At 41.0% G+C, this 72,089-nt stretch overlaps 3 protein-coding genes across 5 annotated transcripts; 2 read left to right on the top strand and 1 right to left on the bottom strand.

The window, feature by feature from the left end:
- The first annotated feature begins 23,199 nt into the window (after positions 1–23,199).
- On the top strand, positions 23,200–26,924 carry LOC110907486. Its single transcript, XM_022152464.1, has 4 exons — positions 23,200–23,353; positions 23,467–23,648; positions 26,481–26,609; positions 26,694–26,924. The coding sequence occupies exons 1-4, from the start codon at positions 23,200–23,202 to the stop codon at positions 26,922–26,924; spliced, it is 696 nt and encodes a 231-aa protein (XP_022008156.1).
- A 2,047-nt stretch (positions 26,925–28,971) lies between these two features.
- On the top strand, positions 28,972–47,176 carry LOC110904031 (alpha-dioxygenase 1). Of its 2 annotated transcripts, XM_022149841.2 has the most exons (10): positions 28,972–29,126; positions 29,206–29,472; positions 44,688–44,837; positions 44,947–45,080; positions 45,239–45,452; positions 45,545–45,690; positions 45,776–46,003; positions 46,119–46,321; positions 46,408–46,651; positions 46,749–47,176. In XM_022149841.2, the coding sequence occupies exons 1-10, from the start codon at positions 29,007–29,009 to the stop codon at positions 46,972–46,974; spliced, it is 1,932 nt and encodes a 643-aa protein (XP_022005533.1). In that variant the 5' UTR covers positions 28,972–29,006; the 3' UTR covers positions 46,975–47,176. The 2 variants fall into 2 exon arrangements, with proteins under 2 accessions (XP_022005533.1, XP_035839228.1); XM_035983335.1 differs by lacking the exons at positions 28,972–29,126; positions 29,206–29,472 and adding an exon at positions 41,657–41,842.
- On the bottom strand, positions 36,349–40,058 carry LOC110904030. 2 transcript variants are annotated; one of them, XM_035983334.1, is made up of 3 exons: positions 38,019–40,058; positions 36,901–37,946; positions 36,349–36,828 (listed from the first exon to the last, which is right to left on the bottom strand). In XM_035983334.1, the coding sequence occupies exons 1-3, from the start codon at positions 39,424–39,426 to the stop codon at positions 36,499–36,501; spliced, it is 2,784 nt and encodes a 927-aa protein (XP_035839227.1). In that variant the 5' UTR covers positions 39,427–40,058; the 3' UTR covers positions 36,349–36,498. The 2 variants fall into 2 exon arrangements, with proteins under 2 accessions (XP_035839227.1, XP_022005532.1); XM_022149840.2 differs by having other exon boundaries at positions 36,901–40,058.
- Positions 47,177–72,089: the final 24,913 nt, after the last annotated feature.

Genomic DNA, 72,089 nt, shown 5'->3' with positions numbered 1-72,089 from the left:
GCTGCTGCTGCTGCTGGGGCTCTTGCTTGACTACCCTGTTCGGGCATCGGTTGGCAAAGTGGTTAGGGTCACCACATGCAAAGCAGACTCGAGCATTGACTGCAGGTGCTGGAGCTGCTGGTTGGCCTTGAGGAGCAGGGAGTAGAGCTTGGTTGGCAGTAGCTTGGGCTGGGGCTTGTCGAGGACCATAACGGCAGTTTGCAGTGAAATGACCGTAGAGGTTGCAGTGAGCGCAAAAACGACAAGCTAGGCCCACTGGATGATGATACGAACATGTCGGGCAGAGTGGGTGAGGGCCTGTGTATGCACGCTTTGCTGGCGGTGCATTGATCACTGGAGCTGAACGCTGGTGCTGCTGCTGTTGAGCTGGTACAGATTGTAGGGGAGCAACGGTGGTTGCGGCAGCACAGCTCTTGTTGCTGGAGCTGTTGTTGTTGTTGTTGTTGTTGTGGTGCTTTTTCTTCCTTCTCGATGACTTGGAGGATTGAGAAGATGTGTCGGTGGGCGTTGCAGTGGCTTGATGCAGAGACTTAGTTTGCTTATCCCAGAAACCTGACTTGACTCGCTTATCGTTGATCTCAGCGGCGAGTAGGTAGGTTTCTTCGATCGTTGCTGGCTTGGCGGCGTGAACAAAGTCGGCTACACAGTCGGGTAGGGCTCGGTTATACTTCTTGATGGCTTGATCGGAGGTCTTGACTTGATCAGGACAGATGATACTAAGCTGCTTGAAGCGAGCAGTGACAACAGCGTTGTCTCCATCCTTCTGCTTAATTTCCCGGAACTCGTCCTCCAGCTTTTGGCGTTCATAAGGAGGGCAGAATTCTTCGATCATGATCGCTTTCAACTCCTTCCATGATAGCCCGTAAGCTGCATCATTCCCACGCTTGTTACGTTCGGCCGTCCACCAGTCTAGAGCACGGGACTGGAAGACGCCTGTAGCATTGAGAGTACGGAGATGCTTAGGACATCCGCTCTGGCGCAGAGTGACTTCGACGAGTCAAACCAGTGAAACATGGCTGTTGGACCATCTTCGCCAGTGAACTCTTTCGGTCCGCATGCCTTGAACTGCTTGAAGCTGAAAGCAGCCTTTCTGGAATCTTTGGAGATCTTAGTTCGGGATTCTTCTGACGACTTGCTAGCGTTCTCATACACCTCACTCACAGCTTTCGCCACGGTTTTGGAGATGATAGCAGCGAGGCGTCGGTCCCTCTTTTCCTGGCGGGTCAGACGTTGACGGGATCCAGACGACGACATGGTCTGCAACAGACATCGTCACAGGACTCAACACAACGTATTCGAATCTCACCTCACACGTCTACTACTATCTAAAGCTTAGAATCACGTCAAAATACATATTACGTAAACAAATATGCACAAAACCACAGATGTACGTAAGCACAGAAGCACATAAGCACAGAGTCACACAAACACGAAAGCACGTAACCATTTAATCACAGAAGCAGTCAGAAAACAGAAACCTATCCTTCAAAGTTCGAGTGTCGTTCGAATATTGTGTCGAATAACCTAACTTAGTCGTATAACACAATATAGTATGTCCTAGCTTAGTTGTGTAGTATATCATATCATATCGTAATATAGTCTAGTTTGCAGCACTGGGGATCGATTAGGGATAGGATATATGTACAAGTCGTGTGTGTCGATTGAAATGATAGTAGAATCGAATAACATCCCAAAATATAAACACAAAACAGAGAATGCACACATAGACACATAAAAATCAGCAAGTCATCAGAGTACGCGGTTGCGCTTCTCAGAATCGAAACACATAAAAATCGAGAGATGGGTTGTTTGCGGCTACTAGACATCGACTAACCAAGGCAACTCGACTATTTACAGTAAACTTGTCATCACTTTCGACTCTAGAGGTCGTGTTTCTGCCTCGATTCTTGGGCATTCCACACGCGTTCCCTAGGTCATACTTGTGAGTTCAGGTTGTTGGAGTCCGTCGAAGCCTTGGTAAGATAAATAAAGTTTAGGACAAACTGCTAAGGTTAGGGTCTCACCCCTTGGCTTAGCAATTTCTTCCTTGTTTTTAGTAAATTTAAGAAGAATTTCCATCAAAATGAGGGTTTCACTCCTGATTTGGTACAATTCTCCTTGTATGAAAGTGAAAATAATAGGAATAGCATGAACAAATGAATAAAATCAACATAAGTCAGCCAATTTAGTCGGGAGTTTACGGTTTTCACACCTATTCCTGACTGAATCGCCTGACGTTAATTAAAATTTCGTGTGCAGTGATAGTGAAGGATTGCAGAATAAGTACGTAAACTGGGTCTGATGGTTCCTAACTATAGTCTAGGTCTCTAAGACAGCGACCCGGACAAGGTCGTGTCTGCCTAATTCCCTATAGTTATGGCTCTGATACCAATCTGTCACACCCCAACTGATGGCGGAATCATCGGGGCGCGGCACTGAGCGAAACAGATTGTTCAAAGAAATTCCATAACAACTATTATTACCGAATAGTTTAAATATCACGTCCCATACCGTGACCCATAAGATAAATTTAGTTATTACAAACATAGGTATTCTTCAAACAAAGCATGTTCCGACAACTCAGATTTAAATACATAAATATAAATTGTCTTGGTTTCTAGACTCTTTCCTAGCCTTAATTTCACAGCAGATAAAGCAAGTAAGCATCCTAAACACCTGTTACATACGTTAAAATAAAGTCAATACATAAAATGTAAAGGTGAGCATACAAGTTTGATAATAGCATATAGAGTTCGAATAGTTTACGCATAACCAGCACGTACACAGATAGCAATGATGCATGTAAATTATCGACATGGACCTATCAATACCAGTGACTGCGGGTTGACCGTCCGAGACAGTTCGCAATACATGATTACCACCGTAAATAATGCAAGTAGATTGTCCTTAACAACCCCCGTGTGAACAGGTGCTGAGTCCAAACTATAGTACTACGTTGCTAAGGCAGGTAGACAACTTTCCACGTGTAAACATAATAACAAGCATACATTTAATCACGTAATACATGCAATCGGTTAGCGTTCAAATAGTTTGAATAGTGTGTTTGGTTGTGATTTTGATAAGTAACGTATGTAACACCTAAAAGTGCTAAAGCAAAAAGGGTTCGAGTATACTCACAGTGGTTGATTGTGGATTGAAGGGAGCGCTGAGAGTAAGATTAGCCTGAATAGTTCGATAGCATAACGATAAGTAACGCGGAAAAGAAAACAAGTATGGACGGATCGAATGGGCTGGTCGATCGAACGGTAGGTTCGATCGGACGGCCTGTTCGATCGGCTGGTTTATCCGATTGGACAGTCCTGTTCGATCGGCCGGTTGGCTCGATCGGCTGAACCATTCGAGTGGATTGTTTCTTCCTCTAGTGTGTTTGTGTTAGAGGATTTGAACTTTTGAAGTTTTTGTTGCATTATTTGAGAACACTGAAGTGTTCCTACCTTTTCAAGTCGTTCGATCGAACGGTTCGTTCGATCGGCTAGCTCACTCGATCGGCTAAGAGCTTCAAGTTAGTCCTCAACTGAATGTCACTCGATCGAATAGTTTGTTCGATCGGCTGGCATTCTCTACTACGAACAAGTTGTGAAAACGATTAAGTGTTGAAGCATAGTATCTCATGATCCGAATAGTAATGTTTACCCATCGAGTGACCTATTCGATCGAACATTACTTCGTCAATACTATAATTCAAAAGTTTGGAAAAGTAGGACCATGTGCTAGCCGATCGGCTGGCCCGGTCGATCGGCTGGCATGTCCGATCGGCTGGGCTGTTTGTACAGCCTAGCCGTTCGGCCAGCGTTTCTGACCTGGTCGGCTCTCCGTCTAACACTTGGCTGCTTGTTTATTTGTCATTCTTTCAAGGTATCTTGACAACGTGTTGAACTATGATAACCTTCGTTCCCACCTGTTTCCTTGGCTCGAACATGAATCACCCAAGTCCGGCCGGTGAACGGTTCGGAATGTCGGTTTAGAGTTTAACTCGAAATCGGTGAACCTTGTTCATAGAACCCGAATCTTGAACCTTCTAAACCATTTGAATGATTGGCTAGCCGGTTCAAGCTCCGTTTCTTCCGGTTTGAAAGCATTGAGTGTAAAAGAGTTGAAAGAAAGTTAGAAATCCTTCTTTCCATCCTTTACACCATGAAAATGTTTAGATCTATGATGGATCTTAGCTTGTTTATGTGGAAATCGGTTAGATCTAAGCTAATCATAGTGGAATGAGGCCAAAACATGATGTTCTTCAAGAACACCATGATGACATCACCCAAGAACACTTAGATCTTGGTGATTTCACGGTTAGAATCCAAGTTTTGAAAGATAGAAAGGTGCAGAATCAAGTAATGATCAAGAATGTACAAGAATTAGAGTGAAAACTTACCGGGATTGAGAGAAATCTGAGGAAAGGTGAAGAAGATAGCTGGTTCGGTCAGAGCTTTCCAAAAATGGAAAGTATGACAATGACAGCCCTATTTATAGGCTTCCAAAAGAGGAAAGTGGCAGCTGATCGGCTGGGAACTCCGATCGAGTGGGCTGCTCGATCGGCTGGCAAGGTGCTAGCCGATCGGCTGGCCTGTTCGATCAGGATGCTTCCTGTTCGATCCGCCACGCACTTCGAGTATTTTGCGATGATTTTCGACGTTTCGATTTTGACGGACGATGACACGAATACGATAGAGTTCCTAGTCAAATTACTTTTAATCCCAACCACTATATCTAACATACAATCTTCCATAAGTTACGTTTCGATGTCGGTTTCGATTGAATTCGATTGGTTTTCGAGTTTCGATTTGATTTTCGATTGGTTTGCTTGAATACCACACCAAACATAAAGTAAACATGCACAAGTAACACATAAGGCACACACACACACGTATAACAATACCACAATTCGCATAATTCGAGTCTCGAGTTCGATTGATTGTTAGATCGGTTTGATTGCTGATTAGGTTAACTTTATCGCATTGTTACTTCCTATCATTCACAGTCGTAGATCGGTTCGCATTAAAACTCGTTCGATTACTTCGATTCTTGCTAATTACAACACTTACTCCACATAATACAACTAAAACACAAAATCGACTATCTACAGTCAGAGAAAGTCAAAGTTGACTTGGACTTTGACTTTGACTTTGACATTCGAAAACACGGGGTGTTACATGGGAGATCAATGGCTGATCTCGTATGCTTCGTACAAGAGTTTCCCTCTTGTACAGGAGCCAAACTCATCTTTTGACAGTAATGTAATGTTAAATTACTTGTATAAATAGAAGGAAAAATTACAAGTTTTGTCCTTTATCTTTATAGTACTTTACAGGCGGTGTCCTTTTTTTCAAATGTTGACAGGCGGTGTCCTTTAATAGGTATTTTGTTACAAGTTTTGTCCTTTCCACCCAACCTGGTTAAAAAACTCAGTTAATTTTTGACACATGATATGCACATGAGGGTAATTATGTCTTTTCCACCACACCAAAACTTGTAATTTTTCCTTAAAAAATAAAACAAAACATTTTTAAAATTATTATTATTAATATATTCTTATTATATAGAGTAAACTGCCATTTTGGTCCCTGTGGTTTGGTCACTTTTGCCACTTTAATCCAAAACTCAAACTTTTTGCATCTGGGTCCCTGTGGTTTTAGTTTTATTGCCATTTTGGTCCAAAAATGAAATCAGGTCATATTTGCCTTATAAAATCCTGCTATTTTGTCATTTTCCGCAGGGGCAAAATGATCATTTCTCTTTTATAAATAAATACCATATTTTGTAAGACAAATATGACCTGATTTAACTCCGAGGAAAATGACAAAATTGCAGGATTTTATAAGCAAAATATGATCTGATTTCATTTTTGGACCAAAATGGCAATAAAATTGAAACCACAGGGACCCAGATGCAAAAAGTTTGAGTTTTGGATTAAAATGACAAAAGTGACCAAACTACAGGGACCAAAATGGCAGTTTACTCTATTATATATAACCCTCTTTCTCTATCTGTATGACTATCTCTCTCTCCCTAGCTTTCTCTCTCTCTCTTACCACACTCTTACAGATCCCACCATCACCTCCCACCTCTCACCACCAAATTAACCCACCTGCCACCACAATCGCCGTCTAACACCACCATTGTCAACCCCACCATCGTCGGAACCCTAGAACCACCGTCTCCTAACATCCACTGCCACTACAACCAACCATCAAACACCACCACTACCACTACTGCCCTTTCTTCTCTCTCTCTCACCTGCCCCTCTCTCTTCTCTCTCTCTCTCTCTTACCTGCCGCCATTTCCCACCCCCATAATCAGACATAGTCGGCGAGTGGAAAGAGTTTGGATGATAACAGCGGTTTGAAATCAGATCTGAAGAATAAGAAGAGTGCCGTTGAAGATCCCGCTGGACACAAAATTGAAGGCGAAGATCGGAAGTTTTAAGATGAAGAAGTTGCCGATTAAGGTTACGTGTGACAGAATTAAGACGGTGGCTCCTTCCGGAAAAACGTCAACGACGGCGGCGACTACTGGTGCGATTTTTTTTTTAAATCTGAGGATTAAGATCTGGAAATGGACGCTTTGATTTTGTGACTGAGATCGGCATCTTGCGTCGTGATTTTGTTGGATAAAAGGATTTTGATTCAGTATGTTAATTCTTGATTACAAAAGTAGTTAGTATGTTCTGTACATATTTACAAATTGATTTTTATTTTGAGATCGACATGTTATATTGGATATAAGATTTTGATTTGATTTGTTTGTAAACTTTCAACTTGAATCAGTTAGTAGTTTAAATATGATTTATTCATATTTACAAGTTAATATGTGGTTGGATTTGTTTTGTTCGAGATTATTTTTGGAGTAAAATACAAATTTTGTGGTGGCTAGTACTGGCCACAGTGGTAGGAGGGTGGCAGGAGGGTTACTGGTGGTGATGGTAGATTTAAGTTATTTACATATTTAGTCTTTTAAGGTGAAATGACAAAAATACCCTCACATGCAAGTCACATGATCAGATTTAACAAGAAAATTTAACCAGGTTAGTGCTAAAGGACAAGACGTGCAACAAAATTCCTTGTAAAGGACACCGCCTGTCAACATTTGAAAAAAAGGACACCGCCTGTAAAGTACTATAAAGATAAAGGACAAAACTTATAATTCTTCCTAAATAGAAAAGGTCGATCGGTATCCACTACAAGAAATCAGAGCAATAGGGGGGACATATGTCGCCGCTAAAGACCCCCTTTGTCGCTGCTAATACTTTTAGCGGCGATATATCGCCGCTACTGATAACGCCGCTAATACTCGGCCTACTCGTCGCCATTGTATCGCCCATAATGCTTTGACCGGAGCTTCGCCTGAAACTTCACTGGAGATGGCTTAATCAACTTTCAAATCAACAAAACACCATTATTATGTTAGTAAACATGTTTGAACTCGAAAGTGAAGCAAAACACTACGTTTTTTCTCATTAAAATCAGATTTACATAACATGATTCTATAAGATTTACATAATTTACAAGAGATAAAAAGTAAACAGTGGCCGGAGACGGAGCTTGACGGTGGTGGTGGTGTTGTAGCTTGACAGTGGGGTGAAGTGACAGAGCTTGATGGCGGTGGTCCAGTGGTGGTGGTGGAGCTTGACGATGGCGGTCCAGTGGTGGTATCTTCATGGTGGTGGTGGTCCGGTGGTAACATCTTCATGGTGGTGGTGGTTGAGGTTGTTGGTGTGTGGTTGAAGATTAGAGTGTGTAGAAGAAGATGAGTATAAATAAGGATTGTGTTTGTTTGAGTCAGGAAACAACCCAAGCCATTGGATCATCTTCTCATCAAGGGCCAAGAGCACAATTTTTTTAGCTTCACACGGATCGACTATTAGCGACGACGCTAATAGTAGGTATTTCTTGTAGTGATCTACCTCACTACACGCTATAGTTTTTTAAATAACTTTCTAAAAAAGATAACTATATATATACTTTTAAATGACTTTGTTATTTATATCATGATAAACTCACGACCTAGTGGTTTAGTGCTATGCATGGTGTTTGGCTCCTCTCTGATGTAGACTAGAAAATGGGATATGAAATTGGACCTGTTGATTCATACAGAATACCAGGAACAATTCTTCCAAAATTCGTTGATTCTTGTGGAATACCGAAAATTGGGGGTTTCACACTCAAGACACTCACAAGTGAATTGGGAGAAAAAAATGACTTTTCATTAAACTCAAAACTGACTATCTTCCTCCCATTACATCCATATAAATAACAACGTAAATTCAAAACGGGCCTCAAAACACACTTGGGCCAAAAGCTAGAACCAAATAAAAGTCCACGAAAAGCACTAAAAAACATAAAAATGTAAATAACTCATAGAAATAAGCGTTTTTGGGCCTGGACGTTTAAGTTATTTACATATTTAGTCTTTTAAGGTGAAATGACAAAAATACCCTCACATGCAAGTCACATGATCAGATTTAACAAGAAAATTTAACCAGGTTAGTGCTAAAGGACAAGACGTGCAACAAAATTCCTTGTAAAGGACACCGCCTGTCAACATTTGAAAAAAGGACACCGCCTGTAAAGTACTATAAAGATAAAGGACAAAACGTATAATTCTTCCTAAATAGAAAAGGTCGATCGGTATCCACTACAAGAAATCAGAGCAATAGGAGGGACATATGTCGCCGTTAAAGACCCCCTTTGTCGCTGCTAATACTTTTAGCGGCGATATATCGCCGCTACTGATAACGCCGCTAATACTCGGCCTACTCGTTGCCATTGTATCGCCCATAATGCTTTGACCGGAGCTTCGCCTGAAACTTCACTGGAGATGGCTTAATCAACTTTCAAATCAACAAAACACCATTATTATGTTAGTAAACATGTTTGAACTCGAAAGTGAAGCAAAACACTACGTTTTTTCTCATTAAAATCAGATTTACATAACATGATTCTATAAGATTTACATAATTTACAAGAGATAAAAAGTAAACAGTGGCCGGAGACGGAGCTTGACGGTGGTGGTGGTGTTGTAGCTTGACAGTGGGGTGAAGTGACAGAGCTTGATGGCGGTGGTCCAGTGGTGGTGTTGGAGCTTGACGATGGCGGTCCAGTGGTGGTATCTTCATGGTGGTGGTGGTCCGGTGGTAACATCTTCATGGTGGTGGTGGTTGAGGTTGTTGGTGTGTGGTTGAAGATTAGAGTGTGTAGAAAAAGATGAGTATAAATAAAGATTGTGTTTGTTTGAGTCAGGAAACAACCCAAGCCATTGGATCATCTTCTCATTAAGGGCCAAGAGCACAATTTTTTTAGCTTCACACGGATCGACTATTAGCGACGACGCTAATAGTAGGTATTTCTTGTAGTGATCTACCTCACTACACGCTATAGTTTTTTTAAATAACTTTCTAAAAAAGATAACTATATATATACTTTTAAATGACTTTGTTATTTATATCATGATAAACTCACGACCTAGTGGTTTAGTGCTATGCATGGTGTTTGGCTCCTCTCTGATGTAGACTAGAAAATGGGATATTGGACCTGTTGATTCACACAGAATACCAGGAACAATTCTTCCAAAATTCGTTGATTCTTGTGGAATATCGAAAATTGGGGGTTTCACACTCAAGACACTCACAAGTGAATTGGGAGAAAAAAATGACTTTTCATTAAACTCAAAACTGACTATCTTCCTCCCATTACATCCATATAAATAACAACGTAAATTCAAAACGGGCCTCAAAACACACTTGGGCCAAAAACTAGAACCAAATAAAAGTCCACGAAAAGCACTAAAAAACATAAAAATGTAAATAACTCATAGAAATAAGCGTTTTTGGGCCTGGACGTTGACCCAAACCACCTACGGTTGTTTGTGGAAAGATGGGCTTCGTTCTCACGATCGTTTCGCCTGGTCGCACACCCAAAACGGACACCTGTAGCCCAAGTTAGAGCCATTTTAGTGAAGCCCCTTTTGTCACGCGATCTTGGGCCTCTAAATACAAGATGGCCCGTTCCTCAACACTTGGGCCTGCATCACTCTCCCCACAAATGTGTTATAACTTGTATGTTTAAATTCTTGTAAACATACAAGTTAGGTGGTATTTAGATGTACAAAATTTATGTTAAAAAATCTATATCATGATGAAGATAAACATACACTTGCAACAACCTTATTCTGCTCATTCTTATGCATGTTTTCTAGACTTTTGAATTTGTATCATTATTTTGTTATTGTTTTGAAGAAAAATATCGTCCAACTAGAAGTAGTTTTTAGATGTTCATCATGCATATTTGATTAACCAACAATTTGTGACTTCTTGGCCGGATAGTTTGAAACTTAATTTCAAACTAGAACCAAATGGACAAGATGGAACAGTCACGTTAATGGAATGAAAAAAATATGATGAAGGTTTTAGCCATTCATTAAAATATGTACCATGATGTAAAGTAGCTTATTTGCTTTCTTAATAGGGAATTTTTTTCGACAGAAATTGTCGGTCATTTTGGATTGTAGTTGCACAAATGGGGTCGAAGTTATCTTGCTTTGATCAGATCGGTCTTCGGGGTTGCTAACGCCATGACGTGCTTCTTATAAATTGATTACATAAGCGTGTCAATGGGTGTGAGCTAGGTTCCTTTTCAACCTATGCCTAACACGAACACATAAAACAAACTAAAACAATATATTTTTACTATAGTATTTAAAATCTCACTAGTCTATCCTGACATAAAAAAAAATAATACAAACAAACTAGTTTGATTGTTCGCTTAGGTATATAATCTACAAACTTTAACCTACACATGTGTTAGTAAACGATATAATTTAAAAATATATGAAAAAGTAGTTTGATGTTATTTGTTTTCTTTTCCTGATACTTCTCATAATTATCTTTCTATTTGTTTTTTTTCCTGATACATATCATTATTATCTTTCTATCACCTCACCAACAATAGTGCCCCGGCGGCGCCATCTGTCACGCCATGGCATTCAGGGGGGGGGGGGGCATGGGTTGTCTGCCACCATGGTAACGAGGAAGAAGCATTGTGCAGGTGGGCCCACATGCATTTCATCTAATAATTTTTTTTTTAATTTTGTTTAATAGGGCTTTATCCCACACCCTGCAAGTTAAGACCCTTTCCAATAAAACCCTCTGGCTGATGTGGATCTAACGTGTCGTGATAAAGCCTCTAGGGGCTTTATCCCACACCCCATAGCCTTAGTATTACTATGCGGTAATACTTAATGAAAACAAAATTTATATATGCATATACACGCACGCATGAACATGATGGAAGCACGTTTGTTTGTTTGTTTTATTTTGTTTTTTGTTTTTTGTTTTTTTTTTTTGTTTTTTTTAATTTATATACATCACGGTTTTTTACGATATCATTAGCGACTAGTGCACCTTCGTTCCAAGTTGTCTCAGCTCAATTTTGAAAGAAGCCATACATAACCTTGAAGACTAGAACTCTATTAATTAGTGATTATTGAATGATAGAGAGGGTTCATGCATTTCATTTTATATTATCAAGTTACTTTTCTTTCTGCAAAACCTTTTTTAATTGTATTTCTGTCCTTTGAATAATTCCAACTTAACAATGAATGAGCTGATCAGTGGCGAAGCTTGATATTTCCAACAGGGATCGAAAACGTATATATCCAAAAATTTCTATAGAACCGGGGGTTCGAAAACGTACATACCCAAAAATTTCTATACGAAAACTATATATATAACACTACTGAGTGAAAAGTTCTAGGGGTCGGGCGCTCTCACGGCCTCTTCTAACCTGAGCCACTGGAGCTGACTGCTGATATACCATTAACCATCAACCATCGCAAAACGAAGAGCATTAATCTTAGAAAATTCAATGGTTTAAACGTGGAATAAAATCAAGACGTTGACTTTGAAATTTCCGTCACATACCAACCCAAGTTAGAACCAGTATATTGAATTACTAGATCAATAAGACAGAATCAACTTCTATCCATCAAATGATCTTTAGGGCATGTTTGGCTAAGCTTTTTGAAATAACTTATTGACTTATCAACTTTTTGAAAAAGTCAGTATGGAGTGACTTATTGACTTATTGGTTTTTTCCCCTCACATACACCGTCATTGCCAAACATCATTTTGGAGCTTATGACTTTTCAAAAAACCAATAAATCAATAAGTTGTTTCAAAAAGCTTAGCCAAATATGCCCTTAGAGTTGAAGCTAGGCGTGTAATTTACCTTTTTACCAATAAATCAGTAATCAGGTAATAAGCCAGTAGGTTTTTACTGATACTCTCAAATTACTTTTTATTTACGTCCTCAAATGTCTTTCAAATTTCAAATTATGATATATTTCTTTTTATATTCTAACATTTACAAGTTTTTTTTCTGAACGACAAATTTTCTTTTATTCTCTGTTGTCTGTGTGATTTGAACCCAAGACCTCCCCTCTTTGCCAATGAACCACCACCTCATTCACTCACCTCATTGACTCTAACATTTACAATTACTATGTTGTAAATAACTACAAAAAGTTTAATATGCTTCTATGAATGTGACTTATTAAAGTAAATCTTTATTTACCTGAATCCCTGCTATATAGTCCTATAGAGCTAGCACTAACAAGCGCTAAGAGTTAACTCGACTCGGGATATATATAGTCCGGAGTGATTATTCTAAAATGAATTAGATGCCTAAAAGTGTAAAAGGACATCGACACCCAGCATGTGCAGCGGTTGAGGGGTAAATGTGTAAAAGGACATCGACACACAGCACATTTTCGATTCCGATTCGGTACTGACTTTTGACATTTTCGGTACCGGTTCGGTACTTGTATTTACCGGTTTTTACCCTCAAATATAGGTACCGTATCGTACCGGATATATTCGGTACCGGTACCCACATTTGGGGATTTTTGGTACCAGTGTTTTCCGTAGCAGCTGGTAGCGAATTCATCCCTAACATCACCTTTACGCTTATGACACGTATCAACGCAATAAAAATATTAGTTAATGAATAGTAACATCACTTACCTATATATTAAAAATAGAATTTAATGAATGGTTTTAATTGAATTAAACACCTTATCCTATCCTAGTAGACCATCCAAAAAAAGTATCAAATGATATTAAAGCTTAAGTTGTTGAAAACTAATTAATGCGTACGAGGCATGAATTCAAAAGCAAAGTAAATATATACATTTTTATGAAAGGCAAAGTAAATATCTGTAGTAGCTTACATATCGATTACAATCTAACAAAGCTTTTGGAAATTAAATAACAAACTAAACCTTCAAAATTTATTTAGACAAATAAACAGTAATTTGATAATGTCAAGAGTTTACTCGTAACACTTTCACTGCTTTTTAGCTTGCTATATATTTGTTTTTATAAAGAGTTTACTCGTAACACTTTCACTGCTTTTTAACTTGCTATACATTGTTTTTATAAGAAGCCTTTTAGAATGATGTACTATATTTTTTTTTGGTAAAATACCCCTAAAAGCTATTCGAAACAACTATAGTTAATTAATTATTATTCATTAGATAAAAATAAACATTTTGCTTTAGTGAAGTATTAGTTTTGTAACTTTTAGTTATGAAAAATAGTCCGTTTTTTAAAATAAAAGTTTTTGGATGTGAGAGTTAGAAATATTTTTTTTAATACGAAAAGCTTGATTAAATATACTTACTTAAAGAGCTCAAACTTTTTAGCACCAAATTGTCTAAATATATTTCTTATTTTATTATTGATTTATGTTCATGTTATGTCTAAATAGGGTAGGGATCTTGTATATTAATCGAGAAGTGTGAGAAGTGTATTATAACACTATATAACGCCATATAGACACCGTATAACACTATGTAACACCACATAACACCATATAACACTATGTAACACTATATAACAATATAAAACACTATACATCTATCATAGACATGCTATCAGACAAAATATAGTGTTATATTTGTTATACATTGTTATATAGTGTCACACCCCCAAAATCCACCATGCGGAATACCACCGCTTGGAGGCGTGACGTGACCAGGATCGAGCCACCAATCATACTAAACAACGTATTTAAGTAAATCAAGCCAACCACAATACGATTTGTGACCAAAAGCTAGATTACCAAGTTTTAATTTAGACAGCGGAAGCATAAACATAAAGTTCAAAACATAAGTTCGTAGTTCATAAGTTTAAAGTCTGACACATAGGTTTAATAAGTTCATAATGATTTAAATATTAAACACTGGACATAACTGTCCGTACACCACAACGACTCCATCCTCGTGCAAGCTCCAAGCAGTTAGCGACCTGTAAGGCATGTAACAACGAGTCAACAACAAAGTTGAGTGAGTTAATGTTTGGTTGTTTAGTTTTTAAGTTGTTTTCCGAAAACGTGGTTTATCTTTCGTTGGCGTAATTGCCGTGGGGGTTACCCCTTAGTTGAAAGAAAGTTTTAACCAGTTCATTCTTTATTACCCATACCCTGTTCATGATTAGTGGGGGCTTCCCCATGTGAACCACTAGACCGTATGATATCGACTATTACGCAAGTAAGTTGTGCCCTACATCAGTGTCTATCATCACTGATGGTTTGCCATAGTCCATTAGTACACGCCCGTCCGACTGGCACGGTGTGAGGTTTGTTAAACCTAATAGCGCTATTAACTAATGACCCGCTCGCCGTTGGCTTCGACGATTAAGTCGATATAAAATGAGGGACTTATGATAGAGTTTTGTCTAGTAAGTTTTAAAGTTGTTGTCCTACCCAAGGAGGACGAACGTACGTAGTTCTACCCAAGGAGAATACGCAGGAATAATATTGGCATCCTACCCAAGGAGGATGGCCGTACATATCCTACCCAAGGAGGATATCAGAAGCAGTTAAATGATTCAGCACAGTCATCAAACACTTTAATTTTCATTAATAAACTGTACGGTTACATGTAAATTTGAGGGTTGTCACATTCTCCCCTTGTTAAGAAAATTCCGTCCCGAAATTTAGCACGTGGTTACTGAGGAAGCTAGTTAAGTTGCGTTGGTTTCCTGGTTTTCCTGGGGTGTCACATCATCCCCCTGTTGATTTGGAATTTCGTCCCGAAATTCTGCAGTAGCTTCAGCCTCAGTAGTGTTTGCACTTTTCTTAAACAGCTGGGGATACTTGAGTTTCATTTGGTCTTCTCGTTCCCAGGTATACTCTGGGCCACGACGGGAATTCCAACGAACTCGGACGAGAGGTATTCTGGTGTGCTTGAGAATCTTAACGTCTTGATCCGTAATCTCTACCGGTTCCTCAACGAATCCCAGCTTGTCGTCGATTGTGAGCTCTTTGAGAGGAACTATGAGGGTCTCATCTGACAGACACTTCTTCAGATTCGACACATGGAATACGTTGTGAACTCCACTGAGTTCTTCAGGTAGGTTCAGCCTGTAAGCGACTTTGCCAATTTTCTCAATGATCTCGAATGGCCCGACGTAACGCGGATTGAGTTTGCCTCGTTTGCCAAAACGAACTACACCTTTCCAAGGTGAGACTTTGAGTAGTACTCGATCCCCAACCTGGAACTCGAGTGGTTTTCTTCGCTTATCGGCATAGCTTTTCTGACGGTCACGAGCTGCCGCCATTCGCTGTCGTATCTAAGCAATCTTTTCTGTTGTATCTACTACTAGTTCTGGGCCAGTGATTTGACTGTCACCAACTTCTGCCCAACAAAGAGGTGATCGGCATTTACGTCCGTACAATGCCTCAAACGGAGCGGCCTGGATGCTGGTGTGGTAGCTGTTGTTATACGAAAATTCCACTAACGGGAGATGCTTTTCCCAGCCGTTGCCGAAGTCGATCACGCATGCCCTAAGCATGTCTTCGAGAGTCTGAATGGTGCGTTCAGATTGCCCATCCGTCTGTGGATGATAAGCGGTGCTCATGTCTAATCGTGAGCCAAAAGACTTATGCATAGCTTGCCATAGTTCAGAGGTAAAACGAGCGTCACGATCAGAAATGATGGAGGTTGGCACTCCGTGCCTTGATACCACTTCTTTTAGGTAGATGTCTGCTAGAGTAGAAAACTTATCCGTTTCTTTGATAGGCAGAAAATGTGCAGACTTGGTCAGTCGATCCACGATCACCCAAATGGTATCATTTCCGCGTTGAGATCTGGGCAGGCCAGTAACGAAATCCATGGATATTTGCTCCCATTTCCATTTTGGGATCTCTGGTTGTTGAAGTGGGCCTGATGGTTTCTGGTATTCGACCTTGACTCTAGCACAAGTCAAGCATTTACTGACGTAGGTCGCTATGCTGGCTTTCATACCAGGCCACCAGTATGTAGTCTTTAGATCGTGGTACATCTTATCTGAACCAGGATGTACTGAATAACGAGACTTATGTGCTTCATCCATCACAAGCTCGCGCAAGTCTCCATACAGCGGAACCCAGATGCGTCCGTTAACATAGTAGGCGCCGTTTTCCTTTTGTTCTAGCCGTTGCCTCGATCCTCGTAGGGACTCAGCCCTGATGTTCTCTGCTTTCAATGCTTCAACCTGAGCATCACGAATCTGAGCTGGAAGGTTGGATTGGATGGTAAGCTGTAACGCACGTACACGCCTAGGTATAGTATCCTTTCGGCTGAGGGCGTCAACCACAACATTGGCCTTGCCCGGATGATACTTGATCGCACATTCGTAGTCATTCAAGAGTTCGACCCATCGACGTTGACGCATGTTTAACTCCTTTTGCTTGAAGATATGCTCGAGACTCCTGTGATCGGTGTAAATGGTGCACTTGGTACCGTACAGGTAATGTCTCCATATCTTAAGCGCGAAAACAACTGCTCCCAGTTCCAGATCGTGAGTAGTGTAGTTCCTTTCGTGAACTTTAAGTTGGCGTGATGCGTAGGCAATGACCTTGTCGCGTTGCATCAACACGCAACCAAGTCCTTGGATGGAAGCGTCGCAATAAACCACAAAATCATCTGTGCCTTCAGGCAATGAGAGGATAGGCGCGCTACAGAATCTATCTTTCAAGTGCTGAAATGCGGACTCCTGTGCATTACCCCAACTATAGGTAACACCTTTCTGAGTCAGTGAAGTGAGAGGTTGCGCAATCTTTGAGAAATCCTTGATAAACCTTCTGTAATATCCTGCCAAACCCAAGAATTGGCGGATTTCTGTTGGTGTACGGGGTGCAGGCCAGTTCTTGATCGAGTCAACCTTGGATGGATCAACATGAATCCCATCCTTGTTTACCACATGGCCCAGAAAATGGACTTCGCGAAGCCAGAAGTCACATTTCGAAAACTTGGCATACAGCTGCTCTTTACGAAGTAGTTCCAGAATAAGCCTCAGGTGTTGCTCGTGTTCCTCCTGACTCTTAGAATAGATCAGGATGTCGTCGATGAAGACTATGACAAATTTATCCAAGTAAGGCTTGCACACTCGGTTCATGAGGTCCATGAAGATTGCAGGTGCATTCGTCAATCCGAAAGGCATAACCAGAAACTCAAAATGGCCATAACGAGTCCTGAATGCTGTTTTGGAGACGTCCTCCTCTCGGACTCTCAGCTGATGGTAGCCTGACCTTAGGTCAATCTTAGAATAGAAGCTCGACCCTTGCAACTGGTCGAACAAGTCAACAATGCGTGGAAGAGGATAACGATTCTTCACGATCACCTTGTTGAGTTCGCGGTAGTCAATACACATCCTGAAGGTACCGTCTTTCTTCTTCACGAATAACACTGGAGCTCCCCATGGCGAAGAGCTAGGACGTATAAAACCCTTTTCCAGAAGTTCTTGTAGTTGCGTAGACAGTTCTTCGAGTTCTGATGGAGCAAGTCGATAAGGCGCACGAGCTATTGGTGCTACTCCAGGAGCTAGCTCGATTTGAAACTCGACTTGTTGATCAGGCGGAAGGCCAGGTAATTCCTCAGGAAATACCTCGGGAAACTCGCGTACAATAGGAATGTCTTCTATCTTCCTTTCTTCCGCGGATGCATTAGTAACGAGGGCTAGGATAGCGGTGTGGCCCTTTCGTAAACACTTCTGGGCTTTAAGGAAAGAGATGATGCCTACAACAGCACCACTCTTGTCGCCACGAATCACGAGCGATTCTTTACCAGAACGAGGGATACGGACGATTTTCTCCTTGCAAATAATCTCCGCTTCGTGTCGAGATAACCAGTCCATTCCAATGACAACGTCGAAACTACCCAGAACGATAGGAATAAGATCGATGGAGAAGGTCTGACCAGCTAGGACGAGGTTACAGCCCTTAACTATGTGTGTGGCTTCAAGACTTTTACCGTTTGCTATTTCTACCGTGTGTTTGGTGTTCAAAAGTGTTGGAGTGCGCTTAAGCATTTGGCTAACTTTTAAGGACACGTAGCTAGTATCGGCACCCGAATCAAATAAAACAGTAACAAAGAAATCATCCAGAAGAAATTTACCCATCACAACGTTGGGGTCGTTCCTTGCTTCTCCCTGACCAATCACGAACACTCCACCTTGGGCGCCATTGCCATTATTCTTACCTCCATTGTTGTTTCCATTGTGGTTCCCATTCCTTTGGTTGTTGTTCTGATTCTGATTCAGCTGGGGGCAGTTCCTCTTAAAGTGGCCTTCAGCGCCACACTGAAAGCATCCTTTATTTCCCTGCTGATGCTGCTGCTGGTGGTTCTGTGGAGCTTGTTGTTGTTGACGATTCTGAGTCGCAGGACGTGGGCTCCTGCAATCTTTGGCTTCATAAACTAGCTTGTGACATCTCTGACAACGACCCTTGTTGCACTGGCCGCTGTGGTGCAGATTACATCGATTGCACTTAGGGTGATTTCCCTTGTACCCACCCTGACCTTGATTTCCAGATGACTGCTGACTGGGGCTCCTGTACTCATCTGTCTTTCGCTGCTGAGATTGAGCTGAAGCAGAACCCTTGCCCAGATTTCCATCCCACTTGCGCTTATTGTCGTTGGGAGCATCAGAAGTAGTGGCGCTAATACGTTTGGGCAGTTTGTTCTGCTCAACTGCCTGATCAGTGAGACGATGAGCCAACTTGACGATTTGTTGTATAGTGCCAAGGTTAGCTGAGGTTACGTGGCTTTGAATTTCTGGCACCAAGCCCTTAAGGTACAGCTCAATGCGTTTGTAGGGAGGGTCCACCATAGTGGGGCACAGGATGGCCAGCTCGTTTGACCTCTTCGTGTATGCCTCGATTTCAGACCCAGTCATCTTCAGATTGAAAAATTCTACCTCCAGCTTATGGATGTCGTCACGACTGCAGTACTCTTCTCTAATCAGTTCTTTGAAACCGTTCCATGGGGGTGGCATTAGCAACCGCCAATCCAAGCAATTGAACCTGTGCTTTCCACCAGGTTAATGCAGCTCCTTCGAGTGTTCCAGTAGCATATTTCACCCTTCGATCTTCGGGGCATTCACACATCTCAAAAACAGACTCAAGCTTCTCGAACCAGTGAAGAAGGCCTATAGCACCTTCTGTGCCGCTGAAAGTGCTAGGTCGGCAATCCATGAAGGTTTTGAACGTGCACACAGGAGGCTAAGCATGTTGACCTGTGGTGCGAGAATAAATGACAAGGTTAAGCACGAGGGTAGGTTTGCGAAGGTAAGATCTAAACGTCCTAAGATAGGTCGAAGTAGCAGGTTATACCTCCTGCAGGAACAGCTGCGAGTGCCTCAGCAACTCGTTCGTTGATCAGAGCCGTCAACTGGGCTTGAGTGAGGTTGATACGTCCTCCGCGTCCGCTCATGATCTTCATCACGAAGCAACGTAAGTGAGAAAAGTGTCGTGAAAGTGCGTAAGTGTGGGACGACAGTAGAGAGTAAGCACACAAGGTTCAAATAGCAATTATCACATTATCCAATGCACAGTGTGAACTATCTAACCGAAAGTATAACATATATCATACCACCTATGGTGTCGAGTCTTGCACGTGGAGCGATGCGTCGTTGTGGATCGTTGAGCACTGTACAGGTTATAGTCTGGTTTTATCAAAAAATCTTTTCCCTTTTTAAAACCAAGTTCACTATAACCAGTGGCTCTGATACCAATCTGTCACACCCCCAAAATCCACCATGCGGAATACCACCGCTTGGAGACCAGGATCGAGCCACCAATCATACTGAACAACGTATTTAAGTAAATCAAGCCAACCACAATACGATTTGTGACCAAAAGCTAGATTACCAAGTTTTAATTTAGACAGCGGAAGCATAAACATAAAGTTCAAAACATAAGTTCGCAGTTCATAAGTTTAAAGTCTGACACATAGGTTTAATAAGTTCATAATGATTTAAATATTAAACACTGGACATAACTGTCCGTACACCACAACGACTCCATCCTCGTGCAAGCTCCAAGCAGTTAGCGACCTGTAAGGCATGTAACAACGAGTCAACAACAAAGTTGAGTGAGTTCACGTTTGGTTGTTTAGTTTTTAAGTTGTTTTTCAAAAACGTGGTTTGTCTTTCGTTGGCGTAATTGCCGTGGGGGTTACCCCTTAGTTGAAAGAAAGTTTTAGCCAGTTCATTCTTTATTACCCATACCCTGTTCATGATTAGTGAGGGCTTCCCCATGTGAACCAGTAGACCGTATGATATCGACTACTACGCAAGTAAGTTGTGCCCTACATCAGTGTCTATCATCACTGATGGTTTGCCACAGTCCATTAGTACACGCTCGTCCGACTGGCACGGTGTGAGGTTTGTTAAACCTAATAGCGCTATTAACTAATGACCCGCTCGCCATTGGCTTCGGCGATTAAGTCGATATAAAATGAGGGACTTATGATAGAGTTTTGTCTAGTAAGTTTTAAAGTTGTTGTCCTACCCAAGGAGGACGAACGTACGTAGTTCTACCCAAGGAGAATACGCAGGAATAATATTGGCATCCTACCAAAGGAGGATGGCCGTACATATCCTACCCAAGGAGGATATGTAGATTCAATTTTAAGTTCTTTAGCCCATTCCCAAACCACCGGGAATCCCATGCCTTAGAAAGCGTGTGAACTCACCTCGTGTTTGCTCGGTTAGATTCTCAAATATAGCTAACAGTCAGAGTCGATCAATCACGTCTACTAGCACAAGGCTAGGGAAGTTCAAGTCTGGAAAAGTGGTGGTTAAAAGGAAACGAGAGACGTCCTTCAACTTCCAAACACACCGAGCTTCGTTGTATGACCCGTAGCACCTTTGTACAAGCTTGGAATGGATGATTGAGTGTTGAAGATGATGGGGCTGCTTGGTTGAGCCGAGAGCAAGAGAGTGAGGGGAAGAGGGGTGTTGAGTGAAATGTGTGTGTTATGACCTAGAGGTTCATACTTATAATTTCCAATGAGTTTTTAACCCTTGGGTCCTATGTCTACCAAGGTACATAGCATATCCTTACACAATCTCCACAAATCTTGTAGAATCAAGTGAAGGTCTTGAAATAGGCCATGTGAGCCGATTTCATGCCTATGGGGGAGGGGTCTATGTGCAATTTTTTTGTACCAATTAGTTGTCATGTGTTTCTTGTAGTACATAATCAAATCTAGATCATGATCTTTCTCAATCCAAGAAAAGATTAAGTAATCTTAGGAAGATTATGGAGGATTTTGGTGGGGGCCACTACCTTAGGCCGTCCACATGTAATGGGGGGGGGGTAAAGTGTAAATTCCCATGGTAGTGTAAGTAATCTAATTAGTTTTCTAGTATAGTATTGGGACTTTAACGTGTTATCATGTTACAAGGGGTGTTATGGTGCTGGGGGACCATAACTGGTTCAGAAAATAAAAACAATGCTTCTAGCATTATTTTGGTGTTCCGGGTAAAGTCCGGTTGTTCGGTCCGATACTGTTCCGTTACAGTGCTTAATTAATTCGTAAAGCGTCCTATATATATATTTTTGTAACATTTTTAATTTTCAACACTCAGGAAAATATAACGGACTATTTAGTGACCTTTCTGTACACTATTAGTATATTAACAAGTACATGTAAGTATAACACATATATCAGAAGCAGTTAAATGATTCAGCACAATCATCAAACACTTTAATTTTCATTAATAAACTGTACGGTTACATGTAAATTTGAGGGTTGTCACATATAGTGTTACATAGTGTTATATGGTGTTACATAGTGTTATACAGTGTTTATATGGTGTTATATAGTGTTATATATAGTGTTATAATACACTTCTCACACCTCTAAATTAATGTACAGGATCCTCTATCTGTCTAAATATATTTCTTATTTTGTTATTGATTTATGTTCATGTTATATATTTTATACTTTTTAAGCTGCAGCTAATATACCAAACATCTTTCAACAATCAAATTAGTTCAACTTTTAGCTCTGAAAAAGTTTCAGATTTTAGCTCTAAATGAAAGTTTAAGCTCTTTTTGTTCCAACTCCAACTAGCTTAATTACCAGATAAATATACTAAATATCATTAACAGGGGCGGATTTATTGTCAACTCGGGGGTTCCCAGGAACCTGTTCGGTTCGTATTTTATAGTGTTAATTTATATAAAGACTTCTGAAGGAACCCTTTAAAGTTTTGTGAGGGAACCTTATAAACAAATCTGAAGATGGTCCACTGGTAAGTATGCGCGCATATTAAACCTCAGACCGAGTATGGTAAAAGTCGGTTTTTTTTGCGTTTTTTTCTTAAAAACGATTTTAGGGTTTAGTAACTTATGTCTTATCCGCCCTGGCCCCTGTGTGTCGCCCCTGCAGTCAAACCCAAACAAAACATGCACACTGAACTAAAAACTCTTAAGTTGGCCACTGTTGGTCTCTAGCCACCTGCCACCATTCGTCTCCACCCACAGCAGCACGCTCTCCGCCTCACCATTCCTATCCTGATTCCTTTCAATCACATGAATTTATTGGCAATTACATTGCTTTTCATTGATAATTCCATGTGAAATTGGTTGTGAAACCTAGGGTTTAGATTTGTGCCTTTTTAATTGGTTGCTGAATTCTTCCATGTTTGTTTTATATTAAAAACTTGTGCTTTTTTGTTGGCACAATAAAGAAGAAAAATTAAATGAACATGTTGATAAAGGCAATAGTACTTTTCACAAAAGAGCCATCGAAAAAGAGGAAGACTTACTTAAAGAAGCTCAATCTATACTTGCGTGTAATGAAAAAAAATCTGAGAAAGAAAGAAAAGAATATAGAACGCGATTAAGTGCTTCAGTTATGATTGCTCAAGGATTGTTAAATGGTGGGTTACCTTTTCGGAGTCATGACGAGTCTGAAGAATCCATATATAGAGGACATTTCATAGAGTTTTTGAAATTGTTCGGACAAATAAATGAAGCAATTGGTAAGGTCATATTAAGTAATGCTCCCGGTAATAACCAAATGACAGCTCCATCAATTCAAAAAGATATTTGTAATTGTTTTGCAGAAGAAATGTTAAAGAAGATATTTGAAGAACTTGGTGATGATGTCTTTCTATATTAGTTGATGAATCCAGAGATATTTCTAAAAAGGAACAAATGGCTGTGGTTTTGAGGTATATTGATAAATTAGGATTTGTGAAGGAGCGTTTTATTGGTCTTGTTCATGTTAAGGAAACAACCGCTTTATCTCTTAAATCTACAACTGATGAAGTGTTTGCTCGCTATAATTTGAGTTTGGGTAGGGTTAGATGTCACACCCTGTCTTTTGCGGAAGCGTATGATGTGTGACTGGTTTAATATCATTGCATTCAATCGTAATAAATAACTACATGATCAAAACGATGTTCATCCATTCATAAAATTTATGTATTACAAACATTTTTTATTCAAGTTTTTAAAACACAACCTCCGACTAGGTCACAAACCAACAAAAGTGGATGACATCTAAACTTCTAGTTACGACACCTGCGTCCAAGATCCATCCTATTACCTGAAATACATGTAATTTTGGAAAACATCAACAAAAAGTTGAGCGAGTTCATGCGTCTTGTTTGTGTAATGTAATTCTTGTAAATCTCTGAGAGACTCCTTTGTAAACAGGTATGAAAAACGTGTATGAACATGAATGTTTTACAATGATTTTAAGACACAGGGAGCACTCGTAATGGCTCCTTTAAGGCATGTGAGGACATAGGGAGTACTTGTTATGACTCCTTGAGGACATGGGGAGTACGTGTTATGACTCCTTGAGGACATGGGGAGTACTTGTTATGACTCCTTGAGGACATGGGGAGTACTTGTTATGACTCCTTGACTGTGTCGATTACCCTCGACTGTGTCGATTAACCTCGACTGGGACTCCGAAGCACTACTAGGTACTAGTTGTGACCATGAGTGGGGTTCGGCCGTACCCGTTAGATCTAACCCTCGTCCCTAATTAATGAATGTTTTTAATGGCTTGGTACTAGTTTTCACCAAGACTTTATGGCATTTTTAGCATTTCTTGGTACTAGTTTTCACCAAGAATTTATGGCATCTTTAACACTGCTTGGTACTAGTCTTCACCAAGAGTTTATGGCATTTTTAGTATTAAGTCTATGCTCACATAATCTAGTATTTCATAGGCATTTCATACCGTTCAAGTATTTGTACATGTATTTCACCCCCGAGAGTTACAAAACCAAAAACAGTTAAAGAAAAGGGGGAGCATGAACTCACTGTTTTGCGTCTTCAGTACTCGTAACTCGAATCTCGTCAGCAAATACGACTACTACTAGCTCAAGGCTAGGGATGATCACAAGATGAAGATAAGGTGGTTAATAGCACTAGAGAGAGGTCCTTCAAGTTCCAACGCCTCCAAGCTTCCTAACTTAGCTCCTAGCACCTTAGAATCACCATGGAATGGATGGATTGAAGCTTGAAAACGGAGGGTATGTGTGAGGGGTTTGGGCCGTAGCTTTTGGGATGAAGGAAGAAGGTGTTTTTGTCGAAGGAGATGAATGGCAAGTAGGTTATATTCTTTAGATTTATAAAAGAAATTAAGTGGTATAAGGTATCTTGTGGTGGCATATTCCTAGACAAGAATCTTATAAAATATAGTAAATAAATATTGTGTGGGGCCCATGTCCCTTAACCGGCCATCAAGAATGGGGGGGGGGGTAAAGTGTAACTTTTAATGGTTAGTTACTTGATTTAGTTGGAAAGTAATGGTGCTAGTTAGGTATTTTATGTATTTAATGTTTATTAGATGTAATATGATGTTCGGTGCTCATAACTAGATTTGTAACACTAAAACAATGCTTCTAGTAAGAATTTGATGTTTCGGGTAGTGTCCGGTTATTCGGTTCGATACTGTTCGTTAAAGTGCTAAATTGCGCAGTTTAGTGTGCTTTATGTTGTATTTTATGATAGTTTCGATTTACGACACTTAGGAAAGTATTTTGGACCATTAAACCATTTTTCTGCATTATAATTAGATGTTTAAATGCTGAAAATAGCTGAATTTTGGTTATTTTCTGCAGAATTCTGCACTTTTAGTGTGTTTTAGGCACTTTCCGGCACTTTATCTATCACCTAGAAAAACAGTTTTGTGGTCCTTACTTCCCTACACACTATACTAGTGTATCACTTGGTCTCTGGCTCATACTGGGCCTCAAAATGTTGTCTGTCTATGTACTGAACATCGTCCGTATTTTTTTTTGTTTGTCTAATAATGGTGCCAATTCTGTTCTGTGCATTATTAGCACTATATCGTGTTGCATGTAGCAACGAATATGAAATGCCATTGTATGTATATAACAGTAATCAAAAATTCATTTGTCTTGTAAACTAGATCATGCACAATTATTTAAGTATATATTATTGTTCAACTAGTGTACGGAATGTACGGAAAAGTGACGGTTGTCACATTAGAGGCCAAGGATATGACGGCGCAAGAAATATGTCCGCTGAATTTAATGGTTTGAAAACCTTGATTTTGAAAGAAAATTCTTCGGCATATTTTGTTCATTGCTTTGCTCACCAACTTCAACTTGTTGTTGCCTTTGCAAATAAACATTTTGAAACTTGTAAGTTTTTTGAAGAAATATCAGATTTGACCAATGTTGTTGGTGCATCTTGCAAACGAACATATTTGCTAAGAGAAAGTCAAAGAGAGAGGTTGCAAGAGCCGAGGAATCAAGAAATGTCAATTGCAAGAGCCGAAGATACACGTTGGAGTTCTCACGACAAAACACTTCTTCGTTTGCTTACTTTATATCCTTGTGTTCTTGACGTGCTTGACTATCTAGAAACTTCGGCATGTGATGATATTCACAAAGCACAGGCATATTCAGTTATATGTGAAAAGTTATAAGTTTGTATTTTGTTTACATTTGATGAAAAATATTTTGGGAGTTACTAACTTATTGTGTGTCGCTCTTCAAAAAAAGAATAAAGATATTATAAATGCGGCTTAACTAATTAGATCAACCAAAGAAGAATTACAAAGGTATCGACTTCAAGGCTTTGACTCACTTTTGAAAGATGTCACATGCTTTTGTGACAAGTATGATATTGAGATGATTAACATGGAAGATGAGTATGTTGACCCGAAAAAATAGAAGAAAGAAGACCAACATCACCAATCGTCACCATTTTGTGGTTAATAATTTCAACACGGTTCTCGATATGCAAATTCAAGAGCTTGGAAAACGTTTTAACGAGGTAACCACGAACTTGCTTACATGTATGAGTTCCTTGAGCCCATGTCATAATTTTAGTTCCTTTAATAAATTAAATTTATTAAAGTTGGCCGAGATGTATCTGCGTGATTATACTTTTGATGAAAAAGACGATCTTATTGATGAACTCAGCCACTACATTCGTAATGTGAAAAAAGATAGTCGGTTTAACAACTTGAATGGGATAAGTGATCTTGCCAAAAAGATGGTGGAAACAAGAAAACACATTGATTATCAATTGGTTTATCGATTAATGAAGTTGTCAATGGTTTTACCTGGTTGCAACGACAAGCGTTGAAAGAAGTTTTTCTTCAATGAACCATATGTAAAGACGGAATTCGTAATAGGATGCGTGATGGATACATGAACAATTCTTGCATTTGCTATGTTGAAAGAGAGTTTTTACAACAAATTTCTATCGAGAATGTAATGCAACGGTTTCAAAAGATGAAACCTCTTAGGGAACAACTTTAGGTATGCTTTTTATTTCATTCGTAAAGATTATCTTATTCATGTTTCGTGTTTTTAAATTTATCATGACGATATTTTTTTTTCATTATTGTCTCATATTTTTGTTACATTATGAACTTTACCCGACCTGAATTGTCGAACCGTTCCGTATTTTTTTATGTTCTGACATATGATATTGGAACACTTAAAAAAGTAAACCCCTTGTAAAAAATGTCTGGATCCACCACTGATATTAACCTATAATAATCATTTCTTTTACTTATATTATAACATTTAACTTATTATATTATATTATATATAAGTATAATTTACAACATATTTTGGCTTTACCCACTTGTAACTTTGGCTTTAGGCCTTTATTGTGCATGAGTTAGTTGTATGTTGTGCTTATTTCATTGTAAGGTTGGGGCCCTTTGAATTTTTGGTTTTTAATGTGATCTCTATTTTTGTGATCAATTTTTTACTTTTCCAATAATTAACGACAAACTGTTATTATTATTTTACTTTTTCAAAAACTAACGACTGAGTTTTGTTTTGATCGCCGAACTTGGGACTATTTGGCTTTGGTTGCTAAATTTACAATTGTTTTTGTCATTGCACATTCCAGATACATTTGCCCAGTTTAATAGTGACAATAGTCATGTTAACCCTGTTGATTCAATATATAACATAGTTTGTACATTGGAGAAGACATGGGAACGCGGATCAAGCCTGGTTACGTGGTGATGACACTTTACTTAGGTGAATGTGGCAAATGCTTGAACTGCAAATCTGGAAAGATAACATTTGTCAAGTTCGCCCTATTAATGTGTATGGTCTCATGCCCGACGACTTCAAGAATGTCTATGCAGTAACCGGAGAAACCGGTAAGCGGAGAAACCGCCTACCGCCTCTTTAGTTGAGCCACATGGTCCAAGTATATAGTCATATCCGTCAACTTCATGATTAAGGTTGACCCGAGAATGCCTCTTACACATGTTAGTTTCCCTACTTGTGGCTTCATAACTAGCCTTGGTGCACCATGGAAGGAAGCCGCGGTCTCTTTAAGAGTTCGGTTGCGGTTTTTGGCCTTGGTGTTGGTGGTCTTGGGATACGTACTTTGATATGTAAACAATCAACAACCGTATATATATTTCGATACTCTAAGTTTGTTTCGTAATCTATGTTTGTTTGTATAAAAAGTTGACCAGAATTTGACAACACATCTTAAAGCCCTCACCGCATCGCGACGGGTCACGCATCTAGTTGACTCATATTAATTAAGATCAATCTGATATATAGTTGATCTTAACAATCAAATGGATAGAAATGAAAACGGCGGTATATATTGTCAAACGATCGAGTTAAACAGTTTATTCAGAAAAAAACCAATATTGTTTTTTAGTAACTTAGTAAAAAAAAAAAGTTTCATAATCATAGTTAATATATTAATTATTGTAAAACTTCTATTTTTTTTTTAAAGGTGAGAGTCTACTTTGGTTGTGAGAGCAACTCTCACACCTCCCAAATCGGGGGGCCCTAGCCAAGTCTGTCCAGACTACGTTGTCTTAATCGGGCCCGCACTGGTTATCAGAAAGATGATTTTAGAGGATAAGGTATCTGACCATGACCTACCCTACGATTGAAGAATAACATAGTTTTACTAAAATAATATTACATTTTATATAGAGATAGTAGCTAGTGGTTGAGTAGTTGTACCTTTTCGACTTAGAAAATGTCCAAATTGTGGTTCTTTACACAGTTTGTAAGACTGTAACTATAATCTTCTTCATTTCCGTACGTACACACTCATTTTTTGAATATTCAGAGTCAAACCACAAGCGTGTCTAAAGTCCCCATATCTATAATGTTATATATAGCCCATCTTGGCATTGTAAACCTCACAAAAACATATTCATCAATACCCAAAATGAAAACATTCATGTCTTTTGCAAAACAACAACTTCTTTCACCCTTCAAACACTTCATCCATGCCGACTTTCATGAACTCTTTGAAAGGATGACACTCATTGACAAGTTTCTCTTCTTGGTATGTTAATGCTGCATGCATGTAATTAAACTTTTAATTTACTATAGCTCATTTTGTGATTATAATTATACTTTGGCAGATCATTCATGGTGTCGATAAATCCGGGATAGGATGGCACCGTTTTCCTGTGTTCTTAGGTCTTACTTACTTGGCCATTCGCCGGATTCTTCATGATAAGTATAATCTGCTCAGTGTTGGGAAAACTCGGGTGGGGGTTCGATTTGATACCGATGAGGTTGATTTCAGGACCGCCAATGGAAAGTTTAACGATCCTTTAAATGAAAGTGCCGGCAGTGAAGGAACTTTCTTTGGCCGTAACATGCCCCCGGTTGATCAGAGAGATAAGGTATTGAAGAGGTATGGTCCCAATTCCCTGCCTACATGGCAGGGACCACACCACTTTTTGTGCACACAAGGCATCCACATCATCTGGATCTTCTAGAAGCTTCCAGAAGACAACCGGATAAGGCCCGGCGGGCATCAAAGATGCCTCGCCCAACATCAAGGACAATACGTGGCACCATACACAAGAAGCCACATGGGCCTGCGACAATCCAGGGAGCAGGGCTGACATGACCAGTACGAGGTGCCCAACACCGTCGAATGCGGGGACGCCACGTGTACCACTACGCCGTCCCTGACAGAGCAGACCAAGAGGATATTCCCCTTGGTCGGACAGCTGGCGCACATCCACAGCTGGCACAGCTACTTCCTCCTTCTTCACCCTCCGGCTATAAATAGAACCCTTCATCATTCAGGTTAAGGATCTTGGCTCTCTTTACTCACTCTATACACACACTGTTTTATTCATCTCGGAACAGTACTTATTCTCACGCCGGAGCCTGGTTAAGAGGGAAAACCTCTCTTTCCCCTCTTAACGAGACTAACGGTGTTTACTGTTTTGCAGATCTCGAGCCTTGGATACGAGCAAGAGAGGAGGTTGAACCCTATAAGTGAAACGACCCCCTTGGTTATCCCTTGTGTTAACCATTGTTTCAACATTGGCGCCATCCGCTTTTTTGCAAGACCACTCTCACCTCTTTTTCTCTTTTAGAAAAACTCGTAAAAATGGCAGACCAGAATCATTCACACCCAGCTGACGGAGAAATCTCTTCTTTTGAACTCGTTTCGGACACGGCACACGTCCAACGCAGTCAAAGGAACGAGACCATCCAGGAAAGCCAGCTGAACAACGAATTCCCGTCCATTTTTGGAAGTGCGTCTAGGGCTGCTAGCCAGACCACAACTGGACCCATTTTCCAAACACCAACAAGAATTATCACTCAGACCACAAACGGGGCTGCTCTCCAACCTCCAACGGGGATGTTACATCAAACCCCACCGCCGACGCAGACTGTAGGCCATGGGCCAGGCCCTTCGGCACCATCGGAACAAGCACAACTCAACTATTCTGCACTTTTAGGGCTACCCGAAGGAAAAACTCTGGCTTCCTGGTATGCCGAACAGATGGCGTCTATAAACCTTGTCTATACGCAGCTCAGCGCACAACAAGCCTTACTCCAAGCACAGGCTAACCAATCAGCGTTCGTAACTCCACAACCAAGGTCTCTGAGTACACACACGGCTCAGCAGACAAACGCGTGGAATTTACGACCAGAAAGAGAACCAGTGCAACAGGTCAGAAGACCCAGCATACAAGACACGCGCGATACCTATGCTGAAACAGAGAGCAACTTCGTCCAAACTTCCAATCAGCAACGAAGACCGATCCAAACCCGCTTGGGCGCGCGAAACATGAATACAGAATGGGAAGAGGAGGAAGACGACCCAACGTACAAGGCAGAATCCACAGTGTTTAGCAGACTTCCTCCAGAGCATGAGGCTTACAAACCAACCAAGCGCGCGGGGTACAACCCCAAAGCAGAACACGACTTCACCTTAAGCTATCGTCCTGAGGACATGGCTGAAAATTCAAAATTTATTCCAGAAATCGCGTGCGCGGCCATCGACAAAACAAAGTTACCGCACAACGTAGGTAAATACAATGGGTTGACGGATCCAGATGATCACCTCCAGGTGTTCAAAGGCGCAGGAGCAACAGGTGGTTGGAACCTACCAACATGGTGTCACTTGTTTGCTCAAACTTTCGTTGGTGCGGCACGCATCTGGTTCGACAATTTACCAGCTGGAAAAATCAAGTCATGGGTCGACTTCCGAGAAAAATTCTTAGCACACTTTTCTCAACAGCGAAGACACGCCAGAGACCCAGGTGATTGTCTGAACATATACCGAAAAGACTACGAAAGCGTGGAGGATTTTATTACGAGGTACAACAAAGAATGTCTGGAAATTGGAGACATACCGGAAAAAATGATGCGCGCACACTTCATGCGAGCAGTTAAATGCGACGATCTGGTTAAAAGAATCAAAGGGCGTGACGGAGGACCCAAAGACTGGGAAACCTTCATTGAAGCAGCCAAAACCATTGCGCAGACAGATAGGCAACTGACCGGTGACGATCACCGTCAGCGCGCACACAACCACCACGATCGAAACAACAGAAGGGGTAGAAATCAACCCTGGAGGGCTTCCGGGAACAGAGAAAGAAGTCCCCCACGGGACGACGCACGCCATACGATCAATCAGATAGCCCATCGAAAAGAAGTAAAGCGCGAAAATAGAGAAAAGCAGTGGACTCCACTAACTAAAACACCTTCTGAAGTTTTAGCTACAGAGAACCATCAATTCAAGCCACCTTTGCAGATGCGCAACAAAAGGGGTCAAGACCCAAATCTCTTCTGTGAATTCCACAAAGACACGGGCCACCTGACCGATGATTGCTTCAGCTTGAAACAAGAAATCGAAAGAGCTCTAAGAGACGGCAAGCTCGGTCACTTAGTCAAAGGAGGAAAGCGCGATTACCGCCAGATACAACGAAGAGACGAAGGTCCAGACAACAAGAAGCTCAGAAAGCTAGAAACCCATATGGTGCAAGGAGGACCACGGCGACCAAGAAAAAACTACAACAAACGCGCGCAGGATGATTCATGGCGCGAGAAGCAAGTAGTATTCCCAGTTGTCAGGGGAGGTCCAAGAGAAAAGCGGCCAATAGTCATTCCAGGGGTGATCGGCCACTACCAAACAGATTACATCTTTATTGATCCAGGAAGCACCGCAGACATCATATATGAACAGTGCTTCAATCAATTCGACCAAGAGGATAAGGCGCGCCTGGAACCAGTTGACTACCCACTAACTGGATTCTGCAATGAGGCCGTCTTTCCCCTAGGACAAATATCTTTCCCAGTATTACTTTCTGATGGGAGAAATTCAAGAACTGAAGAAGTCACATTTATGGTGCTACCGGCACATTCAAGACATGACATCCTTTTAGGACGAGAATCCCAAGGAGATTTCAGCATGATCTGTTCCGCACCACATTCTGCCATAGGTTTTCCAACCGAAACAGGCGTTGCGTTGATATACGCAAGCAAGGAAGTGCTAGCAACAGACGAAATCAGGCCGGCAAAAGCAAGCAAGCCCGCACCGCGCAGAGAGGCAGAAAAATGGGTATTGAACAGTGCATACCCAGAACAAACGGTCACTCTGGGACCCGCAATGTCTGACCTAACGCGTGCGGCGTTAAAGAAATTACTGCATGAAAACATGGATGTGTTCGCCTGGACACCAGCCGATATGGTTGGCGTTCCACGACACATTGCGGAACATCGGTTAAACGTCTCAGAGGATGCAAAGCCAGTAGTGCATGCTAAACGACACCTGGGGGACATCAAACATGATGCAATGAAGGAACAAGTGTTAGAACTGCTAAACGCAGGAATCATCAGGGAAGTCCGGTACCAAACGTGGGTGGCAAGCCCAGTCATGGTGAAGAAACCGAATGGTAGTTGGCGAATGTGCGTCGACTACAAGGATCTGAACAAAGCATGCCCCCGTGACTGCTATGCGTTGCCCGACATAGACGAGAAAATAGATTCTTTGGCAACGTTTCGGTGGAAATGCTTTCTGGATTGCTACAAGGGATACCACCAGGTCCAGATGGCTGTTCAAGACGAGGATAAAACCGCTTTCCGCACGCCAACGGGGCTATACTGCTACACCAAGATGCCGTTCGGCTTAAAGAATGCCGGTGCTACGTATCAACGATTGATGAACGAAACATTTAGCGACGCCATCGGTAAATACATCGAGGTATACATGGACGATCTGGTAATCATGAGCAGGGAGGAGAGCGCAATGCTGGTAAATATCCAGAAAACCTTCAACACGCTGCGAAGCGTGAGCATCAAACTGAATCCAGCAAAATGCTCATTTGGAATGGAGGAAGGAAAGTTTCTGGGATTCATAGTCACCAAAGACGGTTTTAAGGTGAACCCAGAAAAGGTCCAGGCCATAGAGAGGATGCCTTCACCAGCAAGCATCAAAGATATGCAAAAGCTCGCAGGACGATTGGCAGCCCTCAATCGATTCCTAGCAAATCACGCGGCAAAATCTTTCCCATTCATCAAGACCTTACGAAACTGCATGAAGAAAACCCAATTCCAATGGACTCCGGAAGCAGAAAGCGCGTTCCGCGAGATGAAAGACTGTCTCATCAAGCTGCCAACTCTAACCGCACCTAACAAAGGAGAACCTTTGGTTTTGTACCTCTCAGCTTCCGACAGGGCCGTCGGTGCCGTATTGCTGGTTGATCGACAAGGTGTCCAAACACCTGTGTATTATGTGTCCAGAACCCTAACCGACCCAGAAACAAGATACGCAATCATGGAAAAGCTTGTCCTTGCACTGATTCACGCGTCAAGAAGGCTACGCCGATATTTCGCCAATCACGTCATCCACGTGTTAACAAATTACAATATTGGGAATATCCTAGCAAGGCCAGAAATATCAGGAAGGTTGGCCAAATGGGCGATAGAGCTAGGGGGACTCAACGTAGTCTTCAGACCACGACCGTCGATAAAAGGCCAAGTTTTGGCAGACTTCATGACGGAAGTCCCCGATGACAAAGACAGAGAATGCAAGGCGATGGAGAAGGCGGAGAAAAAACAAATCGAAGAACCATGGATGTTGTATACGGACGGCGCGTCCAACGAAGATGGGGCAGGTGCGGGGTTGCGGCTAGTGAGCCCAGACAAAAACGAGTTCACCTACGCCATACGTCTAGACTTCAAGAGCACAAATAACGAGGCAGAGTATGAAGCCTTTCTGGCCGGCTTGCGCTTAGCAATCAAAATGGGAGTCCGACATATTGAGGCACATGTGGACTCCATGCTAGTGGCAGGACAAATCAACGGTCAATACGAAGCCAAGGGCGACATCATGGCACTCTATCTCAACCAGGCAAAGACGTTGCTGCAAACTTTCTATTCTTACAAGGTGCACCACATAAACCGCAGCGAAAACAAGCCAGCAGACGCCTTAAGCAAACTTGCGTCAACAAGTTTTCAGCACCTAGCCAAAGACGTACGAATAGAAGTCTTAAGCAACCCGTCTGTGCCACTCCGCGAAGTCAGCGTCATCCAAACAGGAACCACGTCATGGATGACACCCATCATCATGTACTTACAGTCCGGAATACTCCCAGAAAATAAAGCCGAGGCGCGGAAAATCCAATATAAGTCAGAACATTATCAAATGGCGGATGGGATATTGTACCGAAAGTCATATCTCGGCCCTCTGTTGAGATGTGTCGACGCCGACGACGCAAATTATCTGATCCGGGAAGTACATGAGGGCATCTGCGGCATCCACGCCAGGCCACGCATGGTAGTGGCTAAAGTAATGAACGCCGGGTACTACTGGCCCGGAATGCACCTCGATGCCGTGAAAGAACTAAGGAAATGCAGCGGCTGCCAACGGCATGCACCAAAAACCATGCGGCCAAAAAATGCGTTGGTGCCTGTAACAACCGCATGGCCCTTTCAGCAATGGGGCATAGACATGGTGGGCCCCTTTCCAGAAGCTCCGGGGGCAGTCAAGTTTATCATCGTCGCGGTCGATTACTTCACCAAGTGGGTAGAAGCAAAAGCACTTGCGTCAACCACGTCAGCAGTCGTTAAACGCTTTATCTGGGAACAAATCATATGCCGTTTCGGCCTGCCACTCCGAATCATCACCGACAATGGTACAAACTTTGCAGCAGATGATCTCGAACGATGGTTCAAGGAACTAAACATCGAACATACCTTCTCGTCGGTCGCACATCCGCAAGGGAATGGGCAAGTTGAAGCGGTCAACAAGAGCATCGTCGATGGCATCAAAGCAAGGCTCGGTGAAAAAAGACGAGGGTGGGTCGACGAGCTACCAAGCATATTATGGGCCCATAGAACAATGCCCAAAACAAGCAATGGAGAAACACCCTTCAGCTTGGTCTATGGGTCCGAAGCTGTGATCCCAGCAGAAATCGGACTCCCATCTCCAAGAATGCTCTCCATGAATCTGATCAACAACGAAGAAGAACGGAGGATCGATCTAGACCTCCTAGAAGAACGAAGAGAGATGGCTGCAATCAATGAAGCCAAGTACAAATCAAAGCTTGAAAAGTATTACAATTCCCGAGTCCGGATCTGCACCTTCAACCCAGGCGATTATGTCTTAAGGGACAATGAAGCATCCAACACAGAAAAACCAGGGAAACTGGCTCCCAAATGGGAAGGCCCATACATCATTGATGCGATCCTCGGCAAGGGAGCATACAAGCTACGCACCATGAACGACAAAGAGGTCCCGCGAACCTGGAACGCCCAACAGTTACGAAAATGCTACATATAAACATGTAATCGTATAAGGCGAATCGCCGACACATTTACTTAATACAAGAAGCGTTTGGCTACCTCTATTTCATGCAAAATTTTTGTCACAACTGCATTTATTACTTCGGGCGTACGCGAAAACATCAATGGCTCGACCATAGGAAACGTTGTAGACCTCCAAGGCTCGTCACAACCAAGTGAACAGCCGGGTCAGAAACACAACCAAAGCCTACAAAACGCCAAAAAACATAACTTCGTGCCCACATAAACACGAAAACATCGATAGCAAGGCAACTAAACATTGTAACGCTCCCAAGGCTGCAATCCCAGCCGAGCTCACACAATAACCTGCAACTCGATCACGTCGTATATCACATACAAGCGCGCATACTTAAACGACAGGATAAAAACGTTGTCATAACACAACATCACCTGTCAGCGCCATCATTCATTCGCGACACCTAATCAAAGTAATTAAAACATGCACATATTATGACGATTTCAAAATTTGCATAAACACAATCAGAGCAACAAACAATCGTCAAAGTACACAAAAGTACAAAGTAAGCAAATTGTCTTGGAACATCATTACAAGCCCATACAAGGCTGTACGCGGCGCACAGGCCGGAAATCCCAAACTAAGTGCGGCTGGAACCAGCACCACCCGCACCGCTAGCATCATCTCCTCCCAATGCCTTCTTCAACAAAGCTACCCCATCCGCTTTGAGGGCCAACTTACCAGCAGCCTTAACTACGGCAAAATCAAGCATTGCAAACTCTCGCCGTTTCTTCGCATACGCATTATCGCAATCAGCTTTATACAGCTCAAACTTATAATCCTTCTCATTGTTTGCAGCAGCACACCTGCCTTCAGCATATCCATTCTTGCGGCCACTATTATAACCTGCCCCACCCAACTCAAACATGTATTGGGCAAGCTCAGGAGAATTCAAGATACGATCAGCAAGCTACATGAAAAACAAGGTTGAATAAGATAGCAGAAAAAACTACACAAAAGTAGAACAGGCAAAGAACATTACCAATGGAACACCACGAGATAGCAGCCACCTACTATCAGCTGAAGCTTCCTCAGCAAGGAGCTCAGCGGCACGGCACTCCGCCGCCTTCTCATCAAGAAGACGCTGAGCAGCCTCACATTCCGAAGTCTTCGCCTGCACAAGAAGCTCCAGCTTATCTATCCGCGCAATGTACTCCTTTTCCTTCTTCTCCGCCGCAAGACGCGTTTGATGAGCCTCTTCCGCGAGAGCAGTCTTCTCACCAGACAGCCGCACAATAGCATCACGCTGCGACTGCATCTCCGCGTTCGTACGAGCACAGGCCGACTCCCAATCCTTTTGTTTTTGCTCGTTTAACTGTTTCTGCTCTTCAAATTTCCGCTCAGCCTCAGTAACCCGCCATTGAAGACCCTTCTGCTCTGTATTAAATTTTTCCTTCTCTTCAGCAAATGCCTTCTTGGCCTCCTCAAACGCCATAGTTTCTTCTCCCATAGAACGCCACTCACGAAGAATCTCCTGAGAGGTGGCAAAGAAGTTAACCCCAGCCGTAACATGATCATCTATAAGGGCAAATCGGCTGCGGTTTTTCTGAAACATCCTCTCGGCAGGAGGAAGGGATAATGAGAAGAACTCCTGACAGTTCTGCAAGTCATTCATGCGGGAGCCCTGAGTAAGGCCCCAACGGGGGACGTGCGGCAAATCATCGCAAGCCGGGTTACCCCAGGAATCACCAGGATTTTGTTCAAAGTGCGGACTCCGCACAAAGCCAGAAGTGGCTCCACCTTCAACGGGAGGACGTTTTGTGTAAATGGTTTGTTGTGGAGTAGTCTCACTAGACTCCATCTCCACCTCAATACCTTTACCCTTATCAACTCCACCAGCATCACCACCAACATCACCACCAGCAGCGTCACCTCCCTCAAATATACCTTCAAACCCTTCACCGCCCTTCACAGTTACATCAGCATCATCTCGAGGAGGGGTCAAGCCAACAGTCCTCGAAGGAGGAGAGGTAGGTGGCGTAATCTGCGAAATATCCACTGGCCGTGGCTTCTTGCTAGTCTTAGATTCTGCCACAAAATTACAATTAGCTAAAAAGACAAAATAAAAGATGACAAAAACATACACAGAAACTAAGTTACCAGGCCGGGGAGCAGAAGCCTCAAATATCTTCTCCAACAAATTCCCTCGACCCCCACTAAATACACCCAAATCAACCTCAGATTCAGAAGGGGCTGGGGGGGCATCCTTTTGAAGCTTGGCCCTCTTGGCCGCAAGAAGGGCAGCAGCTTGTTCATCAAGATGACGCTTATGATCATCAAGAGCCTTCTTCTTCATATGCTCAGTTAAAGTGGCTTTATCATCAAGATCCGACCCTTGACGCACCTCCCCAGGGCCTAAGCCAGACAACGTATCAGACACTACTACATAATCTAGATAAGAAAGAATGGAGGGTCGCTTACGAGAAGATCCGGCAGCTCCACCCTCAACTCCCTCTCCTTTCCTTCCAGACCTATCAATCCGAGCTTTCTTCCTCGTCTCCAACTGAGCAGACGGATCAATAGACGCTTCCACGTCATCATCATCATCTCCAACAACCTCGTGTACAGGTTCAGCATTGCCACCAGGCACGGTACCTGCACGCGCGGAACGAGACGTTAGATCCCCACCACTCCGACCAGAACTCCCACTGGAAACAACGATGACATCCTCTTGATCAGAGTTAACAAAGTCACCCAAAACATCCTCACCAAGAACCTCAGCAGCATATCGGTTCAAACTTTGCTCGGTAGGGTGCAAGAAGCGATCTTGTATTTGATCCAGCCACGTCGGGTTACCATCAGCCTGGATGGCTTCAACCATGGCACCAGCAGCCTTGGGGTCCAAAGCATTCAACAAGCTATAACCAACTGCAGAAAAACAACAAAGATCAAAGCACAAAACAAGCCTAAAGGGAAGTAAACAACCGACAAAATAAGAAGGAATCATACATTTGCCCTTATGGCTGTATACAGGCTGACCCAAAGGATGCTTAGGCACCCATAACATGCTCATCCCAGCACCGACCAAGGCCATTTCATCCAGTTGAGAAATAGCAGTTGCCTTGGCCGTTATCCTCCCATACCATTCTTGGGCAGCAAAATTCTCCAACGGTTCCACCCTTGGAATCCCTTGATCGACCTGCCTGTACGTCATCTCCGACGGAATCACTCCACGACGAATGTAGAAAAACTTCTGTTTCCAGTCATGAATACCCTTTATTGGGGCAGAACACACTGGGACAGCCCCCGTCCTGGCTTGAAAAGAATAAAAACCACTAGAATATGTCACACTATAAAAAGTGTTGAACATCTGAAACGTTGGTTCAACCCGATAAGACCGGCAAACAAACTCGAAGTGAGTAATCCGGGGAAGCCCAATGGCATTTATCTGAGAGATATGAAGACCATAACCCCTCAAAACACCGGCAACAAACTTAGTAATGGGCAACCTAAAATTGCCCTCTCGGAAAAAAGCAGCATATAAAGTGATAAAACCGGGGGGGGGCATCCAGTGCAGTAGATCCAGACGGAGGATATCGAGCCCCCCACTCAGGTCGAAAGTTATGCCCCCTAACGAGGTTATGAAATTCCTCCTCTTTCCAGTTAATGACGGCCTGATCCGGGCCAGGAGGACCCCTACTCCGTTGTTTCCTTTTCTTCTGAGAAGGATTTTTCTCCGCCATTAAGAAAAATCAAGAGTAAGATACTTCGGATTTGAAAAAATATGAAGGACAAGAAGAACAAAGGAGAAAGGAAGGGAGAGAATCACTTAGAAATTTCGAAGATATGGGAGAAGTGAATAACCGCTCTACTATTTATACTCATCGCATTAAATGCGAGAGATAGTGGAACGTCAGGAGGCAGGAAAAGTAACCAATAGATGGCCGACACGTCAGAGGAAAGAGAAGACGTCGGCTCATTTTTCGGGAAGCATGGGCAACAGGGTCTGCTGATGTGACAGAAAGTCACTGCAAAAGCAACTGTTCACCTCCGAAAAGACAGGGATGTCAGACGGTCACACCAAACGCTCCCCCATAACCACCAAACTTCAAACAGAAGAAAGCACGAAAGGGCCAAAACCCATGCGGCATGCGTCCATTTGGCTCACTTTTTTCAAAGGGCCAAAACCCATGCGGCATGCGTCCATTTGGCTCACTTTTTTCAAAGAGCCAAAACCCATGCGGCATGCGTCCATTTGGCTCACTTTTTTCAAAGAGCCAAAACCCATGCGGCATACGTCCATTTGGCTCACTTTTTTCAAAGGGCCAAAACCCATGCGGCATGCGTCCATTTGGCTCACTTTTTTCAAAGGGCCAAAACCCATGCGGCATGCGTCCATTTGGCTCACTTTTTTCAAAGAGCCAAAACCCATGCGGCATGCGTCCATTTGGCTCACTTTTTCAAAGGGCCAAAACCCATGCGGCATGCGTCCATTTGGCTCACTTTTTTCAAAGAGCCAAAACCCATGCGGCATGCGTCCATTTGGCTCACTTTTTTCAAAGAGCCAAAACCCATGCGGCATGCGTCCATTTGGCTCACTTTTTTCAAAGGGCCAAAACCCATGCGGCATGTGTCCATTTGGCTCACTTTTTTCAAAGAGCCAAAACCCATGCGGCATGCGTCCATTTGGCTCACTTTTTTCAAAGGGCCAAAACCCATGCGGCATGCGTCCATTTGGCTCACTTTTTTCAAAGGGCCAAAACCCATGCGGCATGCGTCCATTTGGCTCACTTTTTTCAAAGAGCCAAAACCCATGCGGCATGCGTCCATTTGGCTCACTTTTTTCAAAGGGCCAAAACCCATGCGGCATGCGTCCATTTGGCTCACTTTTTTCAAAGAGCCAAAACCCATGCGGCATGCGTCCATTTGGCTCACTTTTTTCAAAGAGCCAAAACCCATGCGGCATGCGTCCATTTGGCTCACTTTTTTCAAAGGGCCAAAACCCATGCGGCATGTGTCCATTTGGCTCACTTTTTTCAAAGAGCCAAAACCCATGCGGCATGCGTCCATTTGGCTCACTTTTTTCAAAGGGCCAAAACCCATGCGGCATGCGTCCATTTGGCTCACTTTTTTCAAAGAGCCAAAACCCATGCGGCATGCGTCCATTTGGCTCACTTTTTTCAAAAGGCCAAGACTCACGCGGCATGCGTCCACTCGGCTCAATTTATATTCACCAATTCCAACGCGATGCATAAAAACCACAACTCTCATAAGTCCAGAATCCCTCCTAGACGATCAACTCAACTAGAAGGCACACTGGACTGGGGGGACTTGAAGAGGTATGGTCCCAATTCCCTGCCTACATGGCAGGGACCACACCACTTTTTGTGCACACAAGGCATCCACATCATCTGGATCTTCTAGAAGCTTCCAGAAGACAACCGGATAAGGCCCGGCGGGCATCAAAGATGCCTCGCCCAACATCAAGGACAATACGTGGCACCATACACAAGAAGCCACATGGGCCTGCGACAATCCAGGGAGCAGGGCTGACATGACCAGTACGAGGTGCCCAACACCGTCGAATGCGGGGACGCCACGTGTACCACTACGCCGTCCCTGACAGAGCAGACCAAGAGGATATTCCCCTTGGTCGGACAGCTGGCGCACATCCACAGCTGGCACAGCTACTTCCTCCTTCTTCACCCTCCGGCTATAAATAGAACCCTTCATCATTCAGGTTAAGGATCTTGGCTCTCTTTACTCACTCTATACACACACTGTTTTATTCATCTCGGAACAGTACTTATTCTCACGCCGGAGCCTGGTTAAGAGGGAAAACCTCTCTTTCCCCTCTTAACGAGACTAACGGTGTTTACTGTTTTGCAGATCTCGAGCCTTGGATACGAGCAAGAGAGGAGGTTGAACCCTATAAGTGAAACGACCCCCTTGGTTATCCCTTGTGTTAACCATTGTTTCAACAGGTATATATATTAATCGATGAACTTCAAATAACACATATTGACATATATATCACTAGCTAGTTATCTTTTCCAACTATTGTTCTAAAATTGTATTGATGTTGAACTGGTCATTTTTTATAACCTTGACTGGTTAGGGTTTCTTTTAGGTTTTGATTGACAAAGAGCAAAAGAGAAATTTTACGACGTCTTTGCTTGAATTCTGACGCTCTCTACAGTACATGAAATTTTCCCAAAGTTTTATTTGTAATGTTTAGGATGATATTTAAAAAGATATAATACATGTATCTTTTTAAATCCTAGCACAAATCTATAGATATATCCTTAAATTTACGTAACATGTTTTGCAAAATAAATTAGTGATGAGTAGAGATAGTCGACTGTCTCAACCCAACTTAATATTTAGAGCTTTGTATATCTATATGCTAATTAGAACCCCGTATATTATACGGGCTGAATAAATGTGAATTTATATACTAAATAATACAATAATATATCTTTAAAAACTTTATTTATTACATGGATTGAATACATATAATTTTATATACTAAAAAAATAAAAAGTTATATCTTTAAAAACCCCTTGTATTGTTGTATAAGTTGAATAAATATAATTTTATACATCAAATAATGAAAAAAAATACTAAATAATAAATTATTTATATATTTAAAAAACCCCGTGTATTATATGGGTTGAATAAATCTAATTTTATATATCAAATAATAAAAAGGTTATATTTTTAAAAACTCATGTATTACACAGGTTGTGTAAATGTAATTTTGTATAGTAATTTATAAAAAAAGTTATATCTTTAAAAACCCTCGTGTATTACACGGGTTGAATTTATATATCAAATAATAAAAAAATATATTTTTAAATACCTCATGTATTACACGGGTTGGATAAATGTAATTTTGTATACTAAATGATAAAAAAAAGTTGTATATTAAAAAACCCACGTGTGTTACACAGGTTGAATAAATGTAATTTTATATAGTAAATAGTTAAAACTTATATCTTTAAAAACCTCGTGTAATACACGAGTTGAGTTATGATTAATTTCAGATTTTGATTTCCTGCATTTTCTCTCCTATTAAATAATAATAATTTTTCTCTCCTTAAAATTACATCTTAAGTCATATTCTTATTTTTATAAAACATATTTAAAATATATATAATATTTTATTTAAAATAAATATATTTAAAAAATTTACTGATTATAAAAAATTAAATATATTTAAAACATATTACTGATTATAAAAAGTCATAGACAATTTAAATCTGTTACCTAAATTTGGATGTAAAAGTCTAAACGTAAATATTAAAATAAAATCTCTCTACGATATAATAAAACTATAATGTAACCTATTCCTATATCTAAGGAAATATATTATAAAAATAATAATTTAATATTAATAGTATATTTTCTAAATAAGTTTTTAACCTATACTATATCTCTACGTATATCTCATAATTATATATATTAAATGGTATATCTCTACGTATATCTCATAAATAATTATTTAATTTTAAATAATTATTTAATTTTAATAGGTTAAAAGATAGATGACTTCAATGAATGATATGTATCTCCAAAGTGGTTTCTTTTATTATATAGTATAGATTCATACTAAGTAATTGTAAATATAAATCTCAAGGTCAGATAATTTTGACACACGTGATTATTTAAAATTTTAATTATCATCAAGAGAATTATGTCCATCTTAAAAGTTAGACTAAAAATTAGATGTTTATTACTCTTGTAGATAAAACACAAGTCATATATATACCGATCGATCCACTGTCATTGTTCAAGATTTGTTATTCTTTCTTTCTTTTTTTTTTTTTTTTTTTTTTCATTTGTCATGTAGTTATTGGCAGTACTTGATATTCTAACTGCCACTCCGCTATCCCATTAAAACATCACGTATGGTCCACACCAACATTTATATAATAAAATTAAAACTTTTTTAGTCTAAATACTATTCTTTTTATATAATATGTCTAATGACAAAGCTGACTTCCTTTTGTTAGATGAGAATAGCAGTTTTAACCGACATAATTATCAATGAAATTAAAGTGAGATACGATATACACGAAATCCCTTAATTTATTTTTTTAATAATAATTTTTTACAACTAAATATCACCTAATTTTTTACTTACAAAAATTTAAACTTATATTTTCATGAGAAACAAATAACATGCCACTAGATCAATAGATCATAAGTACAAATCCTGTTTATTGATCACATGTTTATCTAATTACTACATACTCCATCCGTCCCATTAAAAACGTCATATTTTGAATTTTCAAAGTCTTTATTTATGAACTTTGACCTTAAATAATTTTGTTTGTGTTAAATAATACTTGATGAAAGTTATATGATTTGAATGTGTTTTACAAGTGTTTTTATCGGGTTAATTTTTATCAAGTTTTATATAACACAAAAAATATATAATTAAAGTCGAACTTTATAAATAAAGAAAAATTCAAAATAGGACACTTTTAATGGGACGGAGGGAGTATTAAATAAGCAGGTTTCGAAGATTTCATTCTTATTATACCTCATAAATTTTATAATCATTTTTATACGAGTGTCATCCTTTGCTTGTAGTCTTGTCTGGAGCTGGATTTTGATTTATCAAATTTAAAGCAAGTAAATAACTTCTAGATAAAAATGTAACATGCAAAAAAGTTCGTTCATCTAATAGTAGTTATTACTTTTCAAAAAAATCTAATAGTAGTTATTCAATGCAACTCACAATAAACAACAGAAATTTGAAATGGTAGTCGAGCTTTGAATGTAGGGTGAGACAATTGTACTAAAACGTATTTCTGTGTGCAGCTATTGAAGCCAGATCCGATGGTGGTAGCAACAAAGCTTCTAGCACGTAAACAACTTATAGACACCGGAAAGCAGTTCAACATGATTGCTGCTTCATGGATTCAGTTCATGATTCATGATTGGATTGATCACCTCGAAGAAACAAACCAGGTTCGATTAATCAAGATATTATATAATCCCGTGCCATAAGAAGCTAGGATGAACTTTTGTACTAACACATATATAATATGTTACCATGGATTATATATTATGATAACAGATTGAGCTTAGGGCGCCAGCAGAAGTAGCAAGTGAATGCCCTCTCAAATCTTTTAGGTTCTTCGAGACTAAAGAAATCGACACCGGTCTTTCTGACATTAAGAAAGGTCATCGTAACATCAGAACTCCTTGGTGGTATGATTTCTATAGTTTAATTAATCATATTTTATAACCTTGCATTGTTAAAAACTCTCATTAATTAATAGTTATAAAAAAAGAATTGAAAAAGACAATCAGTATATATTCAAATAAATAGTATGAAGTTAAGAGTGGGATATATATGATATGTACAGGGACGCGAGTGCGGTATATGGAAGCAACTTAAATGCTGCTCGTCACATAAGAACGTTCATTGACGGAAAGCTCAAGATTGCAAAAGATGGTCTCCTTCAACACGACAACGATGGATTGCCCATAGCGGGAGACATTCGTAATAGTTGGATTGGGGTGTCAACTTTGCAAGCCCTCTTTATCCACGAGCACAATGCGGTTTGTGACACCTTAAAGGTATGTGTGTATATGGTAATTGGTAAACATGTAGCCAGTTATTTTTAGTTCATCAGCTAGCTAGTAGCTTACAATATACTTATGTCTTTCAGAAAGAATATCCTTATTTGGACGATGAAGATCTGTATCGCCACGCAAGACTAGTAACTTCTGCGGTGATCGCAAAGGTCCACACCATTGATTGGACCATTGAGCTTCTCAAAACTGACATGCTTGTTGCCGGAATGAGAGCTAACTGGTAATTACTTATTTTAAAATAAATAAACTTCATTCTTGAAATGAAGCATATTTACTAATATTTTGTTGAAATTTGTTATGTCAAGGTATGGGCTATTGGGGAAAAGATTCAAGGACACATTTGGGCATGTTGGAGGGTCTATTTTGGGAGGACTAGTAGGGCTAAAGAAACCCGAAAACCACGGGGTACCCTACTCGCTAACAGAAGAGTTTACAAGTGTTTATCGAATGCATTCTCTCTTACCTGATCAACTTGTCATAAGGGATCTTAATTCCACACCAGGCCCTAACAAGTCCCCAAAGATTACTAAGGAGTACGTAAATCACACCTAAGTTATTTTTTCTTAATTTGAATAACAATTTACTTCTTTGTATCTTCATGTAATAACCAACAAATAAGTATGCTCATAGTTATTAATTTACATTCAGGATTGACATGATCAATTTGATTGGAAAGAATGGAGAAAAGGAATTATCAAAAATTGGATTTACCGCACAAATGGTATCCATGGGACATCAAGCCTGTGGGGCGCTTGAGCTATTTAACTATCCAGTCTGGCTTAGGGACATTGTGCCTCAAAACGTGGATGGGACTGATCGCCCCGACCACATTGATTTAGCATCACTTGAGAGTAAGCTCCTTTTGTCTTTCAATAAAGAATGTGTATATATATACATGATTAATTTTGATCCTAATATATGATCATGATGCGTGCAGTTTATAGGGATAGGGAGAGGAAGGTAGCAAGATATAATGAGTTCCGTAGATCACTTTTCTTGATCCCAATCTCCAAATGGGAAGATCTAACAGAGGACAAAGAAGCTATTGCCACATTGCGTGAAGTGTACGGTGATGATGTCGAAGAGCTTGATCTGTTGATAGGAATGATGGCCGAGAAAAAGATCAATGGGTTCGCCATTAGCGAAACCGCTTTTGTTATCTTTCTAGCCATGGCCTCAAGGTATATATACAAATCACCAAAATAAGTGAATCAAAACTGTAAATAAACAAACTAATGGATAAATTTTTATACAAACTAAATATTGGTTCATGTGCAGGCGACTCCAAGCGGATAGATTCTTCACTAGCGATTTTAACGAAGATGTGTACACAAAAAAAGGGTTCGAATGGGTGAACACAACAGAGAGTCTGAAAGATGTGTTGGACCGACACTATCCAGAGATGACCGATAGATGGATGAACTCAACAAGTGCTTTCTCGGTGTGGGATGCTGCCCCTGAGCCTCATAATCCCGTACCAATTTATTTCCGTCTCCCCAAGTGATAATGATTTGATGGAAAAGAATATATTACATGTTTGGTATATATATATATATATATGTATAGGTATTGCATCTGTTGGGGTGCCTTATTCAATATTTATTTGCTTAGTATATATGCGTTATTTAATTTTCTTATGGAATAAAAGAATATGTGATGTATATTGTATGTATCTTGATGAAATAAAAGGCAATTGGATTATTATATTGTTAACGAGAGGAGACTTTATGAATTCACTATAGTTGGAGAACTTTTCCTAACCTATAATCCGCCAATGTTGTCTACTAAGTTTGTGGATGAAAGTATGTTTTAAACCGTGATTAAAATGAATTAAAGCTAAAAGATTTTGTTACAGATAGCAACAATTTTGATGCTTGTTACAAACAACACAAACTGTTATATAGAATAAAGTTTAATTATGTTTTGTTAAGAGTAATATTTATGTTTCGTATATTTTTTTAAAGACAAACTTGTAATCAATCTAAAGAAAACAATGTATTCGAAAACAGTGATTCAAAAAGGGTCGGCATATTTACACACTTAAGTACCTATTTACACGCCTTTGTATAGGCCTTCGTATTGGCCTATACTGGGCGTATAACCGTATTCAATTTCTAAGAGAATATCTGATTATGTTATTTCATGTCCTGTATGGCTTGTATAGGCCTATACAAGGCGTATATATAGGCAAAATAGATCATTTTACGTCTCGTATAGGCTTGTACTAAGCGTTTATAAGGGGCTTTTTTAAACAAACACTTTTATATAATATTTATTGTTTTAGCAAAGTTTTATAATAAGATAATAAGTAATTTAAAAAAAAAATTGTTTAGTAGCGTATAGTATAACCCTTGTTTAGGTCTCGTATCAGCCTATAGGTGTAGTATAGATCCCATATAGGCCAATAGGTGTAGTATAGATTCCTTATAGGCCTAAACTACTTCAATACGATAGGTGTAATATCGTATAAAAAATTGATTAATATTGTATAAAAAAAATTGTAATTTATTTAAAAAATACTTATTTTTATTAAACTTTGCTAAAACGATTAATATTGTATAAATTGCTTGTAAAAAAAGCCCCTATATACGTCCCATATATGCCTATACTCGGCATATACCGGGCAGGGGTCATATATGAGACCTGTACAAGAGGTCATGTACGCCTCGTACGTATAGGCCTATATGTGGCGTATAGGAGCAGTCAGATCAGAGCTGACACCAGACATGCAGTGATTTTGATGTAACCCTTGGCCTATATGAGGCAAGGCGTGTGCAAATAAATAGATGAGGTGTGTAGATATTTTGAACCTTCAAAAAGAAATAAACTAAAACAACAAGCCAAATCCCAAACGCCTTAACAACTCTATAATTCAAATACACCAAAGGAAAGGGAAGATCTCTATTGGCAGCTAAAAGGAATTCACTACTAGAAAAGAGAAGTAAACAACGCTGCTACTAAAAAGATACTTGTAACAAATTTATGACTGTTTTGAACGCTAAAAGGTATTTATTAATAGCAGTGAAATCTCTTTTAACACATTAAAGGTTTGTGTAACATTTGGATCATAAGTAAACTCTTATTATTAGATACTCCATGGCACATAACTGTATCCTCGGTAAAAAAGATGATATATATTGCTTTGCTGGGTAAAATTATTATTTTACCTAAACATATATTTTTTAATATATTTATTGAATTAGCAGGTAAAATATAATTGATTTGTTGACTTTTTAAAATATGCCACGATATTGGTCAAAGTATTCTCCTTCCTGTTAAAAAAAATAAAATAAAAAACATTTTCAACTAAAAATATATACCCCAACGATATTTTCACACTCCCAAGTCTCCAAAAAATAATAGGATCATTGACCATATACCTCAACGATATTTTCACACTCCAAGTCTCCAATAAAATATAATATTAGGAAATTTACGAAAATGTCATTTGACCAACGTTCTTTATGAAAATGTCAAGTTCATCATGCGTCCGTGGACGGACTCCTCCACATGGGAGGAGTTTGTGTGTCACCTTGAAAAGTCCGTGAACGAGGAGCCATGGTTATAAAACAAGGTTTCCAAGGCCGAGTACTCTCCGAGTAGTCGCTACAAGGTAGGCTGCTGAGGCGACTTTCTTTGACTCCGCCTAATTACTCGGAATCGGTCAAACACGGTCAACCTCGGCCAAAATCGTATCTAGTAGGTCAACTCGGGCCTTGTTTGACTTAAAAATAATAAAACATAATTTCTATGCCTATTATATTAAAGAATGAATATCATTTCACGTATTTTGTTATAGATATTAGTAAATTTATGTTATTTGACGTATATTTAATTTCCAAAAACTTATATCTTTATAATTTAACATGTCCGAGTACTCCCCGAGTACTCTTCGCCTAGGCCGATTACTCTCAACTCCCCGGTCGGCCGACTAGGGAGCGCCTAGCGACTTTTAGAACCATGCGAGGAGCTGACACGTGTCCTTTCAAATGTTGAAGAGTCCATCCCCGATGCATCTCATGCCCTCCCCGACGCATCCTATGTCCTCCCCGACGCATCCCTTGCATTTGGACGCATCCCATGTGGAGGAGTGGGTCCACGGACGCATGAATGTTGTGACATTTGTGCTTGTGTAATCATTGTACAAACCCTGAACAATTCAATATCAACAAAACAATGTGTTTTGATCCTGATGTTTGATTATTTATGTTTGACATTTTGCACGCTTTGATTTTTGATCAATTTTAAACTCTATATTGCTCTCTGGAAAGTTATACACAAACTGATGCGTAAACGTAATCAGTTTAACGCGACAAACACTCCGGAACAGCAACATAAGCTTAACATACCTTAGATAACCTTTACATAACTTAGAAATAAGTTTTAAAGGGTTTGGTTTGGTATGGCAAAAACAAATTTATTCGCTCACAGGGACTATTTGCGTCAAACTGCAAAAGTCTGCCGTTTCGTAAGGCAACGTATAGTCCGGAACATGATCATAAGCTAAACATACCATAAATAACCTAAACATAGCTTAGAAATAAGCTTTGAGTGGTTCGGTGTGCGAAAATACACTTGTTTGATCTTACAGGGACTAAAAGTGTCAAAAACGGCGTAAGTTTGCATTTACGCGCATATCTTACGTTCTGACCAGATCCGGACATCCAAAAATTTTTGTAGACACTAAAATATTTTATTTTAGTGATCGGCATGCAAAAATACCATTCGTCGCGTAATTTGGATCGTTTTCGCGTCCGTTCGAGTTTCGTCGTAATTAGACGAATAACCCGACCGTACGACCAAACGAACCGACATCCGTGGATTTTCCGAGCATATTTTGGGTCCTCTATACTTTGACTACCTTGTTGAGCCTTGAAAATGGCTTAACGGGGGTTAAAAGTGCCAAATATGAGCTTAAACATGTGCAGGGACCAAAACTATAAAAGCTGAAACTGTTGCTGACCTGATGGGAGGTCGCGGGCCGCGTAGACCAGCCCCATATCCTAAGCGGGGTGCGACAGAAGGCCCAGCAACAGAACATTGTTTTTCAGTTGTTGTTTGCAAATTCAGGCCCTTGTATGCAATTTCTTTTGTTTTGGGAGCAAGTTAAGCCTTCTCCAAGCAATATTATCTGTCACTAAACCCATGTATGGCTGTGATTTATTGCTTGTTGGCCAAATAACCACTTGTAATGATCTCACAAGTCCACAACAAGTATAAATAGCATGGCCATTCATTTGTTTTCCTTGCTCACTCATATTTTGGAACTCTAAGTGGAGGAATCCCTGCAAAGGAACCACCTACCTGAGTTCTAAGATCATCCTTCTAGCCTTTGAACACCAAGTAAGTGTTCTTTGATGGCTTAGTAGTGATTTTCAGCTTTGTAGAGCTGAAAGTCAAACTGTTTGACCAACAGTTTGACTTTCGGTTTTGACCATCAATTGGTCAAGTCAAAGTTCAATCGAACTTTGCAACATGTTTGTAATCACGATAGTTATAATCATTAGCGATTTTGCCTACTGATTACCACGTTAACTAGGTGTAGTGACGAGTCAAAGTTTCGGTCAAAATGCGTTTTAGTACGCATTTTGCGACGGAACTACTTTTAGGTATCAAAACACTTTGTTTTGATACCAAATCAGTTTTCTAAGTTAGTTAAACATGTTTTGACATGTTTAACTTGTCACTACTAGTTTAGTGCTTGTTTAGGGTCGTAATCTAGACAACCGCTTAGACTTTCGAACCCGACGCGTTTGGTCGATCATTAGGATCCGACCAAGCATGTTTAGTGATCATAGTTGCATAGGGAATAACCTACTGAGGTTATACCTTATGATCACTTAGGTTGGTTAGTTATTTGTTAAGTAGTTTATATGCCCATAGGAAATGACCAAAATGCCCTTTTGAAGCATAAATCCATATTTTGCATATATAATCAACTTTTTGACATATAATCTGATTTAGTAACATGTTTAGGCATAATTTGGCATGTAAGACTTGACATAGCATGTAGATAACCATCCGACCATAGTTTTACGCAAACGACCCATTATAGTAGCTTATACTACCATAATGGTTCGAAACGGGTCAAAAGCACTTAGGTAGACTTCCAAATCAGAAAATTGGGACTATTAAATCATGCCATATGAGTGCCAATACTCATTTGCTTTATAGAACCTCATTCTATCCTATCTCCCGATTTAGGATCCGATCATTAACATAGTTACCTATACTAGGTGTCGTTTGATTCCTTGATCCTTGGAGCTTTAGTTGGTCTTATTCTCAAGACTAATAAGCAATCCCAAGTGAGTACATAGTTTCCCCTCTTTTACCGCTTTCAAATACTTTGGGGTGATACACATGTGCATACTTGTTACTTTCGTGCTTTTCATGCTTTTATGACATAAACATGCTAGTTTCACCTAGTACAGATATAGTACATGATTTTAACTATGTTTTGCTATGTATGTTAAGCATGCTAGCACATTGAGTTCTTAGACATTTTGTTGCATATGTTTCCTCAGCATATGAACACATTGTTTTTCATTACATTTCTGCTATGTATGTTTACTGAGCATGCTAGCACAATTAATTTCATGAACATTTCTACTAGGTGTGTTTACTTAGCATACTTAGTACATGGTTTTCATAGCATGCTTACATTGGTATGACATTTGGTATGTTTAACGGGACAATAATACATTCATTAACACTGATCATGCCGCTCGGTAGTATGTAATGGTACCATAGGACTTGACAAATCCCGTTTCCGACTTCCTAGGTTTGTTTAGAAGTTGGGAATGACAGAATCCGATATACATAATTTAGATAAACCTTTAACTTGTTTAAGGGTTTGTCGCCACAGTCGCAAGGCTTGAATGTATGCGTTTTAACATTACTGCATAAATGTTTGTATCCATAAAGTATTGTTTTCTGCAAAACATAGCATTTGATTTAAACTTAGGTTTATCCAAAAACTTTGTTTTTTACATTTTTCTATGGGGTTGAGTAGATACTAGTTATTCACCATACATGACATTTGTTTTTCACATAGACATTATCATATAGTTGGAGTAGATACTATCTACTTGCTATGCATTTCATTTGGGTATACATGATACAGTTTACACATGACATTGAACATGGTTTACACATAAACATTTTGAAATTGGTTTTAAACAAGACATTTTGGTTGATTATTGATAAGTGACTTATATAACGAGGCTATGTGTTATATAATAAAAGCATGGTGGCTACGCCGTTGGTACTTCCTATATATAAGTGCTTTTATTGTATTATATATTGTTGCATTATCTAAACCACTTCGACAAGACATGAAACATTTTATACAAGTACACGACATTGTTTTACAAATTACATATTTTATACAAATTCATTTATACTTGGTTATTCATTTAACCACGTATATCCTTTTTATGTCATCTGATTTTCACATTGATTTTCAAATGATTTTATAAAGGAAAACATTTTACAAGGTTCATAACTACATCTTTGTTAAACACTTCTTTTAACTACAAGTCATGAATCCTGCATAAACAAAACCTCTGCATCTCACAGGCATTTTTATGCTGAGGTACCTATTTTCGCATGTGTTTCAGGTGCTAATGCATGATGTTGAATGCGCTTCACTTAGGCGGACTTGGGCCTTAGTGACTTAAAAGACAGTTTAGTTATGTTATGTTTTTTCTTAATTTCCAAGACAATGTTAACTTTAATCTTAATAATACAAAACTGTAATTACCATGGTTGTTGAAACAATAATTCTGTCGCTCCACTCCCCAACGTTTCCGCCGCGGTTTGTTGTTTTACGCGGTCGGGGTGTGACAGAAGAGTTGGTATCAGAGCCAATGGTTATAGGGAATTAGGTTATTAGTAATGCTTTGACCTAGACTATAACTTTCTAGGACCCTAACACAAGTTTTCTTGTGTTTAGATCTTAAAATAATACACGTCACCTATCCTTATGTGATTACCAAAACATGAACACAAATTCCAAAATGATTTTGAAATCAATCATCTATCCTTGGATGATTTCTTTTGGTCTTGTACCTTCCAAATTTTCAAAATCTCATCAAAGTTTGGGTCTAAATAATGTGAACACGTGCAAACTGGAAGGGTGGATGCCTGTACCCTGAGTTTTCTGTCTAAGGCTAGAGTGTTCGTACAAATCCGCAGTATCGGACCAGTCACTCTTACCTGGGAACTCTTGGGATGAGTGTTCACTTATAGGCGAGCATGTCTTCGGTGATACATTATTATGACCCATTTACTTTGATTTGTCACTGTGTGTCGACTGTTTGTTATGAGGTAACGAACAAATGGCCACCATCCTTTCATTTTGTTGATATTTATGACATCTCATTTTTCATCACATCATCTCACTCGTTTTCTCTCATGTTTCCTCATTTAGAATGCCTCCCCGATGTAACGTTCAGGAACCCAATGCCGAACTGGCGGCTATTATAGCGCAGCAAATGGCTGCTATGCTACCGAATCTCATCACACAAATAAACCAAGCCAACAATAACAATAATGCACCTGCTCCGTGTAACTTCAAAAGTTTTAACTCGGCTAAACCGCTCAAGTTTAGTGGTTCTGAAGGAGGAACTGGGCTCCTACAGTGGTTTGAGAGTCTTGAGAGCACCTTTCGCCATGTTCAGTGTCCTAACAACCGTAAGGTCGAGTTTGCTTTGAGTGTATTCCAAAAGAGGGCTCTCACATGGTGGAATGGGTTAATGAGAGACCGAGGTCCTGAGGTTGCTTTGGGTCAGACATGGGAGGAACTTAGAGCTCTTATGATGAGAGAGTTCTTGTCACACCCCAACCGATGGCGGAATCATCGGGCCGCGACACTGAGCGAAACAGATTGTCCAGAAGTTTCCACAACAACTATTATTACAAATTCAGTTAAATGATACGTCCCATACCGTATCCCAAATAAATAAACAAGTTATCATAGAAAGCAACTAGGCAAATAATTCCGTTCCGACAACTCAGATTCAATTATTACAAACCAAATGAATAAAGTACTGCTTGAAGTCACTAAGACCTATCTGGACAAGATCTACAGACAGCTAATGCCATAGACCCCTGATCAGACAAATCCAACGGCTCCATGGCAGTTGTTCATCGGCTTCTAGAGACCCCTAGGTAGACCACTACCTACAACTATTTATTGGCCTCTAGAGCTTTATTCTAGCCTCGCTCCCCTAGCAAGAATGCATCCTAAACACCTGTCACATATGTTGAAATAAAGTCAATACATATAATGTAAAGGTGAGCACACAAGTTTGATAATAGCATATAGAGTTCGAATAGTTTACGCATAACAGGTACGTACACAGAGGAAAACGAAGCATGTAAATTATCGACATGGGACCATCGGTACCAATGACTGCGGGTTGACTGTCCGAGACAGTTCGCAATACATGAATACCACCGTAATCCGTGCAAGTAGTTGTCCTTAACAACCCCCGTATGAACGGGTGCTGAGTCCAAACTATAGTACTATGTTGCTAAGGCAGGTAGATAGCACTCCACGTGTAAACATAATAAACAACATTCATTTAGTCAAATAGCACATGCAATCGGTTAGCGTTCAAATAGTTTGTGTTTGATTGTGATTTGATAGGTAACGTATGTAACACCCAAAAGTGCTAAAAGCAAAAAGGGATCGAGTATACTCACAGTGATTGATTATGGATTGAAGGGAGCGCTGAGAGTAAGACTAGCCTGAATAGTTCGATAGCATAACGATAAGTAACGCGGAAAAGTAAACAAGTGTGAATGGATCGAATGGGCTGGTCGATCGAACGGCAGGTTCGATCGAACAGGCTGTTCGATCGGCTGGTATGTCCGTTTGGACAGTCCTGTTCGATCGGCCGGTAGGCTCGATCGGCTGGGCCATTCGAGTGGATTGTTTCTTCCTCTGGTGTGTTTGTGTTTGGAGATTTGAACTTTTGAAGTTTTCATTGTAGTATATGAGAACACTGAAGTGTTCTTACCTTTCAAGTCGATCGATCGAACGGTTCGTTCGATCGGCCAGCTCACTCGATCGGCTAGGAACTTCAGAATTAGTCCTCAACTGAATGTCACTAGATCGAACGGCCTGTTCGATCGGCTGGCATTCCCTACTACGAACGAGTGGTAAAATCGATCAAGTGTTGAAGAGTAGTATCTCATTATCCGAAGAGTAATGTTCTCCAAACGCAGTTCGATCGAACATCCCTTCCTCGATACTATGCTTCATGAAATTTGAAAGTGGGGGACCATGTGCTAGCCGGTCGGCTGGCCCGGTCGATCGGCTGGTAAGTCCGATCGGCTGGGCTGTTTGAACAGCCTAGCCGTTCGGCCAGCATTTCTGACCTGGTCGGCCTTTCGTCTAACACTTGGCTGTTTGATTATTTGTCATTCCTTTAAGGTAACTTGACAACGAGTTGAACTATGATATCCTCCGTTCCTACTTGCTTCTTTGGCTCGGACAGGAATCACCCAAGCCCGGCCGGTGAACGGTTCGGAACGTTGGTTTAGAGTTTAACCCATTGTCGGTGAACCTTGTACCTAGAATCCGAATCTTGAACCTTTTTAGCTGTCAGAATGATTAGTTAGCCGGTTCAAGCTTCGTTTCTACCAGTTTTAAGGTTTTGGGTGTAAAAAGGTTGAAGAAAGTTGGAAATCATTCATAAAAATGTTAAGATTCATAAGAATCTTAGTTTGTTTATGTGGAAACTAGTCAGATCTAAGCTATTCATGGTTGAATGAGGTCGAAACATGATGTTCCTCAAGAACACCATGATGACATCACCCAAGAACACTTAGATCTTGGTGATTTCACGGTTAGAATCCAAGTTTTGAAAGATAGAAAGGTGTAGAATCATGCAATGATCAAAAATGTACAAGAACTAGAGTGAAAACTTACCGGGATTGAGAGAAATCTGGGAAAAGGTGAAGAAGAAGGCTGGTTCGGTCAGAGTTTTCAAAAATAGAAAGTGTGACAATGACAGCCCTATTTATAGGCTCCAAAAGAGGAAAGTGGCAGCCGATCGGCCAGGAGCTCCGATCGAGTGGGCTGCTCGATCGGCTAGGAAGATTCTAGCCGATCGGCTGGCCTGTTCGATCCAGGTGCCTCCCGTTCGATCCGCGACCCACTTTTGAGTATTTCGCGACGATTTTTGGTGTTTCGATTTCGATGGACGATGACACGAGTACGATTGAGTTCCTAGTCAAATTACTTTCAGTTCCAACTACTATATCTACATACAAGCATCTACTTTTCACGTTTCGATGTCGGTTTCGATTGAGTTTGATTGCTTTTTGAGTTTCGATTCGATTTTCGATTGATTCGCTTGAATACCACACCAAACATAAAGTAAACATGCACAAGTAACACATAAGGCACACACACACGTATAACAATACTAAAATTCGCATAATTCGAGTCTCGAGTTCGATGATTGTTAGATTGGTTTGATTACTGATTAGTTAACTTTATCGCATTGTTACTTCCTATCATTCACAGTCGTAGATCGGTTCGCGTTAAAACATTCGATTACTTCGATTCTTGCTGATTACAACACTTACTCCACGGAATACAACTAAAACATAAAATAGACTATCTATAGTCAAAGAAAGTCAAAGTTGACTTGGACTTTGACTTTGACATTCGAAAACACGGGGTGTTACAGCCTCCCCTTGTTTAGGGAATTTCGTCCCGAAATTAGGTCGAAGGCTACACAACGCCGTGATTTACCAATTTGATGCTTCAGATCTATTTATTTAAACAACTGCGGGTACTTGGCCTTCATGTCGCTTTCGAGTTCCCAAGTGAACTCCGCGCCTCGTTTGCCCTCCCATCGGACCTTCACGATAGGGATGCGTGAGCGCCTGAGTTGCTTAGTTTGGCGAACCATGATTTCGACAGGCTTTTCCACGAAGTGTAACGTTTCGTTGACCTGAAGATCGTCGAGTGGTACGATTAGATCATGATCAGCAAGGCATTTTCGGAGGTTAGAGATGTGGAAAGTCGGGTGGACGTTACTGAGTTCCTCCGGTAGTTCGAGTCTGTAGGCAACTTTTCCGATTCTTTCCAGAATCTTAAAAGGTCCAACATATCGAGGCGCTAGTTTCCCTCTCTTGCCGAATCTGACTACACCCTTCCAAGAGGATACCTTTAGGAGTACGTAGTCGCCAACGTCAAATTCAAGGGGCTTGCGTCTTCTATCGGCGTAACTTTTCTGTCTGTTCCGGGCTTTCACCAAGTTGTCTCGAATCTGGTGGATTTTGTCAGTCGTTTCTTGTAGAATCTCGGGACCGGTTAGTTGCGAGTGACCGATCTCGTGCCACACAATAGGCGATCGACATATTCTACCATACAAAGCCTCGAAAGGTGCCATTTGGATGCTGGCATGATAGCTGTTATTGTACGAGAATTCGACCAATGGCAGGTGTTTGTTCCAACTACCACCAAAATCTATGACACACGCTCGGAGCATGTCTTCGAGAGTATGGATCGTTCTTTCAGTCTGTCCGTCGGTTTCAGGATGGAATGCAGTACTCAGGTTAAGAGACGTACCAAGGGCCGCTTGAAACGTTTCCCACAATCGCGAAGTGAACCGAGCGTCACGGTCTGAAATGATGTCACGAGGCGTACCATGATTACAAATGATCTCGTCAGTGTAGATTTGGGCTAGTCGCTCCACCTTGTAGTCTTCTCGTATCGGTAAAAAGTGGGCTGATTTCGTTAGACGATCAACTATGACCCAAATACTATCGTGACCTGATGGCGTGGGCGGTAGTTTTGTTATGAAATCCATAGCTATACCCTCCCACTTCCATATAGGTATCGGCGGTTGTTCGAGTAAGCCAGAAGGTCTTTGATGTTCAGCCTTGACTCTTGCGCAAGTTAAACAGCTTCCAACGTAAAGAGCGATATCCCGTTTCATACCCGGCCACCAGTACTTATAACGCAGGTCCTGGTACATCTTGTCCGCACCGGGATGAATAGAATATCGGGACTTGTGGGCTTCATTCATGATAATCTTTCGTAAATCGGTCCGCTTAGGGATCCAAATTCGGTCCAGATAATAGAATATCCCATCGGATTTGCTTACTAACTGAGCTCCATCGTGATAGATCCTCCCTTTCTTCAATGTATGCTCGTTAAAGCAAGCATGTTGAGCTTCGCGGATAAGGGTTTTGTGATTGTGCTGGGCTTGGATGTTTCGGGTACTGAGCACGTAACTCTTTCTGCTGAGCGCGTCGGCAACCACATTCGCCTTGCCTGGGTGATAACGAATCTCACACTCGTAATCATTGAGAAGTTCTACCCATCGGCGTTGACGCATATTTAGCTCTCTCTTATTAAAGATGTGTTGTAAACTCCTGTGATCAGTGTAGATTGTACACTTAGTGCCATACAGGTAGTGTCGCCAAATCTTTAATGCAAAGATAACCGCGCCTAGCTCGAGGTCATGGGTTGTATAGTTCTTCTCGTGGATCTTGAGCTGACGAGATGCGTAGGCTATAACCTTGTCTCGCTGCATGAGGACATAGCCGAGACCAAGGTTAGAAGCATCACAGTAGACAATGAAGTTGTCGCTTCCATCGGGCAGCGTAAGAATCGGAGCGTTGCACAGCATATGCTTGAGGGTTTGAAAGACAGTCTCTTGCGCGTTTCCCCACACAAAAGGCTTGTCCTTGTGAGTAAGAGCGGTAAGTGGCACAACGATATTGGAGAATCCTTCAATGAATCGTCGATAATAGCCCGCTAGTCGGAGAAAAGAACGAACTTCTGACGGGTTCTTAGGCGTAATCCAGCTTTTGACGGCTTCAATCTTCGCGGGATCGACATGGATACCTTGACTATTCACGATGTGACCCAGAAACTGAACCTCCTCCAACCAGAATTCACACTTGGAGAACTTGGCGTAGAGTTGGTTCCCCTGGAGTAAATCGAGAACCAAACGTAGATGTTGCGCGTGTTCGGCTTTCGTTTTGGAATAGATCAAGACATCGTCGATGAATACGATGACGAAACGGTCAAGATAAGGTTTACACACGCGATTCATCAGGTCCATAAAAACCGCGGGTGCGTTGGTTAGACCAAAGGGCATGACAACAAATTCGTAATGGCCATAACGGGTTCGAAAAGCGGTCTTAGGAATGTCTTCTTCTTGAATCCATAGTTGATGATATCCTGAACGCAGGTCGATCTTAGAGAAACATGATGCACCTTGTAGCTGATCAAACAAATCGTCAATCTGGGGCAAGGGGTATCGGTTCTTGATGGTTAGTTTATTCAATTACCGATAGTCGATGCACATCCAGAACGATCCATCCTTCTTTTTGACGAAGAGGACTGGCGCGCCCCACGGAGAGGTGCTTGGGCGAATAAAGCCTTTTTCGAGTAATTCCTGGAGTTGATTCGAGAGTTCCCTCATTTCGGACGGTGCGAGTCGGTATGGGGCTTTGGCAACGGGGTTAGCTCCAGGAATGAGGTCGATACGAAAGTCGATATCACGACTTGGTGGTAGTCCGGGAAGGTCATCAGGGAACACCTGAGGAAATTCACGAACCACTGGAACGTCCTTGACTTCAACTTTCTTTTTCTTTTCCTTCTCCGCTACTACAATGTTGGCCAGGAAGGCTTGGTATTCCTTGCGGAGATACTTGCTAGCTTGGACACATGACATAAGCTTGAGACCTTTCGACGCTGTTTCACCGTACACACACAATAGATCACCATTCGCGAGCGAGAATCGAATCATCTTTTCAAAGCACACAACTTCAGCATGGTTCTCGCGAAGAAAGTCCATGCCTATTATGACATCAAAACTTCCGAGTTGCATTGGAATAAGGTCAATTGGGAAGATGTGATTGTTGAGTTCGAGAGTACAATCACAGAGTACTGAATTAACGACAATAGTTCTTCCTGTAGCGACTTCGACTTCGAATGACGAGGACAGATAAGAGCGCTTACGACTAAGGAGCTTCTCGAATTCAAACGACACAAAGCAGTTATCGGCTCCGGTATCAAACAAACATGATGCATAAATACCATTCACAAGGAACGTACCATTAACCACGTTGTTATCCGCCTGAGCCTGACGGGCATTGATGTTGAAAGTTCGGGCATGGGCTGCTTGCTGCTGTTGCTGAGGCTGCTGTTGTTGCTATTGCTGTTGGGGCTCTTGCTTAACTACCCTGTTCGGGCATCTGTTTGCAAAGTGGTTAGGGTCACCACATGCAAAGCAGACTCGAGCATTGGTTGCTGGTGCTTGAGCTGCTTGTTGGCCTTGAGGGGCAGGGAGTAGAGCCTGGTTGACAGTGGCTTGAACTGGGGCTTGACGGGGACCATAGCGACAGTTCGCAGTGAAATGACCGTAAAGGTTGCAGTGAGCGCAAAAGCGACAAGCTAGACCCACTGGATGATGATAAGAGCACGTCGGGCAGAGTGGGTGAGGGCCTGTGTATGCACGCTTCGCTGGCGGTGCATTGATCACTGGAGCTGAGCGGTGCTGCTGTTGCTGCTGAGCTGGTACAGCTTGTAGAGGAGCAGCAGCGGTTGTTACAGCACAGTTCTTGTTGCTGGAGCTGTTGTTCTTCTTCTTCCTTCTCGATGACTTGGAGGGTTGAGCAGATGAGTCGGTGGGTGTTGCGGTGGCTTGATGCAGAGACTTGGTTTGCTTATCCCAGAAACTAGACTTTACTCGCTTGTCATTGATCTGAGTAGGTAGGTTTCTTCGATCGTTGCTGGCTTGGAGGCGTGAACAAAATCTGCTACACAGTCTGGCAGAGCTCGGATATACTTCTGATAGTCATCTCTGGAGTCTTGACCTGATCGGGACATATGATACTAAGCTGCTTGAAGCGAGCAGTGAGAGCAGCGTTGTCTCCGTCCTTTTGCTTGATGACCCAAAATTCATCCTCCAGCTTTTGGCGTTCATGAGGAGGGCAGAATTCGTCGATCATGATTGCCTTCAGTTCCTCCCATGTCAGCTCATAAGCTGCATCATTCCCACGCTTGTTTCGTTCAGCAGTCCACCAGTCTAGAGCACGGGACTGGAAGACGCCAGTAGCATTGAGAATGCGGAGATTTTCGGGGCATCCGCTCTGGCGCAGAGTGACTTCGACTGAGTCAAACCAGTGAAACATGGCTGTAGGACCATCTTCACCGGTGAACTCCTTCGGTCCGCATGCTTTAAACTGCTTGAAGCTAAAAGCAGTCTTGCTTGAATCCTTAGGGTTCTCAGCTCGGGATTCTTCAGATGTTTTGCTGGCATTTTCATACACCTCACTCATGGCTTTCGCCACTTGTTTGGAGATGATAGCAGCGAGGCGTCGGTCTCTCTTTTCTTGGCGAGTCAGACGGTGACGTGATCCAGACGACGACATGGTCTGCAATAGACATCGTCACAGGACTCAACACAACGTAATTGAATCTCACCTCACACGTTTACTACTATCTAAAGCTTAGAATCACGTCGAAACACACGTCACGAAATCTCATAGACACATAAGCACTAGTCACATGAGCAAGTAGAGCACAGAAGCACATAGTCACGAAAGGCACATACGCATTTAAGCACAGAGGTAGCTAAGCACGTAGTTTTCCTATAAACACACAGAGTATTCTGACTACCTCAAGATCCTATCATTCAAAGCTCGCGTGTCGTTCGTATTGCATATCGAGTAACATCGTATTCGCCTAACTTAGTCGTATAGCATAACTGGATGTCGAATTAAGATGGAACAGCAAATGCGAGTCGTGTGTGTTGATTGAAATGGCAGTAAAATCGAATAATATCCAGAATATAAACACGTAAACAGGTAAAGCACACAGGAACACATAAAATCAACGAGTCATCCGAGTACACGGTTGCGGTTCTCAGAATCGAAACACATAAAAATCGAGAGGTAGATTGTCTGCGGCTACTAGACATCGACTACCCAAGGTAACTCGGCTATTCACAGTAGACTTGTCATCATTTCCGACTCTAGAGGTCGTGTTTCTGCCTCGATTCTTGGGCATTCCACACGCGCTCCCTAGGTCATACTTGTGAGTTCAGGTCGTTGGAGTCCGTCGAGGCCTTGGTGAGATAGATAAAGTTCAGAACAAACTGCCAAGGTTAGGGTTTCACCCCTTGGCTTAGCAATTTCTTCCTTGTTTTAAGAAAATTTAAGGAGAATTTTCCATCAAAATGAGGGTTTCACTCCTGATTTGGTATAATTCTCCTTATATGGAATTGAAAATATTATGATAAACATGAGTAAATGGATACAAGTCAACCAATTTAGTCGGGAGTTTGCGGTTTTCACACCTATTCCTGACTGAATCGCCTGACTTTAAAATTCGAGTGCAGTGATAGTGAAGAGTTGCAGTATAAGGCACATAAACTGGGTCTGTTAGTTCCTATCTATAGTCTAGGTCTTTAAGACAGCGACCCGGACTAGGTCGTGTCTAACCTAATTCCCTATAGTTATGGCTCTGATACCAATCTGTCACACCCCAACCGATGGCGAAATCATCGGGGCGCGGCACTGAGCGAAACAGATTGTCCAGAAGTTTCCACAACAACTATTTTTACAAATTCAGTTAAATGATACGTCCCATACCGTATCCGAAATAAATAAACAAGTTATCATAGAAAGCAACTAGGCAAATAATTCCGTTCCGACAACTCAGATTCAATTATTACAAACCAAATGAATAAAGTACTGCTTGAAGTCACTAAGACCTATCTGGACAAGATCTACAGACAGCTAATGCCATAGACCCCTGATTAGACAAATCCAACGGCTCCATGGCAGTTGTTCATCGGCTTCTAGAGACCCCTAGGTAGACCACTACCTACAACTATTTATTGGCCTCTAGAGCTTTATTCTAGCCTCGCTCCCCTAGCAAGAATGCATCCTAAACAAATGTCACATACGTTGAAGTAAAGTCAATACATATAATGTAAAGGTGAGCACACAAGTTTGATAATAGCATATAGAGTTCGAATAGTTTACGCATAACCAGGCACGTACACAGAGGAAAACGAAGCATGTTAATTATCGACATGGGACCATCGGTACCAACGACTGCGGGTTGACTGTCCGAGACAGTTCGCAATACATGAATACCACCGTAATACATGCAAGTAATTCTCCTTAACAGCCCCCGTATGAACGGGTGCTGAGTCCAAACTATAGTACTATGTTGCTAAGGCAGGTAGATAGCACTCCACGTGTAAACATAATAAACAGCATTCATTTAGTCAAATAGCACATGCAATCAGTTAGCGTTCAAATAGTTTCTGTTTGATTGTGATTTGATAGGTAACGTATGTAACACCCAAAAGTGCTAAAAGCAAAAAGGGATCGAGTATACTCACAGTGATTGATTATGGATTGAAGGGAGCGCTGAGAGTAAGACTAGCCTGAATAGTTCGATAGCATAACGATAAGTAACGTGGAAAAGTAAACAAGTGTGAATGGATCAAATGGGCTGGTCGATCGAACGGCAGGTTCGATCGAACAGGCTGTTCGATCGGCTGGTATGTCCGTTTGGACAGTCCTGTTCGATCGACCGGTAGGCTCGATCGGCTGGGCCATTCGAGTGGATTGTTTCTTCCTCTGGTGTGTTTGTGTTTGGGGATTTGAACTTTTGAAGTTTTTGTTGTAGTATATGAGAACACTGAAGTGTTCTTACCTTTCAAGTCGATCGATCGAACGGTTCGTTCGATCGGCCAGCTCACTCGATCAGCTAGGAACTTCAGAATTAGTCCTCAACTGAATGTCACTAGATCGAACGGCCTGTTCGATCGGCTGGCATTCCCTACTACGAACGAGTGGTAAAATCGATCAAGTGTTGAAGAGTAGTATCTCATGATCCGAAGAGTAATGTTCTCCAAACGCAGTTCGATCGAACATCCCTTCCTCGATACTATGCTTCATGAAATTTGAAACTGGGGGACCATGTGCTAGCCGGTCGGCTGGCCCGGTCGATCAGCTGGTATGTCCGATCGGCTGGGCTGTTTGAACAGCCTAGCCGTTCGGCCAGCATTTCTGACCTGGTCGGCCTTTCTTCTAACACTTGGCTGTTTGATTATTTGTCATTCCTTTAAGGTAACTTGACAACGAGTTGAACTATGATATCCTCCGTTCCTACTTACTTCTTTGGCTCGAACAGGAATCACCCAAGCCCGGCCGGTGAACGGTTCGGAACGTTGGTTTAGAGTTTAACCCATTGTCGGTGAACCTTGTACCTAGAATCCGAATCTTGAACCTTTTTAGCTGTCAGAATGATTAGTTAGCTGGTTCAAGCTCCGTTTCTACCAGTTTTAAGGTTTTGGGTGTAAAAAGGTTGAAGAAAGTTGGAAATCATTCATAAAAATGTTAAGATTCATAAGAATCTTAGTTTGTTTATGTGGAAACCAGTCAGATCTAAGCTATTCATGGTTGAATGAGGTCGAAACATGATGTTCCTCAAGAACACCATGATGACATCACCCAAGAACACTTAGATCTTGGCGATTTCACTGTTAGAATCCAAGTTTTGAAAGATAGAAAGGTGTAGAATCATGCAATGATAAAAAATGTACAAGAACTAGAGTGAAAACTTACCGGGATTGAGATAAATCTGGGAAAAGGTGAAGAAGAAGGCTGGTTCGGTCAGAGTTTTCAAAAATAGAAAGTGTGACAATGACAGCCCTATTTATAGGCTCCAAAAGAGGAAAGTGGTAGCCGATCGGCCAGGAGCTCCGATCGAGTGGGCTGCTCGATCGGCAAGGAAGATGCTAGCCGATCGGCTGGCCTGTTCAATCCAGGTGCCTCCCGTTCGATCCGCGGCCCACTTTTGAGTATTTCGCGACGATTTTTGGTGTTTCGATTTCGATGCACGATGACACGAGTACGATCGAGTTCCTAGTCAAATTACTTTCAGTTCCAACTACTATATCTACATACAAGCATCTACTTTTCACGTTTCGATGTCGGTTTCGATTGAGTTTGATTGCTTTTCGAGTTTCGATTCGATTTTCGATTGATTCGCTTGAATACCACACCAAACATAAAGTAAACATGCACAAGTAACACATAAGGCACACACACACGTATAACAATACTAAAATTCGCATAAATCGAGTCTCGAGTTCGATGATTGTTAGATTGGTTTGATTACTGATTAGTTAACTTTATCGCATTGTTACTTCCTATCATTCACAGTCGTAGATCGGTTCGCGTTAAAACATTCTATTACTTCGATTCTTGCTGATTACAACACTTACTCCACGGAATACAACTAAAACATAAAATAGACTATCTATAGTCAAAGAAAGTCAAAGTTGACTTGGACTTTGACTTTAACTTTGACATTCGAAAACACGGGGTGTTACAGTTCTGTCCTCGTCACGAGCAGAGGGCACTTGAAAATGAGTTCCATGACCTCAAGCAAGACAGTGGTGAACACCAGGCTTACACAGATAGATACGAGGAGTTAAGCTTGCTCTGTCTGACAATGGCCACGCCTTTGGATAAGGCTATTGAGAAATACATAGACGGGTTGCCAGACCCTGTTCAGGATATTGTCACTGGCAGCAACCCTACTACTGTCCGACAGGCCATTGAGCTAGATGCAACCCTTATCTAAGCAGCTTCAGGAGCTATCTGAAAAAGGATTCATTCGTCCAAGCTTTTCACATTGGGGCGCTCCTGTCCTATTTGTGAAAAAGAAAGATGGATCTTTTAGGATGTGTATCGATTATCGTGAGCTTAACAAGCTTACCATCAAGAATCGATATCCCCTACCTCGCATTGATGATCTCTTTGATCAGCTACAGGTGCTACTTGCTTTTCAAAGATTGATCTACGTTCTGGGTATCATCAACTTCGAGTGATCGAAGAAGATATTCCCAAGACTGGCTTTCGCACGAGATATGATCATTTTGAGTTCACTGTTATGTCTTTTGGTTTAACTAATGCTCCTGCAGTTTTCATGGACTTGATGAATAGGGTTTGTAAGCCTTATTTGGATAAATTCATCTTCGTTTTCATTGATGACATTCTGATCTATTCTAAGACACGAGCTGATCATGAGCAACATCTCCGTCTTACAATGGATCTCCTAAAGAAAGAACAGCTTTTCACCAAGTTCTCCAAGTGCGAATGGCTTAAGGAAGTTCACTTTTTTGGGGCACGTCGTCAACCAACAAGGTATACATGTAGATCCCGCCAAAATCAGTGCGATTAAGGATTGGGATACACCTACTACTGCTACCGAGGTTCGTTCATTTATTGGTCTAGCGGGTTATTACCGCCGTTTCATTGAAAACTTCTCCAAAATTGCGGTTCCTCTCACTGCTCTAACTCAGAAGAATAAACCTTATGAGTGGGGATCCAAACAGGAAGAAGCTTTTCAGACCTTGAAACAGAAGCTCTGTGATGCACCTATTTTAACCTTACCTGAGGGCAACGACGATTTTGTCGTGTACTGTGATGCATCCAATTTAGGCCTTGGCTGCGTTCTTATGCAAAGAAACAAAGTCATAGCTTATGCATCGAGACAGCTAAAGGTACACGAGAAGAACTACACCACTCATGATCTTGAGTTGGGCACAGTAGTTTTTGCTCTCAAAATCTGGAGACACTACCTATAAAGTGTGTAGTGTTTACTGACCACAAGAGTCTCTAGCATATCTTCAATCAGAAAGAACTTAACATGAGGCAACGGCGTTGGGTTAAGCTTCTAAACGACTACGATTGCGAGATTCGCTACCATCCTGGTAAGGCGAATGTCATGGCTGACGCATTGAGACGTAAGGAACGTGTCAACCTTCATTGTGTTCATGTTTGATCTGACATTCAAGCCGCATATCTCAGGCTCAACATACTTGTGTTACACAAGATTTGATGGGTAAAGAATTACTGTGTCATATTAAACCTGAGCTTGAACTGAAAGACTTTGGGGTATTCTATTTCATGGACCGTTTGTGGGTCCCAAGTATAAACAATCTTCGCACCTTGCTAATGGATGAAGCTCACAAGTCTCGTTATTCTATTCATCCTGGTGCGGATAAAATGTATAAGGATCTTCGAACCCAGTATTGGTGGCCGGGTATGAAGAAAGACATTGCGTTATATGTTTCCAAATGCCTCACTTGTCTTAAGGTTAAGGCAGAACATCAACATCCCTCTGGATTATTGGAGCAACCAGAGATACCGGTTTGGAAATGGGAAAACATTGCTATGGATCTCATTACCAAGCTGTCACGCACTAAAAGAGGTCATGATGCCATTTGGGTAATCGTTGATCGTTTAACAAGGTCAGCACATTTCTTGCCAATCTGTGAGGATCTATCTGCTGACAAGCTTGCTAAAATCTATGTGGATGAGATTGTATCCCGACATGGTGTTCCTTTGAACATTATATCTGACAGAGATGCTCGATTCTCGTCTCACTTTTGGAGAACCATGCAATCTGCCATGGGAACCCAACTTAATTTGAGCACAGCATATCATCCTCAAACGGATGGACAATTTGAGAGAACAATCCAGACACTGGAGGATATGCTTAGAGCTTGTGTGATTGATTTGGTGGTAGTTGGGATTCGCATCTACCGTTGATCGAATTCTCCTACAACAGTAGTTATCACTCTAGCATCAACATGGCTCCTTTCGAAGCTTTATACGGTCGAAAATGTCGTTCACCGGTCTGCTGGAATGAGATAGGTGAAGCTCAACTTACTGGACCTGAACTCATTCTAGAGACTACAGATAAGGTCAAGAAGATTCGTGATAACCTTCAAACAGCTAGAAGTCGTCAAAAGAGTTATGCAGATCGACGACGCAAGCCCTTAGAATTTCAAGTCAGTGATCACGTCCTACTCAAGGTATCCCCTTGGAAAGGTGTGATTAGATTTGGAAAGAAAGGAAAACTTGCACCACGCTATGTTGGACCATTCAAGATCGTTGTGAGAATCGAAAAAGTAGCCTACAGACCAGAGCTACCTCCTGAACTTGGAAATGTTCATCCAACTTTCCACGTGTCCATTCTCAAAAAGTGTTTAGCTGATGAGAACCTTGTCACACCCCAACCGATGGCGGAAACATCGGGGTGCGAGCACTAGGCGTTCAGATTGCTCATGAGATTTCCATAACACTAAATGTTTCGATAATCATTAAATAGATTTTATAATAATTGTCTAACAACAAAATCAAGCATCATCAAGATTACATCACCAAATGAAATTGTTCAAAAGTCTAAATTATTAAGGCGACGTTTCTAGGCATCTCTTATCTTGATTTCCAAAGTTCCATAGCAACCTATCAGCCTGTAACATGTATTAAAATATCAATACAAAAGTATTGGCGAGTATACAAGTTTGATAATAGAATAATAGGTTAAAAACAACTCATATCCACAATGTAAGCAATAAAAATAGTTTCAGCCGTGCTAGTGTCGCAGTCCACGTAGTGATAGCCCAAGTATCCCGATGCTTTAGTGTTTACCCAAGACTCAAGGTAAACTAGAATCCTCCTAACAATACCCCTAAGAATAATGGGAGAGGTGCACCCCCTGTAGCGCTACTATTGTTAAGGCGGAACTACACACCCTGGATTAAACGTCACATAGCACAAATAGAATACTAGAATGCACAAGTTTTCACATACACATAGGATAGAGTATAGATTTCGAAAGATTCAAGTTTATATAGAACAAATGTTACACCCCAAAGTTTAAAAGTAAAAAGGGGATCGAGTATACTCACAGTGATTGCTTAACAGTCGTAACTGTTATTGGATCAAAGGGAGCTCTTTTAGAGTTAGCCTGATTAGATTACAATAGGGTAAGAGTTGGGCAGAATAACAGGGTTGCTCAAAGTGTCGAATTGGTCACTAACCGGATGGCTTTCTGATCGGATGGCTGTTCGGTCGGATTGCCAGTCGGTTGGTGACATGTATGAGGGAGGAGTCATATGGCTGCTCGATCGGACGACCATCCGATCGGGTTGCCACTTGCAAGCTAGGAACAATAGGGAGACTGCCCGATCGAACAACTGTTCGATCGAGTAGTCACTCGATTCGAATGGTTTGTACTTCGGTCATCTCAATCGAACGGCTGCTCGATCGGGCGACTGTCCGATCGGGTTGCCAATTGATAAAGACTCCCAAGTTTTGAAAGTTAACAAGTGTTTAAAGGATTTCAAAACAAGTATCACCTGATAGGGTGGTTGTCCGATCGGATGACTTGTCCGATCAGGTTGCCGCTCAATCAGGCGACCCTTGTTCCGGTTTACCAAGTTTGTAAAAATTCTAAGTTTGAAAATTAATGGTGACGTCACGGTACAGACTTTGACAACAGTAACTTATCGTTTCACAGACATTCTGATCGGTCGGGAATCACCCCAGTTCGACCCGTTTGTCTGTTAGTGACGGGTTCATGCCAGAATCCATCTCGTGATCGTCTTAATCAGTGAACAATCCGTTCCTAAACCAACTCTAGACCACCGATCAAGTCTACAGTCCATTCAGTCCCGTTTATCATCGAAGTAAATCGAAAGTTTGAAGAAAAGATGAAGAACAACCCAAGTTTTATATGAAAAGTATAGATTTAGCGTAGATTTAATGTAAAAACGCATGAAATACCTTAGACCCGAGCTAGATCTTGCTTAAAATGACATCACATGGCAATTTGTACAAACCTCCATGATGACATCACCCTCAAGAACTCAGATCTGAGAGATTTCATGGTGAAAAGTGTGATTTCAAGTGAGAATCACGTAAAGGATGATGTGTAGAGTAAGAAAGTACAAGGATCTAGCTTGAAACATACCGAAATCAGCAAGAAAATGGAGAAAGAAGGAGGATAGCGTGTCAGGTTGAGCAGAGCTGTCACATCACTGAAAAGGTGATGTGACAGGTCTATTTATAGTGGAAAAGAGAAGAGGAGGGAAGGTGTGTTTGGTTCGGGTGGCAGTCCGATCGGACAACTATCCGATCGGGTGGTCATCCGATAGGGTGACAATCCGATCGGGTGGCAGTCCGATCGGTTGACCACTCTGGCCAATCCAACCTTTCCGCATTCTAGATTTTGATTCGATTTGTGAGTTAGATTAAGCGTTGCGTTTTATTAGAGTGATTAAATAACTAGATTACCATATACACGTCAGAAGTTTACAAAATTAATAGATTCCGCCAGTGACAAGGCTCCAGTCTCTCGTTCGACCAAAAATCAAGTTTCATGAGTCTAAGGAGTCGAGCACCAAATAGATTTAGGCATTCCAACATAGATTTAGACATTCCAAGTATATAGACATTCCAATCATTGTGATTTAGACAATCCAAGTATATAGGCATTCCAATCATTGTGATTTAGACAATCCAAGTATATGGACATTTAGGCATTCCAATCAGATAGAATTAGGCAATCTCACATATAGTCATTCCTCATTTTAGGCATTTCGACGTTAGGCATTCTAGATAGACATTCAAGCATAGATTTAGGCATTCAAATCATATAGAATCAGGCATTTCCAATCGTATACTTAGACATTCCAAGAAATAGACAATCCAACATAGATTAGGGCTAACTTATCAACAAGTTTAACTTCAGGGATTATTCTTGACAAGAGCCTAAAGTTCAGGGACGCTGGGCGTTACAAACCTCCACATACCACTTGATGAAATTAGTGTTGATAACACAATGCACTTTGTTGAGAAGCCTGTGGAAATCATGGACCATGAAGTCAAAAGGCTCAAACACAAGCGCATACCTATTGTCAAGGTTCGCTGGGAATCTAAACGTGGCCCAGAGTTTACTTGGGAACGTGAAGATCCGATGAAGGCGAAATATCCACATCTATTCTCACAAGTTTCCTCTAAATAAATTCAGGGACAAAATTTCCTAAAGTAGGGAAGACTGTGACATTTGTGCTTGTGTAATCATTGTACAAACTCTGAACAATTCAATATCAATAAAACAATGTGTTTTAATCCCAATGTTTGATTATTTATGTTTGACATTTTGCACGTTTTGATTTTTGATCAATTTTAAACTCTATATCGCTCTCTGGAAAGTTATACGCAAACTGATGCGTAAACGTAATCAGTTTAACACGACAAACACTCCGGAACAACAACATAAGCTTAACATACCTTAAATAACCTTTACATAACTTAGAAATAAGTTTTAAAGGGTTTGGTATGTCAAAAACAAGTTTATTCGCTCATAGGGACTATTTGCGTCAAACTGCAAAAGTCTGTCGTTTCGTAAGGCAACGTACAGTCCGGAACATGATCATAAGCTAAACATACCATAAATAACCTAAACATAGCTTAGAAATAAGCTTTGAGTGGTTCGGTGTGCGAAAATACGTTTGTTTGATCTTACAGGGACTAAAAGTGTCAAAAACGGCGTATGTTTGCATTTACGTGCATATCTTACGTTCTGACCAGATCCGAACATCCAAAAAATTTTGTAGACACTAAAATATATTATTTTAGTGATCGACATGCAAAAATATCATTCGTCGCGTAATTTGGATCGTTTTCACGTCCATTCGAGTTTCGTCGTAATTAGACGAATAACGCGACCGTATGACCAAACGAACCGACATCCGT

This window comes from Helianthus annuus, chromosome 14 (assembly GCF_002127325.2).
Source record: "Helianthus annuus cultivar XRQ/B chromosome 14, HanXRQr2.0-SUNRISE, whole genome shotgun sequence".
In the NCBI taxonomy this organism is placed as follows: domain Eukaryota; kingdom Viridiplantae; phylum Streptophyta; class Magnoliopsida; order Asterales; family Asteraceae; genus Helianthus; species Helianthus annuus.
This window is presented reverse-complemented; position numbering and strand designations above follow the sequence as displayed.

Coding starts and splice junctions, on each gene's coding strand:
- LOC110907486 (XM_022152464.1), top strand. CDS start 23,200: ATGATTGCTCAAGGATTGTTAAATGGTGGGTTACCTTTTCGGAGTCAT. Junction 23,354..23,466: donor CATATTAAGTAATGCTCCCG/GTAATAACCAAA, acceptor TTTCTATATTAG/TTGATGAATCCAGAGATATT. Junction 23,649..26,480: donor ATAATTTGAGTTTGGGTAGG/GTTAGATGTCAC, acceptor TTAACATGGAAG/ATGAGTATGTTGACCCGAAA.
- LOC110904031 (XM_022149841.2), top strand. CDS start 29,007: ATGAAAACATTCATGTCTTTTGCAAAACAACAACTTCTTTCACCCTTC. Junction 45,691..45,775: donor GCCGGAATGAGAGCTAACTG/GTAATTACTTAT, acceptor TGTTATGTCAAG/GTATGGGCTATTGGGGAAAA. Junction 46,322..46,407: donor TGATTTAGCATCACTTGAGA/GTAAGCTCCTTT, acceptor TGATGCGTGCAG/TTTATAGGGATAGGGAGAGG.
- LOC110904030 (XM_022149840.2), bottom strand. CDS start 39,426: ATGCCCCCCCCCGGTTTTATCACTTTATATGCTGCTTTTTTCCGAGAG. Junction 36,829..36,900: donor TATCTCGTGGTGTTCCATTG/GTAATGTTCTTT, acceptor TTTTTCATGTAG/CTTGCTGATCGTATCTTGAA.